The 72,089-nt window shown below is 40.2% G+C and overlaps 1 long non-coding RNA gene and 1 pseudogene across 1 annotated transcript; one reads left to right on the top strand and one right to left on the bottom strand.

Annotated features, from left to right (window-relative positions):
• LOC110260053 lies at window positions 3,510-38,796 on the top strand. Its single transcript, XR_002342839.1, has 3 exons — window positions 3,510-3,714; window positions 4,243-4,376; window positions 38,598-38,796. It is a non-coding gene; the product is annotated as an uncharacterized LOC110260053 (long non-coding RNA).
• On the bottom strand, window positions 40,288-44,711 carry LOC100524491 (annotated as a pseudogene).

A 72,089-nucleotide genomic window follows, 5' to 3' on the forward strand; every position in this document is an offset into this window, starting at 1 on the left:
GACACAGCAATGTGGAATCTGAGCCTTGTCTGTGACCTACATCACAGCTCATGGCAACACCAGATCCTTAACCCACTTAGCAAGGCCAGGAATCGAACTCGTGTCTTCATGGATACTAGTTGGGTTTGTTACCACTGAGCCTTGATGGGAACTCCAAATAGCCCCTTTCTTTTGGCCCTATTGGTACAAGTAGGAATAGTGTTTCAGGTTTGTCTGTCATATATTAATGCCATCCCAGTTGATCCTCCTGGATTCTGAAGCAGAAAAGGGAGGTATTGTTCTCTTGCCTTACAGGTGAGAAAAGCTCTTGAAAGAAAAGGGGAAGTGACTTGCTCAAGGTCAAACAGGCTGGAGATAAAAACAACTGCACATTTTCTGACTCGAAGACTGGTACAATTTCTACTTTTTCACAGCTCCTTCAGCGCTGTTGAGTGACAGCTAAGTTGAGTGATCTTGAAAAGCTGGTAGATTGTTTGAAAATTTGCTTTCGACAACATCTTGAGAGCTCAATTTGAGGGGAAGGTTCAGAAAGGTAGCTTTGAGTTTCTTTGTTCAAAGAAGGAACAGAGAGACAAGTTTTCACATGCTCTAGTGATTGACTTGGGGGAGAAGAAGTTGATTTTGCTAAACTTTTCCAAAGTTGTAATCCAGCCAAGTCATTCTGGGTAATATACTAACTTAATACACTTCTCACCCTCTTTCATACTGTGTGGGGAAATGAGGAAGGAATAATGGAATTCTGATCTCTGATTCTTCACTATCCCCAATATAATTTTCAAGGCTCTTATAATTTTGAAAGCCTGCCTTCTTGAATGGTTATAAACAGTTAGCCCCATTGAAGACAAATGCAATTAAATTGGCTGGAGAGCTGTAAATTAAAAAGTGGGGGGTAAAATCAGATGTTAAATCCTTGGGCACAGATCCTAGCCACCATAAATCAGGTCTTGGCTTCATTTTGACATCCTCATCATCCACTCCAAATGTCAGCCTCTAATTTGCCCAACCACGAAGCTCAAAAATCAAATTAAAGCTTGGTGCTGTTGTTTTGCTGTGTGGGCCAATTTCTCTCTCCTTCTCAGTGTTGTCTCTCAACTACCCCTTCCCTTCTGGGCTCAGAGTTAGAAAACCCAGGCTTGGACCTGCTGAGAGATCTTGTTTCTGAGATGGCAAAACAGGTTGAGACAGAAGAAAAAAATACTCTATGTTTCCACAATAGGACAGAACTGTGTTCCGGACTCAGAGGAAAGAAGAAAGTTGAGGGAAGTGCAGACTCCTCATTTTATGAAAGAGCTTGAGGCTCAGAGCAGAAAGCAGCAGTGTAGAGGGACAAATAAGGAGACAAAGCCCAGAGGAGCTGGATTTGAATTATGACCCTTACTTGGTGAAGTAACTGAGTGATGGGTCCTCTTATGATTCTCATTTTATTCCCCCCCCACCTTTTTTTTCCTTTCTAGAGCTACACCTGTGGTATATGGAAGTTCCCAGGCTAGGGATAGAATCTGAGCTGCAGCTGCTGGCCTACACCATAGTCACAGCAATGCAGGATCCCAAGCCTTGTCTGCGACCTACACCGTAGCTCACAACAATGCTGGATCCTTAACCCACTGAGCGAGGCCAGGGATCAAACCAGCATCCTCATGGTTTGTAACCATCTGAGCCACAATGGAAACTCCCAGGATTCTAATTTTGACATCTATAAGGTGGAAATTGAAACAGATTTAAAGGAGATAGCACACCTCATTTTTATATATTTTATATGATAAATATATATATATTTCCTACTGTGCAAGTACAGATGGAAAGACTGGTAAGAGTTCCTGTTGTGACTCATTGGGTTCAGAACCCAACTTAGTGTCTATGAGGATGCAGGGTTCGATCTTTGGCCTCCCTTAGGTGGGTTAAGGATCTGGCTCCAGTGTTGCCGCAAGCTGTGATGTAGGCTGGCAGCTGCAGCTCAGATTCCATCCCCCACTGGAGAACTTCCATATACTATGTGTGTGACCCTGAAAACAAAAAACAAAAAAGCTGTGGCAGACTTGGAACCAGAATTCCAGGCCACTGGCTCACCAGCCACTGCTCACTCTTCCAGGTGACCTTTTAAAGCAGGCAGGTCCATTCTTTGCTACTTTTTGCCTTTGCAGCAATCTCTTTAATCAAGCCATTTTCTCTCTTGGAGAACAGCTAAGCACACATAATTTTTCTGTTCTTTTTACGAACCTCAGGTGAAACCCAAGTTCTCATATACAAATGAAGTTAGAACTCTTCCCCTAAACTGACTGCCTGTGGAGAGGGTAGTCTCCAGAGCAACGGGGCCTGAGAAAGGCTCCCAGCACAATTCTCAGGCAAATGCACCTGTTTTTAATTAGCACGAACAAAAACAATCCTGCCAGCACCAGCAAAAGCAAAGGAGAGCATCAGTTTGGGAAGAAGTTAACCCTTCAGTGTGCTTCGCTCCAAAAGGCTGGGAAGAAGCAAACTCAGCTGGGCCATCACCGAAAAAGTGGAAACTTCCTTAATTCCCTCCAACTCAATCCCCTCCCTGGAACTTGGCTTTATCGACACCATATGCTGTCCTGGTGCCTCATTTACAAAGTATCGTAGGCATTCATTCTTCTCATGACTGCCTATAAGAAGATAGAACTCCCCTGTTTCTTACAGCCAAGGCAGCCTAGGGCACAAAGGACCTGGAATTCTGACTGTGCAGAGAGCCAGGGGACCGACAAGAGAGCCTGGCTTTGAGCTCAGGAATGAATTTTAATTCCCAGCCCAGTCCTGGTCCATGTCCTGCTCCCTGAGCCTCTGGTACCACATGCATCATTTTACAGCAGGTACCATGATAGATATGCATAAAAATAACTTGGTATTTTTCTAGTGCAGGTAGAAGGGCACAAAGATTCTTGAACACACTCCCCCAGGTTTGGTGAGTCTCAGTTCCAGCTGTGCTTAGAATCTCCGAAAACATAAAAATAGTTGGATCAGATCCCATCCAAGACCAATTATGTAGGCGGCTCTGGGGGAGGGCTCTGGCTCTGGTACTTTCTAAAATTCCCTAGGTTTTTTTTTTTTTTTTTTTTTTTTTTTGATGTCTTTTTTGATTTTTTTTTTTTTTAAACATCTTCATGTTTAGATCTGTATGCTGGCTTATTTAAGTGACTGCTTTCCAATTGTGGTTTCCTCCATCCTAGTTTTTTTTTTTTTTTTTTTTTTTTTTTAATTTAGAGAAGTCCTTTTGAGGCGGAGGGAGTGCGATGGATTGGGAGCTTGGGGTTAATAGATGCAGACCATTGCCTTCGGAATGGATTAGCAATGAGATCCTGCTGTGTAGCACTGGTATCTATGTCTAGTCGCTTATGATGGAGCATGATAATGTGAGAAAAAAATGTGTACATGTATGTGCAACTGGATCACCATGCTGTACAGCAGAAAAAAATAAAAGGTAAAAAAAAAAAAAATCCCCAGTGGTCCTAATACATAGTCTGGGCTCAGAGGAACTCCAAGGACCCCTCCAACTCTGTGAAGCTCTGGTTTTTGAGGCGGGGGCGGGCCCTGGCACCAGGATGTGGGAGGGACAGCAGTTGAGGTTGAGGCTAATTTCTCTCCCGGGTGGTTGGCAGCGTTGTGTAAATATCATCCCTTTTTGGACTCCGTGTTTCATCTAATCAATCAGCATGGAAATTAAGCAGGGTTTACATTAATTGTCGCATGTTCTTTCTGGTAAGAACTCTTTCTGGAGTTCCCCTTGTGGCTCAGTGGTTAATGAACCTGACTGGTATCCATGAGGACACGGGTTTGATCCTTGGCCTCGCTCAGTGGGTTAAAGATCCGGCAGTGCCATGAGCTGTGGTGTAGGTCGCAGACACAGCTCGGATCCCACATTGCTGTGACTGTGGTGTAGGCCGGCAGCTGTAACTCTGATTCAACCCCTACCCTGGGAACCTCCATATGCCACGGGTGCGGCCCTAAAAAAAGGAGACTCATGACATTTTATATCAAGAAGGAACTGCTGGGGCAAAGCACATCTGAGGTGTCTGCCTCTTTTTAAGGTCAGGAAATCTTTGCAAATACAGTGAAAGTTAAGGAAACTCTCTCCAGGAAAAGGACCTACGATGTACTTGAGGACAGTGGTTTTCAAGCAGGTATCAGAATCACCTGGAGGCTCAGTGAAGCAAGGAGAGCCTGTCCCCGCCCCAGACTTTCTGCTTCCATGGGAACCGAAGTTCTGCCTTTCTAACACTTTTGCAGGTGATGCTGGTGCTGCTGATTTGGGAAGGGCTCTTGGAGAGCTGATGGCATTAGACAAAAACCTCTTTCCTAGAACTACTCTCCCTCCCAGAAAGTACGTGAGAGAGCTCATCAGCCAGTTCGCAGCAGAGCAGGTAATGTCAAGTTCCATCCATTTCAAGGCAACCCCATTCTGTTCACCTGACATAAGCCAGGGGACTAAGACAAGGTCCCTGCCACCGACTTAAAGATCTGTGAATAATAATAATGAAAGCCAGAATGTGATCATTGTCCAAAGAAATTATGAGTGTCAAGGAAACCTTTTTATCATTTGGGCTCCCATGGAAGGAGGGCTTCAGGAAAGCCTTGGGGGAAGGGACTGCCTTTGAGCTATGTTTGGAGGAAGCTTGGAAAGTAGGAAGAGCACTGCTTTGCCATTGAACATTTACAGGTCCACACAGGGCTCGCTGCTCCATGTGTGTTTTGCCATTTAGCTTTTTTGACATAACAGTGGGGGTGATGTTACACCAGAATTGCTCAAAGGAAATGAGTTACAGTACTTTCTGGTATGGCACTATGTATTTATTGCTTTGTTCTGGCTTTGTTTTGGTGTGAAAATGCACCTCATTCATAGAGCCTGTGAAGTACTGTGGACACGTGTTTCTAGAGCTCCAATCTTCCAAAGAGAAGGACCATTCCTTAGGAGTACCTCTGTGGGGTGAGAGGTGGGGTAGGTGAACTAATCATGAATGGGCAGAGGGGTCCTAAGACTGCAGCCTCCACTCTTTGGTCCTTTCGAGCTTCTAGCAGAGGGCCTCGTGACTCCTGAACACCCCCTGGAGACCCCTCCTTCTCACTAGGTGTCAGTAGACGGAATACATTCTTCCGCACACAGCAGCCAGGGCACTAGAGAGCCAAAGACAGTCGCAAAGAGATGGAGGAAGCAGATGCGTTTGGGACATGGCTGAAATTTTAATTTCACGAAACAGGAGGTTGAGGCAGGCAAGGAAACCCTCCTCTTAGGAGTCTGAGGGATTCAGGTAGAAATCACTGGCAGTTAGGTTCAGGGGAGAGAGCGGCATAGACGAGCCCAAGCTTATTCCATTTTCCTCCTGTCACCAGTGGTGCAAAAGAATGAGAGTCCTGTGCTTTGTCCTCTTGGATTTGGCTGAAAGAAGTGATTCTCTGCTTCTGCTTGGGTTTTTCCTTCTGTGTGTTGAGCTTTGAACCTGGCATCTCGACATAAGAAAAATTGAGGAAGGGAGTTCCCATTGTGGCCCAGCAGGTTAAGACCAGTATCCATAAAGATGCGGATTTAATCTCTGTCCTTGCTCAGTGGGTTAAGGCTCTGTAAGGCCTGATTCACCCTCTAGCCTGGGAACTTCCATATGCCACAAGAAAAAGAAAAATTGAGGAATAATAAAGTGCCTGACCCCGAGAGCCAGGACACCAGGCTGCTTGTTCTGTTCTGCCCCAGTTTTGCCAAGAGACTTTGGACAGGCTGTGTCACCTCCACCCTTTAGTCCTTTTGAGCTTCCAGTGGAGGGCCTCGTGACTCCTGAACACCATGGTTCCCTAAGGCAGAGCAGGGCGGCTGGTGTAGGAGCGAAGGTGTGTTTTCAGGAGCAGCCTGTGCCCTTGAACTCAGGATGATGTTGAGGGGGTGGCAGCATTTCATCGCTTTCAGTAGCTGAACCAGTTTTCACTCAGTCAGAAAGCAGACTCTGGTGTCAATGAGATGCGAGTGGGAATCCTGGCTCTGCCTCCATCAGCAGTTATTTGATCTCACTTATCCTTTTTTCTCACCTGTGAGAGGAATAGCTGTAAGACTGAGAAAATAAGCACCTACTGTTTAGAAGTGCTTTTACGATGAAATGATATAGGGAGACACGCACTGTGCAGAGCCTGACAGATGCCATGTGTTTAATTGAGGGTTGCTGCTTTGACCACTCTGCTTATAATGCTGCTGTGACTCCCATTACTCTTAAAACTCCTGCTTCTACAACTACCAGAGTGTTTACTAGGTTTTACAAATCAAATTAGGGAGTGTGAATATAAGGATATGTTAGAGATAGTCCCTGCCCTCAGGAAGCTCACAATCTGACCCTGTTGTACATGCACCTGTACCCATCAGTGTATACAGCCAACCGTGACAAAGGCTATAAGTCAAAGACCAAGACAGTGTCCTGGGCGTTTAGAGACAGGTGCTTCTGACTGGGGCATCAGACAAATTTCCTTGGAGATATTGCCTTTGGGCAGTTGGATTTGGCCTTGAGTGACAAAAGCATTCTAGGGAGGGGACTAAACTTCTGTTCAGCTACTACTACCTACTCACACCCTCCTGAAAGTACCTGTAGTCTCTGCTGCTTTCATTTGGGTGAATCTCATTTGAATCTTTATTTAAAAGACTTCAGCCAGGTCAGTTTTCCCACAGGGCATTCAATTCACAGCACAAAAAGGAGGCAGATAAATAGGTGAGTGGCTATAAAGATCCTGTTTGTTTCTTTTCTGGCCAGGCTATTTGGTGAGTTAAGTATTCCCTGGGGAGGAGCCTGCAGAGAGCAAGGCAGGGTCACCAAAGAGAGTTGAGTCCTTAGTCCAGCTCTCCGGAACTCCTGGGTGAGACAGGTGGGTGCTGGCATGGGGGCAACAGGTGTCTTTCTGGTTGTAGATACTCTGCTCTGATTGCTACAGTTTCATAGTTACATCTCTAAATCTGGAATCTTCACTAAGTTCAGCTGTCCATTGTTCGTTCAGCACACATTTACTGAGTACCTGCTAGAGTCACACCATTTAATAGAATGCAGCCCTTGTCCCATACGAAAAAGAGAAAAATACAAATAATTATAAAACAAGGTGAAAGCAGATTGATAAATGCCTACATTTCTCTAAGTGTCCAGATGGGGGCGTCTAACCCAGCCTAATGGGGCAGCAGGTACCAGGACACTCAGAGGAGGCTCTTGGCAGGTGACAACTTAACCTGCATCTCCTCTTGCCTCTGTTCCCTCTCCCTGCTTTACTGGGCACCCTTGCTCTGGACGTCTGGGTTAGGATCCCACCAGATGTGGCTGTCATCATGAGATAGTCATTCTTTTCTGAACCTTGATTTTCTTAGCTGTTAAAAAATCCGTGGTGAACTCCACTGTTGACCACCCCGATCCTGATTTCTTTGAAACTGTTATTTGATGATTGTTTTGCTCTTAGGAAAACAGCTGCATGATTTTTGTACTCATGTGGTATTTCCCCCTCAAAATGTCTCTTTTGCATCCTAGTGAGATGCTGACCCAGGGGGTGATGATATTGACTATGTAGTTAAAAGATTCCTGCTCCGACTCTATTTTTTTCTCTTCTGGATTTCAACAAATTGCCAATAAATGTCCTCCTCAAAGTATGAAAAGCCACACCAGGCCAGCTTTTGCAAAAGCTGGGGCTTATCTTCCAAACACACTGGGCTCTTATGAGCATTTGGAGAAAATACTTCATATATATTTTTGGTTTGGCTTCTCCTTATCAGTTTCTGACTTTTATTCCCAATATATTTTTGTAAGACTCATTTTACTTCTTGCAAAGAAGTCTGGCTACAGGATTCTGAGTTTCTGTGAAGTATTCTGAACATATGCATCATCTGCAAATAGAATTGCTTGTACCATCATCAAATGGCTTGGCCATCACTAGGAAAGGACTTGTCATTGGCTGATATCTTCTAGGACACCAAGACATCAAGACACTGTATTTAGAGGGCCTTGGTTAATTCTCTTACTCATCTCTTCATTCATCTACCCATTCATTGAGAGCCTTCTTGATATGTGCTGTGTTTTACTGGGATTGTTCTTTGTCGTTGCTTCAAGCTGAGGCTTCCCTGCCTGTCTTCTTTTTGCCCAGCTTTTGTCATGGCGTCTTGACCATGTGACTGCCCATTCCTCTGGTTCACTGATAAAACATCCCTACCTTCTGTCTTTATTTTCTCCAGAATAGCTCATTTCCTCCAATAAGAATTGTTTGTTGTTTTGTTGGGTCTCCTTCTGCTCTGGTTTTTCTGGCTTTGCGATCATTCTTTTTTGATTAATTACCTACCAATCCCAACTGGATTGCCCCCTTCCAACCTCCGGTTCTCTTTCTCCTGCAGTCCTCCCCCTTTCCTCATTTTCCCAAAGCCTCAGTTTTCTTGCATTGACGATCATCACTGCAGTCAGCGAGTCAGGGATCACTGCTGGGGAAGATAAAATTCTCAGCTTGACAGGCCAACAAACAAAACTTCAGGATATCTTCCCAAGTTTGCATAGATCTTATCCCACTGACAGGTCTCTCCTCCCTCCCCTCCTTTTCCTCCTACTCCTTCTTACAGAAAATATCACATAGAAAATATGAGGGTGAGAAGAAAAAGAGAAAATTATTGCTGCAGCTAATATCCAGCAGGAAGAAAAAAATCTGATATTCAGAAAGATTGGGGAAGCAGCTCCTCATGGAGAGTTTGAGTGACTCAAGAGCTTAGCAATGCTCTTACTAGGGGGAGGGAGGTATCAGGAGAGTAGAGTTACCCCGCCCCCTCTGGTATTTCCCCCACATGCCACTGCTGTTTCCAGCATCCCCTTTCCCTATTAGTGTCCCAGGAGCCACATCCAGATGTCAACCTTCTTGCAGCGCATTTAGTCTCTCCTAAGAGTCAACGTCTGGGAGTTTCCACTGTGATGCAGTGGGTTAAGGATCTGGCTGCAGTTGCAGTGATGGTCACAGCTGCTGCTTGGATTCAATCCCTGGCCAGGGAAATTCCATGTGCCATGTATGCAGCCAAAAAGAAAAAAAAAAAAAGAGTTGATATCTTTGGACGTCATACTAAAGAAGGAGAGAACAAATTCTGATCTGATTCCTGGTGGAAATGCTCCTCTGAGATGTCTATTTTTAAAAAGATGAATTAACTTAAATGAATACTTCCTCACTAGATTTCTATCCGTATTAAGTATTTTGCAAGATTTTTATTACCTGCTAAGAATCTAAAAGTTATTTCCTCTCATCTTTCTTGCAAAGGATGAGTTCAATATTTCAGCTGTTCTCATTTATTGTTAATTCTCTTTTCCTACTCATTTATTAGAAGACCCATTTTTCTCTGTGGTTTATCTATTTCTCCCCTAAAGTGTTTATAAAATCCTCTCTAGCTCTTTTACCACTTAAAAAATTACCCATCCTCTTTTATTACCTGAATCTTTCTGGTTTGGCCTTTAGCTGAGGAATAATCAGATTCTCTCTTTTATTCTGATCCTTTCTCATTACTAAACTTCTTTAAATTTATAATAATTTTCTAACTCTGCCAAAACTCCAAAGACAGTTTCTATTTTCACTCAGTCTGGATGGGATAGAGCTGCAATTCCATTTAATTTAATTGCATAAAATTTTATTGAGTGCCTACCAACTAATGCATGTGAAATGCCTGGCACAGTGCCTGTGTTGTTATGGTTATTTTTGGGCACTAGATTACGGAGATGAACAAGAAATGATCAATGTTCTTGCTTAAAACCTGCCAATGACTTTCTACCACCCCTATGAAAAGTTCAAGTCCTTCAGATGGAACCCAAGGCTGTCACTGATCTGATCCCTATCATCCTCTTGCCCTCCAGCATTAGTTACAGCCTCCATTGCCATGTGGAATATCAAACTTGGCATGGGGATTTAGATCTTCAAGACTTTGCCAGTGGTTAGTATGGAAGTGTGGAATACTCTTTTCATTTCCTCACCTTACACTACTTACTCTCAAAGTCCTGTCCTGATGCTTGCTTTTTCTCCAAAATGATTCTTTCCTTCTTTGGTACTACTTTCTAAACCTTATTATGTACACTTTTGTTCTTATTATACCATAGTGTGACTGTTTAAAATTTCTATCTATTGGATTTTGTGCTCCTTGAGAATAGCACTTTACCTTATTCAGATACATATATATCCCAGCTCCTAATTTACCATTTGGAAAATTTTGTCAAATTAATAATAATGGGCATATTAGAGTTATTATTTTAGAAGTAATTATCAACTGATTGGTGTATAAGAGAAGGAATTCTTTATAGATGCAGGGACTTGGGAAGATTTTCTCAATGACATGGAATTTATAACCAAACAATGAAGGACAAGTCTAATTTCAGTAGTGAAATGTCATGGGATACAGCACATCAGATGGTGGGACCACCAGTACATAAAAGGGCAAAAGTGGTAAAGGTTTTGGGGTGGAAGGACCCTATTAAGCCTTTTAGTACAGCTGAAGCAGGCATGTTTGGTGGGAAAAAGGGTGGTGTCATTCCTACCTATATTTCTTCCATAAATTTCTGTTGGGTCTCCTATGTATCTTATAATAGAAAGGTAGAAAAGTAGGATGGGGAGTTCCTGTTGTGGTGCAGTGGTTAATGAATCCGACTAGGAACCATGAGGTTGTGGGTTCAATCCCTGGCCTTGCTCAGTGGGTTAATGATCCGGTGTTGCCATGAGCTGTGGTGTAGGTTGCAGACGCGGCTCAGATCCCGCATTGCTGTGGCTCTGGCATAGGCTGGCGGCTACAGCTCCAATTTGACTCCTAGCCTGGGAACCTTGATATGCCATGGGAGCGGCCCAAGAAATAGCAAAAAAAAAAAAAAAAAAAAAAAAAAAAGAAAAGAAAAGTAGGATGGATCATGGAGGACCTCTTGAATATTAGACCAAAAAAATCCCAGGAACTGAGGAAAGAGGCAAATGAGCAAATGAAAGGGAGGTTGTTTTTTCTGAGGAACTGATCGAGTTAGGCTATAGAGTCAACATTTTTTTGTTAGCTTGATCTTGCAGCAGACTCAGTTTTGAGAGAAGAAAGGAAGGATGTAATTGAAATATTGCCTGAAAAACCTCATTCTCATACTTTCTCCATTTTGGGGTGTCCTTTTATTTTATCTCCCCCTCCCCTTTTGTAAGCTGATCTAGAGCATATAGCAGGACATGCTGGTGAGGATTCTATCCATTCTGTTCTTCCTGATCAGAACCTTACTTTATGGAATAAAACACTTTGCTCCCAGAAAGCAGTTATCCAGGTGATAGAGCCACAGATTTCTGGACATCTCTTTTCCCATGCTCCGAAGTTATGGGCTTTAGGCGGCCTCTTTCCCAGGGCAACATTGACCTGATACCTGGGGCTGCAGAGAATTGATGTAATTCTGTGATCCTCTTTTAAAAGACTAAGCAGAAGTATTTTGAAAACAGTAGCCACACATACAATTCCAATTTAAATTGGTTATGATCACTTCAAGGCATATTCACTTTTAAAATATTGGGTGGTAAAATCAGCAATGTTTCCATCAACTCCTTAATGGACCATCAACTCAATTGCTGGTTAAATGGGTGTGGAAAAGAATCTACCTGAAGAGCCCATGGGGTGCTGAGCCTGACAACATTCTACTTGGTGGCTGCTGCAGATAGCCAAGCACAAATTTTGCTCTCCTTGATTTTGTTTGATCGGCATCTGAAACATTAATCTGGATGAAGGAAAATCATATTTATGCAGTCATTTGACATTCATTTAGTGACAATGTCCTGTGTGCATGACACTAGGCTAGTGTTACTCAGGGCCACTGGCCCTTTGGTTCCCACCCCTTGAATCCAGGCTGGGCCTGGGACTGCTTTACCATAGAATGTGGAGGAAGCAATGTCCTCAGGATTTGACTCCAGGGGTTAAGAAGGCCTGAAAAGCTTCTGCTTCCTCCCTCTTGGAGTACTTACTTTTTTTTTAAATGTGTATTTTATAGTGATTTTTATTTTTTCCATTATAGCTGGTTTATAGTGTTCTGTCAATTTTCTGCCATACAGCAAGGTGACCCACTTACACATATATGTATACATTCTTTCTTCTCACATTATCATGCTCCATCATAAGTGACGAGACAAAGTTGCCAGTGCAGTAACGCAAATGGCATTATTTTGTTCTTTTTTATGGCTGAGTAGTATACCATTGTGTATATATACCACATCTTAATCCAATCACCTGTTGCTAGACACCTGCATGTTCATGCAGCACTATTCACAATAGCCAAGACATGGAATACATACATTTTGGAAGCACTGAGCTGCCAGGTAAGAAGTCTTCCTACCCTACTAGGAACACCATGTGGGCAGGAGAGGTACCAAGACCCCGTGAACAGGGAGAGAGGCCCACTTGTCCTAGCTTCCCAGATAACTCCTCACTAGCCACCAGGTGGCTGAAACCATGTGAGATCTTAAACAATACCCATAGAACTTCCTAGCTGGGTCCAAACTACAGAACCATGAGATAAATAATGCAGTTGATGCTTTCAGTTGCTAACTTTTTTTTTTTTTGTCTTTTTGCTATTTCTTGGGCCACTCCCACGGCATATGGAGGTTCCCAGGCTGGGGGTCGAATCGAGCTGTAGCCGCCGGCCTATGCCAGAGCCACAGCAACGTGAGATCCGAGCCGCGTCTGCAACCTACACCACAGCTCACGGCAATGCCGGATCGTTAACCCACTGAGCAAGGGCAGGGACCGAACCCGCAACCTCATGGTTCCTACTCGGATTCGTCAACCACTGCGCCATGACGGGAACTCCTCAGTTGCTAACTTTTAGGGTGATTTATTATGCGGCAATAGAAAAGCAGAGCTGCTCTTCTGGTCTAGCCCCTTTTTCTCTGCTTTCTGCTTCTTAATGGTTTTCCTGGCATAATTTTGTAAATGAATTCTTTTCGTAATGACCATCCATGGAAGATTGATTTTTTTAGTACCTTCTGAGTCTTTCTGGGAAAATCTAACAACTGTTTGTCTAGAAAGAGTAACACTGTTGTTTTTTGTTTTTGTTTTTCCTAACCTTTTCTCCTCAGGGAAAAAAGAGACTTTATATTTCTTAAGGATTTGTGGGCATATGGTGGTACTGATTGCAAATTATCTGTTTGAATTCTCAAAACATCAATAAAAATGTAGTTCTTATTTATCAGGAGTTGACAAATGGGAGAGCTGAGAAGTTGATTAAATTATCAGACTTGATATGCAATGGAGGGGCCTTTTAGATTAGTTAATTCTGATTCTAAATTCAGAACATAGTTCATCAGAGGCAAGCTGTTATGGGACTTTGAAAAGAAATCTAGGACCTTCCCTCATTGCTGCTCCCCATCCCAATCTGGTGCAAGCAGGGACCCTGGGGTGCACTATGAAGGCACATATGCTAGTCTTTTCTAGAAGCTGAACGTGCACCGTTACTATAGAGCCTTGAATGATTCCTCCTCACTCCCAAATAAAAACTCTGATTTTTATTATTTCTCGATTTATTTTTGTTTATTATCAAAATATAGTTGATTTACACTAATATATTAGTTTCAGGTGTACAACATAGTGATTCAATATTTTTATAGATTATACACCACACAGAGTTTCAAAAACTATTATTGCCTAGGCATTCTCATTGTGGCTCAGCAGGTTAAGAACCCAACACAATGCCCATGGGGATATGGGTTTGATCCCTGGCCTCACTCAGTGGGTTAGGGATCCGGTGTTGCTGCAAGCTGTGGGGTAGTTCACAGATGCAGTTCAGATCCAGCATTGCTGTGGCCGTGGAGTAGGCTGGCAGCTATACCTCTTATTTGACCCCTAGCCCTGGAAGTTCCATATGCCACAGATGTGGCTGTAAAAAGAAAAAGAAAAAGAAAAAATAATTGCCTGTATTCGCCATGCTGTACATTACATTCCTGTGACTTATTATTTTATAACTGGTTGTTTGTACCTCTTAATCACTACACTTGTTTTACCTATCCTCCCCTCTGGCAACCATTGTTTGTTCACTGTATCTGTGAGTCTTTCTGTTTTGTTATATTTGCTTATTTGCCTTGTTTTTTTTAGATCCCACACAAAGGTGAAAATATACAGTGTTTGTCTTCCTTTGTGTGACTAATTTCACTTTACATAACTCCCTCTATGGCCATCCTTGTTGTTGCTAATGACAAGAGTTCATTCTTTTATGTGGCTGAGTAATATTCCATTGCTTTATATACTTTATCTTCTTTATCCACTCCTCTGTTGATGGACATTTAGGTTGACTCTATATTTTGACTGTTGCAAATAATGCTGAAGTGAATATGGGGGTGAATATATCTTTTTGGATTGGTGTTTTTATTTTCTGAGGATAAATCCCAGATGTGGAGTTGCTGGATCATATGGTAGTTTTTTCTTGCTTTCTTGCTTGCTTTCTGGCTTTCTTGCTTTCTTGCTTTTTAGGGCTGCACCTACGGCATACAGAATTTCCCAGGCTAGGGTTGAATCAGAGTTGCAGCTGCTGGGCTATGCCACAGCCAAAGCAATGTGGGATCATGTCACTTCTTTGACCTACACCAAAGCTCATGGCAATGCTGGATCCTTAACCCACTGAGAGAGGCCAGGGATAGAACCAGCATCCTCATGGATACTAGTCAGGTTCATAAACTGCTGAGCCACAATGGAAACTCCCTATTTTTAATATCTTGAGGGACCGCCATACTATTTTCTATAAAGGCTGTACCTATTTACATCCCACCAGCAGTGTTGCAGTGTTTTCTCCATATCCTTGCCAACATTTGTTGTCTGTTGTCTTTTTGATGAAAACCATTCTGACAAGTGTGAGGTAGATCTCATTCTGGTTTTGCTTTATATTTTCCTGATGATTAGTGGTGGTGATTGTCTTTTCATGTGTCTACTGGCCATCTGTATGTCTTCTTTGGAAAAATGCCTATTCCGGTCCTCTGCTCATTTTTGAATCAGATTTTTTGTATGAATTTTTTTTTACATATTTTTGATATTAACCCCTTCTCAAAAATATCCTTTGCAAATATATTATCCCATTCAGTAGGTTGCCTTTTTTTTTTTCCCTTCACTGTGCAAAAGCGTCTTAGTTTTATGTGGTTCCATTTTCTTGCCTGAGGAGATAAATTACTCCCCAAAATATTACCAAATATTGATATCAACGAGCATACTGCCTATGTTTTCTCCTAGGACTTTTACAGTTTCAGGTTTTAACTCTTTTATCTATTTTGAGTTTTTCTTTGCATATGATGTGAGAAAATGGTCTAGATTTATTCTTTTATATCAGCTGTCCAGTTTCCCAGCACCACTTAGTGAAGAGACTGTCTTTTCTCCATTGTTTATGGTTGCCTCCTTTGTCATAGATTAATTGATCATAAGTGCATGGATTTATTTCTGAGCTCTCTGTCTTATTCCATTGATCTTTATGTCTGTTTTTATGCCAATTCTATACAGTTTTGGTGACTTTAAAGTACAGTCTTATGTCAGAGAGCCTGATTCCTCTAGTTCTATTCTTCTTCTTCTTCAAGATTATTCTGGCTATTCAGGGTTTTTTTTTAATGTTTCCATACAAATTTTATTTTATTTTATTTATTTTTGCTTATTAGGGCCATACCCACAGCATATGGAAATTCTCAGGCTAGGGGTCGAATGAGAGCTGTAGCTGCTGGCCTATGCTATAACCATAGTAACACCAGATCCAAGCTGCACCTGCAACCTACACCACAGCTCACAGAAACACCAGATTCCTAACCAACTGAGTGAGGCCAGGGATTGAACCCATATCCACATGGATACTAGTCAGATTTGTTTCCCTGTGCCATGATGGGAACTCCCTCCATTCAAATTTTAAAATTACTTGTTCTAGTTCTGTGAAAAATGTCATGAGTATTATGATAGGGATGGCATTGAATCTGCAGATTGCTTTGGGTAGTATGACATTTTGACATTTAATTTAACATTTAATTCTTCTGATCCGTGGTCATTGTATTTCCTTCCTTCTATTTGTGTTATCTTCAATTTCCTTCACCAGTGTCTTATGGTTTTAAAAGTACATATTTTTACCTCGTTGGTTAAATTCATTTTTAGGTATTATAATATTTTGGATATAGTTATTTAATGGGATTTTTTATTTATCTTTCTGATAGTTCATTATTAGTTTACAGAAATGTTACACATTTCTGCATGTTAGTATTATATCTTTCAACTTTACTGAATTTATTAATTCTAATTGGGTTTTTTTTTGGTGCCGTCTTTAGGGTTTTCTACATATAATATCATTTTATCTGCAAATACTGACAATTTTACTTCTTCCCTTCCAATTTGGATACTTTTTTTTTAAATGTCTGATTGCTGTGACTAGGACTTCCAAAACTTTGTTGAATAAAATGATGTGAATGGGCTTACTTCTCTTGTTTCTGATCTTAGAGGAAAAGCTTTCAACTTTTCACCATTGAGTATGATGTTAGCTGCTGGTTTTTCATAAATAGCCTTTATTGTGTTAGAATATGTTCTCTCTCTGTTTGTTGAGAGGTTTGTTTTTTTATCAAAAATTGATGTCAAACCTTGTTAAATACTTTTCCTTTATTTCTTAAGATGATATTGTGATTTTATTCCTCATTTTGCTAATATGGTGTATCATACCGATTGATTTGTGGATATTGAAACATCCTTGAACAACTGGAATAAATCCAACTTGATCCTGATTATAATCCTTTTACTGTATTATTGATTTGGGTTTGCTAATATTTTCTTGAGAATTTTTGCATCTATGTTCATCAAGGACATTGGTCTGTTATTCTATTTTTCTGTAGTGTTTTAGTCTGGTATTGGTCATAATGGTAATTCTGGCCTCATAGAATGAGTTTGGAAACATTCCCTCCTCCTCAATTTCTTGGAATAGTTTGAGAAGCATAGGTGTTAACTCTTCTTTAAATTTTTGGTAGGATTCTCCTATGTAGCCATCTGATCCTGGAATTTTATTTTGGTGAGTTCTTTGGTTACTGATATAATTTAATTACTGGTAAGCAGCCAGTTTAGATTTTCTACTTCCTGATTCAGTCTTGGAAGATTGCAAGTTTCTAGGAATTTATCATTTTCTTCTAAGTTGTCCAATTCGTTGGTGTATAATTATTTGCAGTATTCTCTTATGCTTGTTTGTATTTCTGTGATATTACTTGTAACTTCTCTTTCAGTTCTTTTTTTATTTATAATGATTTTTATTTTTTTCCATTATAGCTGGTTTACAGTGTTCTGTTAATTTTCTACTGTTCAGAAAGATGACTCAGTTACACATAAATGTATACATTCTTTTTTCTCACATTATCATGCTCCATCATAAGTGACTAGACAAAGTCCCTGTGCCATACAGCGGGATATCATTGCTTATCCATTCCAAAGGAAATAGTTTGCATCTATTTTAATTTAACCCCAAATTCCCAATCCACCCCACTCCCTCCCCCTCCCCTTTGGCAACCACAAGTCCATTCTCCATGTCCATGATTTTCTTTTCTGTGGAAATGTTCATTTGTGCCATAGATTAGATTCCAAATATAAGTGATATCATATGGTATTTGTCCTTCCCTTTCTAACTTCACTTTGTATGAGTCTCTAGTTCCATCCATGTTGCTGCAAATGACATTATTTTATTCTTTTTAATGGCTGATTAGTATTCCATGTGTATATATACCACATCTTCTTAATCCAGTCATCTGTCAAAACTGCCATGAAGTACCTCCTCACACCAGTCGGAATGGCCATCATTAATAAGTCCACAAATAAATGCTTGAGGGGGTGTGGAGAAAAGAGAACCCTCCTGCACTGTTGGTGGGAATGTAAACTGGTACAACCACTATGGAGAACAGTATGGAGGTACCTTAGAAATCTATACATAGAAATACCATATGGTCCAGCCATTCCACTCTTGGGCATATATCCGGTCAAAAATTTCCTTGAAAAACACATATGTACCCACATGTTCATTGCAGCATTATTCACAATAGTAGCCAAGACAAGGGAACAACCCAAATGTCCATCAACAGATGATTAGATTTAGGAAGATGTGGTGTATATACACAATGGACTACTCCTCAGCCATTAAAAAGAACAAAATAATGCCATTTTCAGCAACCTGGATGGAACTAGAGACTCATACTTAGTGAAGTCAGTGAGAAAGAGAAAGAAAAATACCATATGATGTCACTTATATCTGGAATCTAATCTATGGCACACATGAAACTTTCCACAGAAAAGAAAATCATGGACTTGGAGAATAGACTTGTGGTTGCCAAGAGGGAGGGGGAGGGGGAGGGAGTGGGGTGGATTGGGAGCTTTGGATTAATGGATACAAACTATTGCCTTTGGAATGGGTTAGCAATCAGATCCTGCTATATGGCACTGGGAACTTTGTCTAGTCACTTATGATGCAGCATGATAATGTGAGAAAATAGAATGTATACATGTATGTGTAACTGGGTCACCATGCTGTACAGTAGGAAAAAACTGTATTGGGGAAATAATTAAAAGTATAAAATAAAATTAAAAAAGACAAAAACAAACAACGAAAAAAAACCCAAATATCCTTACATTTAAAAACAATTTACTTTGATTTTTCTTTCATTTACAACTAAATTTATCCTAACTGAAACATATTTTTTTGTGTGGCATATGGAGTGTCCAGGCCTGGGATCATATCTGAGATGAAGTTGCAACCTACTCCATAGCTGCAGCAACACAAGATCTTTTAATGCACTGTGCCAGGCTGGGGATTGAATCCATGTCCTTGGTGCCGCCAATCCTATTGTGCCACAGCACAGATTCCATATTTTATATTGAAATATCCTTATTTTAAATAAATATGTGAAATTGGGCTTGTTAATCATTTGCATTATATATATATTTCTGAAAAAATGTCTATTTTGTCTGTTATGAATATCACTACCTTGGCTTTATATCATTTCCATTTGCATGGAATATCTTTCTCCATCTGTTCACTTTTGGTCTGTGCATATCTTCAGTTCTGAAATGAGTCTCTTGAAGGCAATATATAGGTGGGTCTTATTTTTTTTTAAATCCATTTAGCCATTCTGTTTTTAGGTTGCAACATTTAATCCATTTACATTTTAATTGATTTGTGATGGTCATGTACTTATTGCTGTTTTGTTACTTGTTTTCTTGTTCTTATAGTTCTTTTCTATTCTTTTCTTCTTTTAGTCTCTTCTGTTTGATGCTTTTCTTTAGTGCTATGTTTGAGTTCCTTTCTTATTTTATCTTGTTTTACTATATTATTTTATTTTTATTTTTTTTGCCATGCCCACAATATGCAGAAGTCCCTGGGCCAGAGGTAGAACCTGTGCCACAGCAGTGACAACCCTAGGTCTTTAACTTGCTGAGCCACCAAAGAACACCCTCTTCTTATTTTTTGTGTATCTATTGTAAGTTTTTGGTTTGTGGTTACCATGAAATTCATATATGTTGATTCATATGCATGATTCATATAAATGAATTATATATGTATGTATATATTGACTTGTTTTAAGATGTTAGTCATTCACATTCAAATATAACCTAAAAGTTCTACATTTTCACTCTCTACTTTCATGTTTTATGTTTATAGCATCATATTTTACATCTTTTACATACTTTACATTCCTTTACTACTTATTATAGTTAAATTTGATTTTATGACTTTTGTCTTTTAACCTCAATACTAGCTTTTTAAGTGGTTGACCCACTGCCTTAATGGTATGTTTTCCTTTGGCAGTGAGGTTTTTCCTTCATAGTTTCTTATTTCCTGTTATGACCTTTCTTTTTCTACTTAAAGATGTCCTCCTAACATTTCTCATAAGGCCTATTTAGAGGTGATGAACTCTCAATTTTTGCTTATCTGGAAAATTCTTTATCTATCTTTTAATTGTGAATGCCCATTGCCAGGTACAATATTCTTGGTTGTAGGCTTTTTCCTTTTTAGCAATTTGAATATATCATGGCACTCCTTTCTGTTTTGCAAAGTTTCTCCTGAAAAAAAAAATCAGCTGATAGCTTTATTGTGTTTCCTTTGCATAATATTTTGCTTTTGTTGCATTTATAATTCTCTTTATCTTTAACTTTTGCCATTTTTTTTTTGTTGTTGTTTTTTCTATTTCTTGGGCCGCTCCTGCGGCATATGGAGGTTCCCAGGCTAGGGGTCGAATTGGAGCTGTAGGTGCCAGCCTACACCAGAGCCACAGCAATGCAGGATCCGAGCCGCGCCAGAGCCACAGCAACGCGGGATCCAAGCCACGTCTGCGACCTACACCACAGCTCATGGCAATGCCGGATCCTTATCCCACTGAGCAAGGGCAGGGACCAAACCTGCAACCTCATGGTTCCTAGTCGGATTCGTTAACCACTGCACCACGACGGGAACTCCGCTTTTGCCATTTTAATTATTATATGTCTTGATGTGAATCTCTTTGGGGTCATCTTTTTTTGTGTGACTTTCTGTGTTTCTTGGACCTGGATATCTGCCTCATTTCCCAGGTAGAGATATTTTCCATTATTATTTTATCAAATATGTTTAATGACTTTATGTTTCTCTTTACCTTCTGACCCCCTGTACTGTAAATGTGATATGCTTGATATTGTCTCAGAGGTCCCTTAAACTATCCTTATTTTTTAAAAAAAATATTTTTTTCCTTTGCTATTCTGATTGGGTGATTTCCATTATTCTGTCTTCCAGGTCTCTTATGATGCATTCTTCTCTGTCAGTCTTATACTGATTCTCTCTAACGTGTCCTTCATTTCAGTTATTGTTTTCTTCACCTTTGATTGGTTCTTTTTTATATTTTATAATTTTTTGTCATACCCTCATTGTGTTCTCTATTCTTCCCTGAGTTCAGTGAGGATTTTTATGACTGTTGCTTTGAACACTTCGTCAAGTACATTACTTATCTCTGTTTCATTAGGGGTTTTTTCCCCTTGGCTTTATTTTGTTCTTTCATTTGGAACATAATCTTCTCTCTTCTCATCTTGTTTGATTTTCTGTGTCTGTCTCTGAAAGAGGTGAAAGAGTTACCTCTTCTGGTCTTGAAGGAATGTCCTTGCATAGGAGTATCCCTATGAATACCACATGTGCCTGCAGGCTTTGATGGGAGGGCTGGAACTGAAGCAGTATGGGCCTTTTCCTGGAGTGTTCTGGGACAAACCCGACTTTTTTAACCACCAACATCTTATTTAATCTGTAATCACTCAGGATTGAAATATCCCTTCTGAAGCCAATAATTCAAAATTCTTGCTGTTAATGAGATGTGATGGCCCAATAAGAGACATTTCAAATAGCTAATGTGCTGAAATGCTGGTGCACAGTTCCTGGTCAATGTAATATTCTGTCTTTTAAGAAAATGTAGAAGCAAGTTTCTGAATTAGTGCTTCCTCAACAAAAATTATTCTGAAGTTTTAGGGCCATTAGAATGGGAATAGGGTGAGGGCAATCAATATGTTGTTATAATATCTCCAGAAGTTTCCAAAGCAATGGTTATGGGAAAAGGGAAACTTCTAAAAAGAAAAATGATGTATATAAATGTTTCAGTAAAATATTTTCACATTTTACTTAGAGAAAAACATAGTGTACATTTCCACAGAGAAAAGTGGATATTTAAATAATTTATCAAACTTCTTTCTTTAGGGAAAATGGAGAGTAGTAACATCTTCATAACTTTCTGGAAAGGGATGCATTTTTAGTTTCTATAAGTAGGAAAGCACCTAAAATAAGAAAGGCAGCAAAAGACAGTGGCGAAACATTGAATCAGGAATCGAAAGACATGAATTTGGTTCAGGCTTTGCCACCTGCAAGTTGTGTGATGTTGGATGGCTTTTTTTTCCTTCCTGCCTTAAATTTTTCATGTGTGAAATAATGAATAAAAAAGGAACTGTGCAGGCTTTGGAGGGCTCAGTTGTCACATAGATCCCCAACTACTTGCTGCCTTAACTGCCACAGATTCCCTGATTTTTTTATTTTTCTGAAACTCTAGGATCCTCAAACTAGACTTGGAAGTCTCTGAACTAGTTTTTTTTCCCTTCCTTTTTTCCACATTATGTGATCAACCTTTATATGAATTTTAATTAAAAATTAGAATATTTCTATTAGGAAGCTTATAAATTATCAAGACTTGTTATGTTAAGTAAACTGTAGTTTTAACTGTAATCCAGATCCCAGGTGTTTAAAAATATCAACTCTACCTTCTTAATTGTCCTAATACTTCCATCTAAACAGTCTGTAGGCTTGGGGTTCCCTGTCTCTTGTATGCTTAAGAAATTTCTGTATAGTTGGGAAAGAAGCTTCAATAGCTGCAGTGTTGATATACTGTCAGTGTTACCTATTTTGCTGAACTATTATTAAAACACAAAATTTAAGTCAAAATAAATGGCAAGAGAACTCTGCAGTGTTCTTCTTAGGAGCTAATTGGTTTGTTGTGCTAAGGATGGGCTTCCAGATATATACTATAAAAGCATCCCCCTGTAACACTGAAGGAAGATTTGTTAAGTGTGAGAGTGTAGGAGGGAGAAAGAATAAGGGAAAAATTAAATTGCTATGAAAAACAATAAAACTACTTTTAAGTTTCAAGCAGTAAGTTATCAAATTTGAGAAATTTAATAATACATATATGAGTTTGGTATTTAGGGTATAATGAATGTTTACATGATGAATATAAAGCAGAATGTCTTTGCTAAGCCAAATCCTCTAATATTTTTGAAGAGCAGAGTTGAGCTACTACATTCCTTTCCCACGTGTCCTAAAGAACCTCCTAGGAAACCCTGAGTAAGAGGACTGCTGAATATTAGACATAGGAAGTAATTAATGTAATTCATACGGTGGTGTTAATAGCTTCACTTTTCCCCCCATTTTTTTTCTTTGTTGCCTGTGGGAAGGAAACTTGAGTTCTTTAGATTCCTTATTTTTCTATTCTAAACACTTATCAGTATAATATAGCTTACACAGTTTAAAAAGTCAAATTGAATCAGAAGGCTTATAACAGCAACTGCAAGACAAAACACAATTCTTTTGCCTCTCTTATCTACACTCCTGAGTTCTGCTTCTCAGAATTTCAACTTGGTCAAGTATTCTTGGTATTTATCTCTAGATCCTAACAGTGTGTATATTATGCCATTTTTCGATTTATCAGTTTATGTATTGCGAGTTGGCGTTCTATTGTGGAGCTAATGACCTAGAGCTCTTGTAATTTCTCAATATGCTTATACCTCCCCTCCCTCCCTCCCAGGGTGGCAATATTCTAGCTTTTGGTCAAATCAGTGTTCAGTGTTTATATTTTTATGGTCGTATAAACATTGTTCACAGACAAGCCATGTAATATTCTCTGATATTTCGTTGTTTGTAAAGTTTTTCACTTTTCTTTGAAAGATGAGTTATTTATTTCATTTGCTAGGTTTTCTATGTACTCTTCACTCATTTTTCCAAACTCTATAAATCTTCCCTTAATGCAATCAAACATATATCAGTTCCAAGTTTCCATTTTTTTGTTATTATAAACATCCTTTTTTTGTCCCTAATATTCATTCTCTGTTCTGGATTGCATTGTTGGTATCTGAGGACTTCCATCCAAATCATTGGGGAGAAGTGTCTTAGCCTCCAGGCAGTTAGAGCCAGTTTTCTGGGCCCCATAAGTTCTTCCTTGCTTTACGTTCTTACTTGGTGGAGCATCTTCTCTAGTAGCTGACTGAGTAGACATGCCTGAGAGCTGTCCTTTTTTTGAGTCTCTACAGTTCTAACAACAGTGAAAGAAAAGATGATAACCTTAGAGTCTTACCTTTTGGAAATTAAGAAATACTCTCCTAAGTAACATCTGGACCTGGAATAAGAGAAAAAAATCAATTTCGAATTAATCGTTTGGAGAACAATGCACATTTAGCACTAGTCAGAGTCCCAGCAGGAACCAGAACTCCACTCTGATGGTTTAACTCCAGAGAGTTTAGTAAAGTGATTATTGGAAAGCTTTTAATAAAGTTAAGAGAATCAAGAAGGTTGGGGCACCTCAAAATTAGTGACAATGGGAGACTCTTCTCACCATAGGCTTCAAGAGACAAAGTGAAGAAATAATGATAGAGGATTCCAGTGTGAACTGTAGCTATGGAGGAGATGCTTCCTGGGAGGGGTGTTGTCACTGCCACTGCAAATGCTGCTAGGATGGACAAGGAGGGAGGAGGGAAGAATTTGTCTTCCTTCCTCCTATAATTTCCTGCTGATGCCTCCCATGGTCTAAACCCAACTGAAATCTGTCCAAGAGGAGGGCCTTGTTCATATAGCCCATTAGGGTAGGGTTCTGGGAGCATAGCATAGAGCAGAGAAGGGTGGAGAATGAAACTGCTGAGTAAAAATGGAGAATGGCATATACGTTCAGCCAAAACTATGAGAAACTTTTAAGGTTGAGCTGAAAGGCAAATTCACAGCCTCAAATGTATTTATTTCAAAGAAGAAAGACAAAAATGTGGGAATTATTGCCCATCTTAAAACATTATAAAATATAACAAAAGAAACTAGGAAGAAGAAAATATTAAAGAAAAGTTAGAATAAGTGATATAAAAAGCAAAGTAGGAGTTCCCATTGTTTCCTTATACATGAAACTTTATTATCTTATAAAATTCAAATTACCGAAACAATCCAGGAAGAAATAGAAAACTTGAAAAATCAAACTACTGTTAAAAAAAGACATTAGAAAGAAGATCAATGATCAAAATTTTTTTTAGGAAACTTCATAAGCAGATGGCTTCACAGCTAACCTTCTTAAAATATTATTATAATCAATTTAAATGTTCTGTCAATTTCTGCTCTACAGCAAAGAGACCCAGTTATTTATACATATTTGTTTATATACATTCTCTCTTTTTTTTTTTTTTTTTTTTGTCTTTTTGTCTTTTGTTGTTGTTGTTGTTGTTGCTATTTCTTGGGCGCTCCTGCGCATATGGAGGTTCCAGCTAGGGTTGAATCGGAGCTGTAGCCACCGCCTACGCCAGAGCCACAGCAACGCGGATCCGAGCCGCGTCTGCAACCTACACCACAGCTCACGCAACGCCGATCGTAACCCACTGAGCAAGGCAGGACCGAACCGCAACCTCATGGTTCCTAGTCTGATTCGTTAACCACTGCGCCACAACGGGAACTCCACATTCTCTTTCTCATGTTATCTTCCATCATGTTCTGTCACAAGTGACTGGATATAGTTCCCTGTGCTATACAGCAGGACCTCATCGCTTATCCATTCTAAATATAATGTTTGCATCTGCTAACTCCAAACTCCCAGTCCATCCCACTCCCCCCCTCCCTACTGGTAACCCCAAGTCTGTTCTTTAATCTAACCATTAGAGAATGGATTATCTTAATGCTAATTAAATTACCCAGGCTTTAAAAAAAGATCTCTCTTTGGAGTTCCTGTAGTGGCACAGCAGAAACGAATCCAACTAGGAACCATGAGGTTGCAGGTTCGATCCCTGGCCTTGCTCAGTGGGTTAAGGATCTGGTGTTGCTGTGAGCTGTGGTGTAGATCACAGACTTGGCTTGGATCTAGCCTTGCTGTGGCTGTGGCATAGGCTGGCAGCTACAGCTCCAATTCGATCCCTAGCCTGGAATGTCCATACGCCACAGGTGTGGCCCTAAAAAGACAAAAAACAAAAACAAAAAACTCTCCATTTCATTTAACGAAGTGACCACAGTCTTAGTGGTCATTCCTGATAAGGAATGACTAAAACAAAAGAGCAAATGTTAGACCAGTGTTAGGAATAATGTTAGAAATCTAAATGCAGTGATAAAAATATAATGCAAACAGGCTATTTAAAATATAATATATTATGTTAAGCAGGGCTTATCCCCAAAATGCAAAGATGGTCTGATGCCAACCAAAAAATAATTTGTTGATACGCAAAAGTGAAAAAACAATGGTACTGTCAAATCAGTTGTTGCTGAAAAGGCATTTGCTAAAGCCAAGCAGAGTTTCCCAAGTGAACCAAGAGTAGAGGCGTCTATATAAATACAATAACAATAAAGGCAATATAGTAGGAACACTTCATTTGTGTAAAAGGAGGATTGCAGTTCCAAGAAAGAGAAGAGATTTAAAACTTAGGCCGTGATGGAGGAGCAGAGCAGGGAGGAGGCCTCAAGTGATCTCTGTAATCTTGACCTAGTTCCACTGGACAACCTACTTCACCGTGGTTATAGGGCATAATTTTGTTTATGCTTTATCTCGAGACTGCAACATTTTCTTGGTGTGACCTTGAGGTGTTTTTCCTCTGCCCTCCCTCCCTTTCTTCCTTCCTTCCACCGTCAGAGGAGAAAGTCTGCGATTCCCTCTGGGTGAGGAATGTGATGTTGGCTCCCTTCTTCCGCTGGTCTCTCTTTCCTAATCGCTCTGTATCTTTATGTGACCATTCTACATGCTGAAGGCTTTATTGTGGAAACGGAGGTTTACTTACAACAAAGTCATTGACTCACGCATGAGGAATGCCTACCAATTCTGAGTTCATTTTCTTTAAAAATGCTTTGATTGGGCATCTCCTGGATTTGGCGTGGCATGCCAAGTAATTACATCACTCACTGATTAATTGCTTTGTCTCACAATGGCCCTGGGAGGAAGTATCAGTACCATTTTACGAAAGAGGAAACTGAGGTTTCATGAGATGATGGGGAAATGATTTTGGCTGGTGAATAATTGTCAGAACTGGGATTTGGATCTATATTACCTAATTTCACACACACCACGGCTGACTCCTACCTCCTTCAGAATTGCAGATAACTGTAGAAAGTGGTGATGACAAAGTAGGTAAAGACCCAGGTTCTCTCTGAAGAAGAGAGAAGACACCTGCCGTAGAGGTTCGAACCCTCTTCTAGAACTGAATGCTGGGAAAGAATCATGGCCAACCATGAGTGAAGAGGAAGGCATAGCTTTGGGATTGGGGAGTTCCAGTTTACATTACGTTTTTATTAACTAGGTAAGAATGTTTGGATTACTTACTTCCTCTGCTCAATCTCCTTATTTCCTAAGTGCGGATGGCAGTGTAAATTTTCACAGGTGGTTCTTGGGAGTAAGATCCTGTAGGTAATGTGTCTGGCAAATTGCCTGCAACAGTTGGTGAACTGCCTTCAACAAATGCGCCTTCTCTGTCTTCAAACTAGGGTGATCCACTCTTCCTCTGGATATTTATTGAAGGGCTTTTCTCTGTCAGATCCAGGTACCTTTCATGGAAGGAAATAGGAGGTATTTTAGGAACGTGGTATTGTCGTTTTTTGCTTCTCTCTTGCAGTGGCCATGGAAATTACCCCCAAATTTAGATGTGGCATAATTATGCGACTACAGCAATTTCAGAATCTTTCTTGCTGTTCGGTTTCAAATCTCTCAGGGAATAACTTGGTAAGAAAGAAGCTAGTAATTTTTATAGAAATTAGTAACTCTAATCCTTTTATTCTGAAAAGATTTGCTACTAATAATCTTTCATTTACATTTGGGTATTTTTGAAGTTGAAGTCTAAGGCATTTTATACTTTGATTTTAGTGCCTGCTATTTTAAGAGAACATGATTACCGACTACCGTTAATATGTTTTAGCTTCACAACTTTCAGCAAAATAATTTTCAAGTTCTTAAAGATAATACATAGGTAATACCCTTATCAGTAAAAAGTGCTTAGGATTGCTAAAAAAAAAGTTCAAAATTATGAAATATGCCATATGCTAAGCATTATGTTTTTTTATAAGGCCATTTGCTGGTATTAAGATAGGATTTTTTTGCTGTGTGGAAGATATGGAAATTTCTGCCTTACATCATGATACATTCTACTTCCTTGGCTAAAAATCTTTCATTATCTCTTTTGTAAAATGAATCTTTGGGCTCTGGAGAACAAAATCCTTAGGAATTATGAATAAAGGATAAAATTTTCTTTTCATAGTGTCTCCAGATGAGAGGAAATGATTCAGGAAAGATAGGTATTAGCATTTGTAAGCAGTAGGTCTGTAATTTCTTTGGAAGACTACATTGTTGGAAGCTCATATTGTTACATTTCAAGTAACTTCCTTAGGTAATTACTTTATCACATTTCAACTAACTTAGTTTATTACTTCAAAATATACAAGTATACATACATATTATGTTAACATAGTTTTAGAATATTAGTTATTAGTTCAATTAATTGTCATATGCAGCTTCCTTAAAGTGAAATGACGTTAATTTATTGACCATCTAGTTTGTCCAGATAGTTTCTTTCTTTTTCTTTTTTTTTTTTTTAGGGTCACACCTGTGGCGTATGGCAGTCCCTAGGCTAGGGGTTGAATTAGAGCTGCAGCTGTCTGTGCCACAGCCAGAGCAACACCAGATCCAAGCTGCAGCTTGTGGCAACACCAGATCCTTAACCCACTGAGTGAGGCCAGGGACTAAACCTGCATCCCCATGTATACTAGTCAGGTTCTTAACCGGTTGAGCCACAACGGGAACTCCCTGTCCAGGTAATTTCAGGTGCATGTTTTTCTTACAACTTAGCCTGAAAGGTAACTTTCACAATCTCCATTTATAGATTTAGAACCTTACACAGAAGAGCTGTGTAACATAGTAAAATTCACACATCTAGCCATGAGAAGAATTCATTACTAATCTCACACAGATTCCATAGCCCTTCCTCTGTCAAGCTTGGAAATTAAATCTAGAAAGGCTTTCTCTTCCAGGCTAACACATGTATTCTTTATTACTCCATGTGTGCTAAGACTGTGGGGAATATGGTTCTCTTTCTTGGATTTCTGGAAACTATAGGAATATGTTCTGTGTGTCAATTATGAGGACATATTTTGGTGTTAAGGAATTATTTTAATGCTCATGTTCCCACGGGATGCTCACCTTTGTTTTGGAGACTTCCAGCTTGGATTTTTTAAACTCTGAGAAGTGTGGAGTCAGTTGGTTGAGACACATTTCCATTGGGAGTATTTATGGAAAATACTAGCAAAACCTGCTCTTTTCTCAATGGTGCTAAGTCAGTCTAAGTGGTGAATGAAGGAAACATTTGCTAAGCAGCTATAGTATGGAAAGCAGTGAAAAGAGGTTGTATAGATTTGCAACTGGATGCTAGTGTTCTTACCCACCAGATATTCAGGATTAAATAAATCGCTATCAAATAGATGGTCAAAATGAGCATGAGAAGGTCATGCAAAATGCCCCAGGGGCCCAAGGGTGATGGATGCACTGCTGTTCAGGGGGATAAGAAAATAGCTCCTTCAGTAGGGATGTGCGATGAGCCTTAATGGTGTGGGTCAGGTTTGCACAGCTGGTGGATGCTGCCTGAGGACGCTGCCCAAGCACAGGTATGTAGGGAGGAATGCGTAGGAACATTTGGCCAAGAGAAACCCCTACCCCTCATGTGATTCTTGGACTCTGTTCAGCGTTATTCACTTTGACCTCAAACTCTACTTTCAAATCTCTCCTAGTTTTCCTGGCATCTTTCTTTAGAGCTGGTTTTCTCACTATGTCTTCTCTTGACTCTTTGGACCTCACACCCAGCTACATTTGTCTAGTTTTTTTTTTTTTTTTTTAAAAAGAATGAAGCAAGCTTCTCTATCATCCATGCTTTAGGTGCTTTCTCTGGGACTCATATTCACCATCCAGGGAAAATAACTCACCTGGTCGAGCTCAGTCCCCAGAATCACACATTTCAGTACAAGTCTTCCTGAGGTGGTTCTCTCTGGCCTAACTTGGGTTCTGTTAGAACTCAAGAAAGAGACAGCATTCTAATTGCATACCTTCCACTTGTATGGTTCTTCAAGAAAAGGAATAGTCAGCAATAAGGCCAGATGGTGGAAGGCTTTACTGGCCAATATGCAGTTTGTTTTTGATTTTATGGGCAAGAGAAAGCAATGAAGAGTTGTGAGCAGAGGAAAATGTGATTAGTATGGAGATGGTGTGATGAACTGGGAGCTATGCAGTAGGCTAGACAGGGATGAGCAGGATGTGGTATTTGTAGAGAGGGGAGTAGCGAGGAGGGGATGGATTCTAGAATCCAAAACAGAATATTTGGTGAGGATTCCTTCCTTGAAAAATGTTTGGTTTGTTAGGCACAATTCAATGCTGGGATTTTAGAGTTGTTTTTTCCTGTATCTTTGCCACCTGAATTTTTATTTTATTTTATTTTGCTTTTTAGGGCTGCACCCCCAGCATATGGAGGTGGCTAGGCTAGGGGTCAAATCAGCTGCCAGCCTACACCAGAGCCATAGCAATGTGGGATCTGAGCCATGTCTGCAACCTACACCACAGCTCACAGCAATGCCGGGTCCTTAACCTGCTGAGTAAGGCCAGGGATTGAACCCACAACCTAATGGTTCCCAGTTGGATTTGTTTCCACTGCACCACAATGGGAAGTCCCTGAATTCTTACAATGTTGTTTTGTGCAATTAGTAAAATCTGGCGGATTACAAAAAAATACATCAGATAAGATTTGGTGACCACTTTGTAGAAATTGACAGTACATTGTATATCAACTATAATAAAAATTAAAATAAAAGATTTGGTGATCAGTTAGATGTTTGGAATGAGGCAAAGGGAAGGCAGCTGAGGTTCTCACTCTCCCAGTGGGCAGCGTTGCTGTCTTGAATGAGCAAAAGAGATGCTATTCCCGAGTGGGCCACTGGTCCTCAACCTCCCGGCCCTGTGCCTCCCAGGAGCAGGGGCATTCTATAACATCTGTCATTTAAAAAATATGCCAACCCAGACATATTCAGAAGGGTTATGAAATTTCATGGTGTTTTCAAGTCTGACTATGAAAAATTTATTTTCCTGTCTGTCAATTTAAGAAGGTTAAGTATCCCTTGGGATCATGTTTATCTATCTGGGTTTCACTTCAAATAAAACAAGGACCCTGTCCTCAATTCCTTTATATTTTATAGAACTCTCAGCAGTGTGGGAGGAAATATTGACCTCCTGTTGCTCAGAATTGGTCTAAAACAGGAGAATGGCCTTCCGGCTCCCGAAATTAAAAATTGCTAATACACATTTACCCAGTTTTGGGATTCTACTAAGTTTTCATCCCTTTTTTCTTCTCTGTTGAACACACTTTTCCCATTTTATTCATCTTGGGTACTGTCCTTTGAAGAGGGTGGGGAGGAAAAGGAATCATGTTAGGATTTGGATAAGCCAGTCAGATTCTGGCTCAAGGTACGATAGGAGTGACATGGAACTATTGCCCAGAGTTATTTTTATATTATCAGGAGGTACATTTATTCATCCCACATATACCTATGGGCTATAGGCCTATGCTAGGTACCAGTTTTAGAGAAGGAAAAAAGGGACACAGCCCTCGTCTTCAGGAAATTCGTGGTCAATGAACAGACACACCAGCAGATCACTGTAAAGGCTCTGATGGAATAATGCTCAAGGCAGATGAGGAGGTCAAGCTGCAGGTTTGCTGGAAGGCTTCCTGTAGGAGGTCATTTGAACTGAACCTTCATTGTTGAGGAATTAGGAAAAGACACTTCCGGCAGAAGTAACAGCATGTATGACAGCATAAAGACTTAAAAGAGAATGTTTGGGAGAGACAGAGACAGGAGGAAGGATGGAGAGAGGGACAGAAATTGAGGTGGGTTCATCCTTCAAGGCCCGGCTGTCAAGTCTCTGACCACCAAGCTGATGGAGTCTGGAGCTTATCTTGAGGACGGTGAGAGCCATGGAGTGTGATAAACCTGCGCTGACATGCTCTGTATTGTAGAAAGTCTGATCTGGGCTGCATTACTTGATCTCACACCCACATCCTACTGCCCCATTTCTTGCTTTTCTACATAGTAAACTTCTCAAAGGAAGTTACTGGTTCTCTTCATTTCTTCACTGCCCTCTCCATTTCCCCCCCTTTCCAACCTGGTTTCTGTTCCCATTTCAGTTGAACTTTTCATTAGGATTATCACATACCACTCTAATAGGCCCTCCTTTGTTTTTATTTTTTTTAGGTTTTGTAGTGATATTCCTCGTAGTTGTTATTTCCTTCCTGATATTCTTCTCAGCCACTCTGACTCCCTCTTCTTCCCCTCTCATCTCACAGGCTTTTGCTTCTCCAATTTCTTTCTATGTTTTTTTTTTTTTTTCTCCATGACTTCTGAATGTAAGAGCACTCCAGAGCTCAGTCTTGGACACTCTCTTTCATATGGAAAAACTTTCTCTAGGCCATTTCATCTGCAGCCTTGATTTTAAATTCCATTTTTACATGACGAATCTCAAATTTATGTTTCTAGTCCTTACCTGTATGTTAAACTCCAAACTCCTCAAACCCACTGCTTTTGTGGATGTCTCATGGACATCAAAACAGGATTTTTGATTCTGCTTCCTCCTCATTCATACTTTTAGTATTCTAGTGTTCTGTGTCTCAGAAAAGGACATTATTATCCACCTGATTATTCAATCCCCAGACCTAAGTGTTGATATAATCCTTGATGTTCTCTTTTCAGAGCAGTCTTTATATCTTTGCATTAGGAAATCTATTCATGAGATCCTGCTGTGTAGCATTTGCAACTATGTCTAGTCACTTATGATGGAGCATGAGAATGTGAGAAAAAAAATGTATATATGTATGTGTGACTGGGTCACCTTGTTGTACAGTAGAAAATTGTAAACCAGATCTGATGGAAAAAATAAAAATCATTTAAAAAATCCCCCAATTTTTAAAGAGCAGTTTTGAACTTAAGAGGCAGATACAGAGATTTCCTATATACTCTGCTCCCATCCATGCATAGCCTCTCCTATTACCTGCATCCTCCCCTAGCCTGGTACATTTGAGATAGTTGGTGAATCTGCATTGATATATCATAATCCCTCATGGTGCTGTACATTCTATGGGTTTGGATAAATATCTACCAACACGTATCAATCACTGTAGTATCATATGGAGTATTTCCAATGCCCTAAAGATCCTCTGTCTGCTGCCTATTTAACGCCACCTGCCACACTCCTCCCCCATAAGCCCTTGGCAACCATTGATCTTTCTACTGTCTCCATAGTTTTGCTTTTTTCAGAGTGCCATATAATTGGAATCTTACAGCCTTTTCAGGTTGGCTCCCTTAAATTAGCAATATGCATTTAAGTTTCCTCCATGTCTTTTCATTACTTGGTAGCTCATTTCCTCTTAGTGCTGAGTACTGTTCCATTGTCTGTATGTACTACGGTTTTTTAATTCATTCACCTACGGAAGGTCATTTCAATTGCTTCCAAATTTTGGCAATATGAATAAAGCTACTGTAAACATCTCTGTGGAGATGTTTGTGTGGACATATTTTCAACTCCTTTGGGAAAATACCAAGGAACATGATTTTTGGGTCAGATGGTAAGAATATATTTAGATTTGTGAAAAACTTCTGTCCTCCAAAGTAGCTATACCATTCTGCATCCCCATCAGCAATAAACGAGAATTTCTCTGGTTCCATATACTGATTAGCATTTGGTTTTCTTGGTGTTCTGGATTTTGGCTATTCTATTAGGTATGTAATGATATTTCATTTTTGTTTTGATTTTCACTGTCCTGATGACATATGATATAAATTGCCATTTCATAGTCTTCTTTATCATACTGTATAGTCTTCAATGAGGTATTTGTTAAGGTTGGGCCATTTTTTAAATCAGGTTGTTTGTTTTCTTATTGTTGACTATTAAGAATTCTCTTTATATTTTAGATAACAATCCTTTGTCAACTGTGCCTTTTGTCATTGTTTTCCCCCAGCCTGTGGTTTGCCTTCTTCTCTTGACATTGACATTGTCTTTCACAGAGAAGTTTTTAATTTTAATGAAGTCTAGTTTATCAATGATTTCTTTCATAGATTGCGACTTTGGTGTTGTATCTAAAAAGTCATTGCTATACCCAAGATTACCTCAGTTTTCTCCTATTCTATCTTATAGGAGTTTATAATTTTTTTTTTACACTTAGGTCTGTGATCTAGTTTTAGTTGTTTTTTTTTTGTGTGTAAGGTCTATGTCTAGATTCATTCTTTTGCACACTGATGTCAGTTATTCCTTCATAATATGTTGGAAAAACTATACCTTTGCTACATTGTACTGCCTTTGCTCCTTTGTCAAAGATTTCAGTGATCTCCTATGCATCCCAATGATCTATTTGTCTATTCCTTTGCCAATCTCACATTGTCTTCATTACTGTATCTTTATAGTAAGTCTTGAATTTGGGTAGTGTCAGTCCTCCCATTTTTTTCTTCTCCAATATTTTTGTTGGCTATTTTGGGTATTTCATATCTCCCATATAAAAAAATTAGAATTAGCTTGTTGATATCCTCAAAAATACTTGCTGGGATTTTGATTAGGATTGCTTTGAATCTATAAATCAAGTTGGGAAGAACTGACATCTTGGCACTATTGAGTCTTCTTATCCATGAACATGGAATATCTCTTTACTTCTTTAGTTCCTCTTTGATTTTGTTCATTAGAGTTTTGTAGTTTTCCTCATATAAATCTTGTACATACTTTGTTAGATTTATACAAAATTATCTCATTTTCTTCTGAGCTAGTGCAAGTGGTATTTAAATTTCAAATTCCACTTGTTCATTGGTGTAAATAGAAAAATGATTGATTTTTGTATATTAACCTTGTGTCCTGCAACTTTTATATAATCACTTATTGGTTCCAGGAAGGTTTTTTTTTTGGCTAAATCATTCAGATTTTCTACATAGACGATCATGTCATCTGTGAACAAAGCCAGCTGAATTTCTTTCTTCCCAATCCATAAAACTTCATTTCCTCTTATCTTATTGTATTAGTTAGTCCTTCCAGTAGATTACTGAAAAAGAGTGGTGAGAGAGATCACTCATTGCCTTGTTCCTGATCTTTGTGGGATGACTTCAAGTTTCTTTTCATTCTATTTTTAAAAATGTATATTGAATACTTCCCTGTCTTTCCATCTTTACTACCAACGTTTTAGTCCAAGACATCCATAGCCTAAATAGCTGTGTTTTTTTTTTTTTTTCCTGAGCTTCCAGGCTGTTACACCCCAGTTCCATTCTCCACATAACAGTAAGAATACAATTTTCAGTTATAAAGCGTATTGCATACTTTTCCTCTTTAAAAGTATTCCAGATTCAAGACATGGCCTTTAGGGCCCTATATAACTCAGACCCAGCTTCTCTCTGATTTTATGTCCTCTCTCTCCCTCCTTTTCATATTCACCATCCACCAAGGACTTTTTACTTCCTCTCGCCTCAGGGCCTTTGTACTGTCCCATCTGTCTGGAACTATCTTTACTATTATTTCTACATGGCTGCATTCTTTCACCATTCAGACACCCTCTTTATTTCCTTCACAGCACTTGTTAGTATTTACAGTTTCATTTATTTTTATATTGTATGCATTCTCCCCTGGAGTGTAAGTTCCTGAGGAAGAGCTCTGGGCTGTCTTGCTCACTGCAGTGTCCTTAATGCTAAACCAGGGCATGCACACAATAGGTGTGCAATCAATTTTTCTTTATATAAATACAAAATGATGTCATATCACACAACTCTATGCATATTTTTAAGATAAACATTGACACAGAAAAGAGTTTCTGTGCTTTCCCCTGTCTGTCATTCTATCTGTCCCTCACTGTTCCTGGGGTGAGTGACCACAGTTCCAATGTGGTCAGATGCTGGGACTTGTTTTCTAGTGAGTGTGCCTGTGAAAGTTTGTTTACACAGGAGCAACTCTTCTTTTTACTGCAGACTGAGCCTCTCCAATTCTCTTGACATCTGCTGCATTGTTACAACCTCATGGTCAGATGTTGGTGCTGCTATGAGTTAGGTTTAGGATGAGGGAGTAGTTCCCAGAGTCCCTTTAGGGCTCTTCATGTTCTCATTCTGTTTGTAACACAGCTCTGTGTTGAAGTTTGAACACAAGCCTGATTCTTTTTTTTTTTTTTTTTTTTTTTTTTTTTTTTGCCATTTCTTGGGCCGCTCCCGCAGCATATGGAGGTTCCCAGGCTAGGGGTCGAATCGGAGCTGTAGCCGCCAGCCTATGCCAGAGCCACAGCAACGCAGGATCCGAGCCACGTCTGCAACCTACACCACAGCTCACGGTAACACCAGATCGTTGACCCACTGAGCAAGGGCAGGGATCGAACCCGCAGCCTCATGGTTCCTAATCAGATTCGTTAACCACTGCGCCACGACGGGAACTCCAAGCCTAATTCTTTATAAAAGTTGGTACTTGGGAGTTCCTGTCATGGCACAGCAGAAACTAATCCAACTAGGAACCATGAGGTTGCGGGTTCCGATCCCTGGCCTCGCTCAGTGGGTTGGGGATCTGGCATTGTGGTGAGCTGTGGTGTAGGTCGCAGATGTGGCTCGGATCTGGTGTTGCTGTGGCTGTGGAGTAGGATGGTAGCAACAGCTCCGATTAACCCCTAACCTGGAACCTCCATATGCCATGGGTGCAGCCCTAAAAAGACAAAAAAAAAAAAAAATTGGTACTTTGATTCATCTTTGAGTGAAGCCTGCAATTATGGGGACACTGCCTGGCAGGGCAAGGCAGGTTTGCACATTCTGGGCCCTGAGGGCATTGGCGTTCTCTGCTGGCAAGTGTCCTCCCATCTACCTCTGGGTGGACATCTGATGTTCCACTCTCATGTTGCATTTAGATTCCTTCAGGTTCTAATCTCTAGCTTTTTTGGGGAGGGCAGGGACCTCCTGAGAGGGTGTCCTATTCATCAACAGCTACGTTGTCTATAGTGATGGAGCTGGTGTAGGAATTCTTGTTTCTTGGCTCTGAATCTTAGTGACATTTTGCCCCAACATTCTGCCCTTGGACATTGCCTATATGTCAGGAATCACTTCTGAAGCTTCTGTATGATTAGCCTGTTTCATTATCAGGTACAAAGAAACTTTGACTTAACCATCTATGTTGATAAATTTTCTTGTCTATCTTCCATGTTAAAAGGAGGCAAGAGAAATTGCAAACATAAAACACTCCTAATCATTCGGTATATATTTTTCAGATTAAGGGAACAAAATATAAACTGCAACACTAATGCTATCTTTGTGATGCACATATTTAATATCACTTTACTTTTGCAGTATTAGTTATAAATTTAACAAAGATGCTTTCTGGAGAAAATATTGGCACTTTGCAAAGGTAAGAAAATGCTTATCAAGAAGAGATGTATGTGCACCTTGCAGCTTCTTTTCATTTCTTTATCTGGACTAAGCACAAAAATTACCATGTCTTTCAGTAGAATCTTTAATATGTAAATGTGAAATTAAGCAAATGCTTAAGTGGACATATTTCACACACATTTTACTGTTGTATACATCGTCACTGCTGTGCTTATGCTTCCTTTCTCCCTTTGTGGAATCTAATTTTAGATTTTATGTAGGCGAGTATAATCACCAGGAGATACAGTGTAGTTCATGTGAATGATAAAATAATGAAAGTGCGGATGGGCAGCTGAAGGAAAACAGATGACACTGATATGGCTCTTGGACAGAGTATATTGCTGCATTTTTAACACTATGATTAACAAAACTTGATCAAACTTCTATTATAAGCATGTCGTTCGTTAATGGCTTATTCTTTCTCTGGGAAAGGCATTGCTCTCTCCCATAACCTTCTGAGGGGAAATTAAAGCAAAATGTAGTCCTTAGGGGAGCTCCTCTGTGGCACAATTGGAACCACATTGTCTCTGGAGCACCAGGACTTAGGTTTGGTCCTGGCCCTGAACAGTGGGTTAAAGAATCTGGTGATGCAGCAGCTGTGGCATAGGTCACAGCTGTGGAGTAGGTTGCAACTATGGCTTGGATCTGATCCCTGGCCTGGGAACTCCATATACTGTGGGGTGGCCAGGAAGGAAAAAAAGAAAAAGAAAAAAAGCAGTCCTTAGGAATTTGTATTCAGGCTGTGGGGACCCAGGGTCGTCCACCTCAAAATGTGCCTCATGGCATATCGAGTACTTTGAATTAAACTTAAGAGGAGTTCCCACTGTGGCTCACTGTAACAAACCCAACTAGCATCTATAAGAACACAGATTCGATCTCTGGCTTGCTCAGTGGGTTAAGGATCTGGTGTTGCCATGAGCTGTGGTGTAGGTCACAGACAAGGTTCGATAGGGTGTTACTGTGGTTATAGTCTAGGCTGGCAGCTGCAGCTGCAATTCGACCCTTAGCCTGGGAACTTCCATATGCCAGGGTACAGCCCTAAAAGGCAAATAAATACACAAAGTTACTTAAGAAATGGCCAACACAAGAGAGACACTGACTGTCCTTTCTGACTCCCAGAAGACAGGAAGTAATTATCTCCCGTGCAAGGGGCCCTCTGAAGCTGAAGCTAGAAGGACACTCTTATCTCCAGGAATTGGGGCTGAGAAGCCTATATGAACAAGTCTTGTTACTTCTTCAATTGACTTCCCCAAGCCCACACTCTGTCTAGATTCTTCACTAATTGAGCACCCAAGCCTAAATCTCTCTGTCCTGTCAATTCCTCACAAATTTGTTGTTCCTTTGTTTAAAAAGTATAAAAGCTGCCTGCTTTGGCCACGTCTCAGATCCTATTTCTGTGAGACTCCCATGCACATGAATTAAAATTTGTTTCTTTTTCTCTTGTTAATCTGTCTTGTGTTAATTTAATTCTTGGTACAGCTACAAGAACCCACAGACGGTAGAAGGGGAAATTCCAGATGCTGAATAATTTGGTGGGAAGAGTGATTAAAGTTTTCTCTTCTGAGGAAGAACCCATTTGGGATTATTTTGTTCCCTTGGTCATTTCTCTGAGGATTACTTCACTCTCTCCATCTTCCCGTGTGGCTGGCAGCATGGACTTTTCTAAAAACCCCTGTTTTGAAAGGTAAGTATGGAACCCTGGCAAAGGAGGCGTGGATAGCTTAGGTGCGTTTTCTCTCTGCTTTGGGGGAAGATTCTGTCTTTTCCCCGGATTCATCTTTCCATGCCGTCTCATTATGAGGGTGAAACTGTGAGAGTGAGGATCAGGGTGTGTGTCTGGGGAGATGGTTCCAGGAAGCGGTTCGGTCATGCTTTTAGTCTAGAAGGGCAAAGCGAAACCTGGTGCCTTGGAGCGCAAGTGCAGTTCTGCTCTTCTGACCAATAGGATTAATTCAGGAGATAAGAATGTTAACTTTGGACTTGTGACCAGAGCCCGTATTTTCATTAATCACAACTGCTACAGTGAATGTACACTTAGGAGAGCCCTGCGGTCAGCTGAGTGTGGGGCTAGGAGAACAGGGCCTTGGGGAAATGCTAGGATGATGACAGTCTCTCTTCCTCTTTCTTCTCCTCCCAAGTTACCATATCAGAACAGGTAGAATTTACCCATTCTTCGTCTGCTGTGTTCTCATCTTTGTTCTTCTAAAGACTTGCAGTTGTATGTAATCTACATTCATCACCAGACATTTTGGTAGGTTCCCAAGTTATCTCATATCTGGTTAAAGCCCATTCTGTGGTACTGGAATTGGCAAACTTTCTCTGTTAAAAGACCTGCTAGTAAATCTTTTATGGACCATGCAGTCTCTGGTGAAACTGCTCAACTCTGCCACTGCAGTGCAAACATAAACATAAATAACATGGAAATGAGTAAATAAAACAAAAACAGGTGGCAGGCTGGATTGGTCCACAGGCTCTAGTCGGCCAAATTCAGTCTGTTAGTTTCCTTGGAAAAGATTCATAAGTGTAGGATTCCCTGAGTTTTAAGTATTTAATCATTCTGCTTTAGACTTTATTCTTGAAGGATATCTGCCCTGGTCATAGAGCCCTTAGTTCACACTTTTTCTTCCTTGAGTCTTACATTTTTTTCACCATGAGTTTTCTTTCTCTGCTTCTGTTGAGATGTCTGATGCCAATCTGATTTTTTTTTTCTTTGTAAATAGCTTTTTTTTTTTTTTCTGTTGCCCTGGAGGCCCAGAAAAATCTGTTGTTGTTTGTTTGTTTGTTTTGTTTTGGCTTTGAAGTCCAGTAGTTTTTCTGGGCTATACCTTGGAAGTTGAACAATCAGGGTAAATTTTCCTAGATACATTGTGGGTCTCTTTGTTTACATTTTATTTTATTTTGTTAGTTCAAGTTTAATAGAAACCACAAAAAATCTAAAGTGATACCTTACCTCAATACATATCAGTAGGCCTCCCCCATAATACTGCTCAGGCCTTTCCCTCCAGAGGCAGAAATGCCTGGCCTCCCAGATCCTGCAGGAAAGGCCTTGTCCTGTCCCATTACCACATTTTGGCTGAGTGTACGGTCTTGTGTTTTAAGCATGATGGTTCAGAAGAGGTATTTTTCTCATGGCTGCCCTCTATAGCCTGGCCCTAAAATGGCCCAGCACTCACTTCTGCTTAGAGAAATATTCTTTGCTCTTCTGGACAGATGATATCAAGCCAGCTAGACACACTTCTCAGTATTTGTCAATAAACTGGAAGGTCTGACTCTCAGTGTCTTCTTCACAGAGTGGCCAACAAGGAGGTCATTTATGATGATCTTTCAAAGGGCATCTTTATCATCAATAATTAAATGTCCCCTGAGTGAAAGGCCTTCATCAACCTTTAATACCTAGTAGTCCTGAGCAGTGGTGTGTTTGGGGTCTGAGACCCAGGGGGTCTTCACGGGTCCTGTCCTCCTTGTTCTTGCGTGTATTGATCTATGCCAGGAAGTGAGAATCCACAGAAGCACCAATCACTTGGCAGTTGAGTTTCTTAAATTTTTCTGTCCTATCACGAAAAGCGCTGATCTTCACGGAGCACCCAAAGGAGAAGCCAAGAGTATAAAAGAAGAATGCAATATATTTTCCTTTGTAGTCAGATGGACTGACATCTTTGAGCTGTCCACTGGCCATAACAGCCATTGCTTTGAAGTGGGGACACAGTGCCCAATTTTGGTGTTTTCTGAAGATGTATTGCTTCAGGAATATTGAAGTTCTCAGAGAGAATCCACCAAGACCAGAGAAGATACCCATTGTGGGTCTTTTCAATATGAATATTTGGGTCTTGTTTCATTTTGGAAATTTTCTTGGATTATAATGTAAAACATGCTATTCTATTGTTTTTTTTTTTTCTTTAGAAACTACATTATACATATGCTGGATCATCTTTGATGATCTTTGAAATTTCTTTCCTCTAGTAACTTTTTAGTCTTCTTCATTTTGTCTTTGTTCTTTTGGTTGTTTATATTACTTTTTCCAGTGTCTCTTGTTGTATGTTCAGCAAACCTATGCTTATTAAACCTTGTAATTTATTATTTATTTCTCAGGTATTTTTATCTTTCTCTTCAATTTCTCTCTTGTTTCTTTTTCCCCACTGTTTTGGTAGAAAATGGATAAGAACACAGCCTGAGAAGCCACATGGTGGCTGAGAAAGGCATGGTGACCCAGAGGTCAGGTACTCAAGGATATGGGATTGAGTCATCTCACCTATTAAACCACCCAGACGAGCTAGCTGATAAGGAGAGGAATCTGAAGTGATTAGATGAGGAGGATGGGACATATCAAGTGTGGCCCTCTGAAGTAGATGCATAAGGAGGGACTTTAGTTTGTCTCATTATGCAATCAAAATTCTGGAGCACTTAGAAGTGAGAGAGTGTGATGGAGGATAATATGAAAAAAAGAACACATATATATGTATTTGTATATATATGTGTATGACTGGGTCACTTTTCTGTACAGCAGAAATTGGCACGGCATTGTAAATCAACTATACTTTAAGTAAAAGAAGTGAGATAGTAAAGAAAGCAAGAGAGAGTAGGGGTAAAGTCAATGATGGTTGCATTTAGATCTGTAGTTAATAGTGGCTCAGTCCTGCTAGAGACTTCCGGAATTACCATTTAGAATATATCTCAGAATTATCCAACTGAGAGATGGGGAAGCTGATATATTTTCCAGAGTCTCATCCTGTTCAATCTCTAGCACTTGTGGATAACCCTGCACAAGGGCTGAGCATCATTCTAATTGCAGGGGAATGGCCTCAGTGAAGAGGCAGAAAGAGGCAGGTACTTGAATAGGAATTTGTCATCAGGTTTGGGAATCAGCAGTAACAGAATTTAATGTGCTAGATCATTTGCTTATTTTTTTGTCATTTTTCTTTTAATTTGTATAATGATTTTTATTTTTTCCATTATAGCTGTTTTACAGTATTGTGTCAATTTTTTACTATACAGCATGGTGACCCAGTTATACATACATGTACACATTTTTTCCTCACACTATCATGTACCATTGTAAGTGACTAGACATAGTTTCCAGTGCTACACAGCAGGATCTCATTCCTATTCCATTTCAAAGGCAATAGTCTGCATCTATTAACCCCAAGCTCCCAATCCACCCCACCCCCTCTTCTCCCCCTTGGCAACCACAAGTCTTTTCTCCAGGTCCATGATTTTCTTTTCAGTGGAAAGATTCATTTGTGTCATATATTAGATTCCAGATATAAGTGATATCATATGGTATTTGTCTTTCTCTTTCTGACTTACTTCACTCAGTATGAGAATCTCTAGTTCCATCCATGTTGTTGCTGCAAATGGCATTATTTTGTTCTTTTTCATTTGCTTATTTATTTCATTTCCTATCTCCTTCCACTGGCTGTAAGGACATGAAGGCAAAGGCTGGTTCAAGAGTACCGGTTCTCAGAAATCCCTCCATCCCCTACTCCCTGTTATAAGGTGAAGCATACTTTGTAGTTAGAGGATTTGTTAGAACCAAATGGAAGTGATGAGGAATACTTTTCTGAAGAAAGGGAAATGGAAAGTGGTTCATTTTGGCATCAGTGCCCTCCTGTAGCAGGTGCCCAGATGCTGGCCTTGGGTCTCGTAGAATGCTTTCATGACATTCTCACAAACACACCTCTGATGTGGCATAATTGCTCTCTTGGGCATTCTGCCCTCTGCCTGACCTTTCAGAGGTCACGCTCCTCAGCATCTTTGAACCTTTTATGAACTGACATGAGTAATTTCCAGGATGAAAAAAGCAAAGTGTAAAACATGTCTTTAGTCTGATATCTTTTGTGTAACAAAGAAGGGAAACATAAGAATCTATGCATCCATCTGCTCAACCCGTGACTTGTGAGCTATAGTGAAGCCTGGGCAAAATGATAAAATAGATACGCTTGGCTCTAATAGGAGTGAACTCATGAATAATATTTTCGAAATCTCTTTATCTGCTTCTGTTGTTTTCAGTGGAAAGAATTGCTAGGCCTGATCATTTTCTTTGGAACAAGGGATGATCTTACACACTTTTAAAATAACTTAAGATGAAGTAAAACAATAAATCTGCTTGAATATAAATACAATATTTAAACTGAAACCAATGTGAGTCTTAAGCTACCTGCTTTCCAATTTTTCAATTTTTTTTTTCAAATGTTCAGGGGAAAAAATCAGCCATTAAAAGCACCAGACATAAGTCATTTTATTGCACTTTGCTTTACTGCACTTGGCGGATACTGTATTTTTCGCCAGTGGAAGGTTTATGGCAGCCCGGTGTTAAGCATCAGTGCCATTTCCCCAACAGCACCGGCTCACTTGGTGACTCTGTGCCACATCTTGGTAATTCTTGATTTTTCTTCACACTTTTTCGTTGTCGTTATATCTGTTGTTGTTTTATGACCAGTGATCTTTGATGTGACCACTACAACTCACTGAAGGTTCAGCTGATGGTTAGCATTTTTCAGCAATAAGGTATGTGCGTATTTTAGATGTAATGCTTTTGCACACTTACTAGACTATAATATAGTGTAAGATAACTTTTCTATGCATTGGAAAACCCCAAAATGTGTGTGACTAGCTTTATTGCAACATTCGATTGATTTGGAACGGAACCTGCAATCCCTCCAAGGCATGACTTACTTAAAAACACATATGCCAGAGTGTATGTTTTTCCTTTGCCTCATGTTCCAATATGGCTCATCTCAGGAGTGATATTTAATTAAAGTTTTGGGAAAAAAATCGATGGAGAGGGCTGTTGGAAGGACAAACCATAGAGATGAATTATACAAGACAGTTTAGGAGCAAAGCCCTTAGTACTTTATTCATTAGTTTAAGCTCTCAAAGAGGAAAAAGAGGACACACCTAGTGCAATTGGTGAAGAAACCACAGAGGGTCTAGAGTCCTGGGCTGTAAGTCACCAAGACAACACTCTGTGCCTGTAGCCTCCGCTGTGCAAGGATGAGAAAAGTCTCAGGATAGTGACTTGAGTGAGAAAGGATTTTCAGATGCTACCATATACAAGTTATATGAATACATTTTGTGCTTTTCTATGGGCTTTTAGTTCAAGTCATTATTAGTAATTTACACATGGGTCTTCCCATAGTGAAACTTTAGTCCTTTGCAACAAATCCTATTCCTGTCCTGTTAAAATGCAAAATTAATATAGCTACTTCAAATATTGAAAGGACAAAATAAATACCTGGTCAACGTGCCCTATAGCAACAAATGCCATCATTAATCTGGATCCCTATCTCAACAGGAAGGGAGGCATGGTTTGGTAGGCAGATCAAAGGGTTTGGAACCAGATTCATGTAGATGTGGCTTCCGGCTTTGCTATTTATAAGCAGTTACATAAGGCAAGCTGCTTAACCTCTCTGATTTCCCATTTCCTCAATTGTAAAATAAAGCCAATAATTGAGACACTCCATGTAAATCACACAGCAGTATCTGGTGCCCAGTAGGTGATCCATCAAAGCACCTGTCCTTGAGGTCTGGCGATGAACGAGGTGGAGTGAGAAATCTTTGGTTTGAATCCCCGCTCACTTGGTTGATCACAGACATGTTTTTATCTTTTTCTGGGCCTCTGCACGGCTGTCATGATGATTAGAAAAGAAAGTAACAATGCCAGGAACACAGTAAGCAATCAAATAGGAAATGCCCTCTCTCTGTTTTAAAAATCTGTGCAGGCACATTTAAGAAAAATGTGTAAACTGAAAAGGTGGAAACGTGGCCCTTTCCTTACAATAGCAAAACAAAACTCTCAGAAGATAGAGAGGGGCCATCATCTTTTACTTATTTTTAAAATTCAATTATGGGATGAATGGGTAGTTTGGGTTTGGTAGATGCAAACTATTACATTTAGAATGGATAAGCAATGAGGTCCTACTGTACAGCACAGGGAACTATATCTATCCAATCTCTTGGGGTAGAACATGATAGAAGATAGTATAAGAAAAAAATGTATATATATATGAATGACTGGGTCACTATACCATACAGCAGAAACTGACACAATGCTGTAAATCAACTCTAATAAAAGTAGACAAAGAAATACTTTTAAAAAATTAAAAAACAAACTCATTTATATCTATGATCTTAAAGTGTGCTAATTAATGACAACAACCTCTCTTGAACTTTTCAGTTTAAAAAGTGCTTCCATGTGCATGACTGTGCTCACAGATGCTTGCTGAACTGCTAAATGGACGAGCCATGGTGGGCATCTGACAACATCCTATTCAAAACACAGACCTGACAAAGTAAGATGTTTGCCCTTGGCTGGGTCTTGAGGTAGAACATTTACGGGTTTATTCTTCCAGGCCCGTTGCTCAGGTCTTTCCACACCTGACGCCATGCTGCCTGGGACTTTTCATGTTGTTTGCAAACATCATATAATTAATCTACCCATCTGCAACCCCTCAACTCTCCTGAGCCATCGTGTAGAGACAAAGCTATCAAGAAATGTTTTGGGTGGCTTTCTATTCAGAAAACTGCTACGGCTCAGTGCAAATTGTATTGACTCCTGGAACATGGCCAGCAAGGCTGGTTTCCTGACCTAGCCACAGACAAGTCTCTAAACTCCACTTAATGATATATCAGCTTGTTTCATTTACCTGATAGAAGGTTTTATTTGCCACTCTTAAGCTCCTACAGTTTATTCTGTTTGCTTTTCATTTCTCTGCCTAGCTTATAAACTGTTTGAGGATCTTTTTTGGCATAAAAGTCTATAAGGCTTCTATGACTGACACGGTCAGGTATATATCATTATTATTGCTCATAGTGTCAGTTATATCTATGACTTGTTAGTGGTTTCCTAGCATCAGAATTCTCCAGAGCCATTTCTGAATTGTGTGGATATCATTACGATGCTAAGCCAAGGCCCTTCTCAGATAATCTACTTTTTTTTTTTTTTGTGGTTCAAATGAATATTGACTCTAGTTGTTGATTGTCATTAAATCTGCTTAGCAGGATTTTTTAGAAAGATCCTGTTGTCTCAAGAGGGAGTCCTATGCCCTCAGTGGTCAATTTTCAGCCATATAACCTCATTTGACCATTACATTTTAATCAGTACATGATTAAGTAGAATGAGTGAGAAGAATATTTGACGTGGTACTTGGAAACATGGATTTCACTTAGACCCTGGCCACTTCAGAGATAAGAGCTCTTTGGCAAGTCACTTAACACCTCTGGAATTTGTTCCTGCATTCAAAAACTAATAAGGAAAATCTAGATGAATACACATAGATACACTATTGCTGCTATACCGTCAGCTTATTTGCATTTATAATGTGCAACAAACCAGTAACCAAACTGTTCTGTCCCACTGCAATAGGAATGGACCGAGAAAGAGACAGAGGAGCTGGCATCTGGAGATCAGATTGTTACTAGTATCATAAGGTTGGGGTCACGGATTGATCTGTAGCCAGTGTTAGTCTTGCTATTATTACCCACTTGACTAGAGAACCCAGAACAGCTTTCCATCACTGCAAGGGCAGAGCTTGCACTGTTCAGCTGCCCCATAGATGCCTCCTGCCAGTCCCCCTGACCCCCAAAGCCTCCTTTCCCTCCAGACCCATCACCACAATTGCTTACACTAAAATGTAAGTCACTAAGAACAGGTGAAAGCGGTATCCATCAGAGGATGTAAAAGGTTAGTATCACAGAAAGTAAGGAGAGGAGGTGGTTAGAGTTCTTATTGTTCTCCCCCTCCCCTCCCATCCCTTTGCAGATGGGGAAACTGAAGCCCAGAAAGGTGGGAGTGAATGACCTAAAAATTAGCATAATTAAGATGCAGTAAAATGGAAGAAGGTGGTTTCTGTTTACTGTGAACACAGAAACCCTCGATGGAGGACACCCATTTAAAGAGGGAAAATGGAATAATGAAGATAAAAGCAGAGCTGCTCTGATTGAAGAAGGATGGGAGATGTGGTGTGTGCCCCTCTCCGAGGGCAGGTCCTTGAGGATGTCTTCTGAATAGAGGGGGTTCCCTAGAATGGTAGCACTGATGACTATCACATTTCCAGTTGTACACTATATTAAGCAATAATAAGGGCTAACGGTTTTTGAGTCCTTCCTGCATACTAGGCACTGTTCTGGGTGCTTTATCTGTATTGATATGTTTAGTCATCCCAAGAATCCTAGCGTGTAGATGCTCTTATCATTCCCATTGTCAGGATGCTTTAACTGAGTCAAGGAGATGTGGAATTTGCAGAGTCCTGTGGATAGAAAATAACAGTTCAAGCAGCCAGAACAGTACGCCTCCCATGCCTGCCCCAGCAATCATACTTCACCTCATGCTTGGAGTCTATATGGTGCTGGGCACTGTTGACTGCTTATAGTATGGAGCTTCATTTCGTTCTCAGGTGGGTGGCTGTGGGGTGAGAACACTGAACCCTAACCAGTTGATGTAGGTTCCCAGAACTTGTCCCTTTGGAGAAAGAATTTGGCAAAGAGACTGAGAGTAGTGAGGCAAATAAGAGAGAAGAGAGAGAAGATAGGAGTGGGGAAAGAAAGGCAGGCTCTGGTGGAGGGGCAGGTGCAGAGAGAGGCAGAAACAGAGAAAGAGCAAGAGAGTAAGAGAGCAACACGTGCACTGGAGATCCTTTAAATCACTTGTATGGGGGCTGTCCTTCTGGGCTTCCTCTGTCCAGTCATCTTGCTTTGTTGGCTTTGGCCTGACTCAAGGCCCTCCCCTGTGTGCACACACATCTTTTAGCCAGGATGGATTCTAACACAAAGGCTTATGGGAAGTTGGCAGGATGGGCTGTGGTGTGGTGCCCCTCCTTTCTCTGACTCCCGAGGAACCCTTCTGTGAGGGTGCAGTTCCGTTCCGCAGGTCTCCCTGACCTCAAGAATGAGAAATAGGTGGTCTCTATCTTTCATCCAGGCAGGGCGCAGCTCCTCCTTGCTGCTGGCATAATCTTATCTTGAAGTTATCTGTCCACAGGGAATTGATTCGTTACCCAGCCTGGGACCCATCTATTCCTGCTTCAATTTGAATTTTCAACATACCCTCACAATGAAGGTCTCCTTTTCCAATGAGCAGAAAAGGGATCTGAGTCTCAGAAAGGCTAAGGAACTGACCAAGACTCAAAAGATCTGGTAGAAATAGGAGAATGCGATTGCAGGTGGGCTGCTTGTGTGCCTGTGGACTCCCTGAGTTGACTTGTAATCCCTGTGAACAGCATTGACCATCTGAGAGTAAGGGGGTCCTGGGTTCAGGTCTTGGCTTTACCCTTTAGTAGCTAAATGATCTCAGTGCCCTCCAACGTCACTTCTTGCTGGAAGGAGCACAGCTCTAGACAAGGAGACCAAGGACATACCTCTCTGCTTGCCATCATCTGACCTCCTGGAAGGTAGTTAACCTTTAGAATGTCAGTTTTCTTGGTCTAGAAAAAACGGGCATTGTAGGCATTGGTAAGCAGTTCTTGAATCTGTCAGGTTTCTACACATCCAGGTATGAATGGCCAGATTGTTTCAGACTGTGTTTTCCAGAGTGTGTAATAAGCAAATGGCACTGGAAAGGGGTGACTCCTTCTGCAGTCAGTTTCATCACTTTTGGGTGATAAAGATGGCTTCCCTTCTCCCTGGAGCAGATTTGCTCACATTTCAGGGTGATGAGGCTAATGGGTTTCCAGAAGAGAAGATGGGCGCTTTGCCAGAATCCCTCCATAAGAGCAGAGACTTGTATCTGCGGGTTCCTGAAATGTGCCACTGATGTGTCTCTTCTGGGTCAAATGCGTAAGGAGTGGGTGTACCTTCCTCATGGTCTCCATTCACCCTTACTGACTGAAGGGAGCGGGCACTGGTAACCTAGGAGAGGGGACTTTGCAAAATGAAGGAGCCTGGGTCCCTGAACACATGGGTGGAAGGCTACCTAACCGCAGATGCCCACACTGGGCAATGAAGTGAGTGAGCAAAGAATTTTTATTGTGTTACACAACGTGGAATTCAAGGTTTACTTACTCTAGTCTCTGATATTAACTTAATTAATGCAATTCATAATGCGGAAATAGCATTTATTAATTGCCTTTTATGGCCCAATGTTGTGCTAGGAAATTCCACATGAATGATATTCAACTGTGGCTATAACCTTGAGATTTAGGGTTTTTTTTTTTTCTTTTCATTTCACAGATGAACATGAAAATTAAATAAATTACAGGGTTTTTTTGTTTTTGTTTTAGCAAGATTACACAGCTAGTAAGAAGCCAAGGAGAATTGAAATCCAGCCTCTCTGGCTTTAGAAATTCTACTGTCCTCCTTCTAGAAGTTAATTATTTCATTATAGATTCTGTAAATAAATCTGGCTCACACTCAGAATGCCAGGGGATGCTGAGAACCAGAGCCAGTGATCTCCAGTATCCACTGTATTCTCTTCCTGAACTGTGTCTTGAATTCAACCATTCTTTTCTCCTGGACCCTTGGTTTCAGATTCTGGCTCTAATCCCCACCTAGGACACTGTCAGTTTCCTGAATAGGTTGGTTACATGTGCTCTTCTATATCTGCTCTGTAGTCCTAGCCCTTTGGTTATTGGCACAGGGATCAAAGAGTGTGAGAAGCTCTGTAGTCTACTGTGGCTTTCTAGGACCTCTACTTGCCAAGAGAGCCCTTCTTCATCTCCCTTCCCACCAGGGAATGAGAATGATGCTGATATTATGAAGGTATTTCCAAGGCGTTTCACATTGCTTACTTTGCAAGTACATTGTCAGGCTCTTAAAGAGTGCAATATAAAATTTTAAGCCCAGTAGTAAAGTACAAGATACCACATATAGAACACTTAAATTATTGAGGGGATAGCCTTATCCTGGGATTTTGCAAAGGAGTACTTGTTGAAGAGTTATGTCTGCTCAATGCAGTTGTTGAAAGCAAGAATGCAATCTAAAGTACATGTTTTTCAAAAACTAGAAAGGAAAATGTTTCATTTTTCTAAACTGGCATGTGTGTTTTTGCCCTCTCTACCAGACTGGAAACTCCTTAGACAGATCACCGAGGCTTCCTCTTCTTTGGTCTTATCTCATACCCAGACTGCTGATGTCCATGAATTAAATGCTCTTAAATTCTGTGCTCTTATTAGTCATTGGAGAATGTACTAACCTTTTCTATAGATGCCAATGAGATAAATAAAGACCATAAAACAAGATATATACCCATTATATTGGGATTGAGTTTTCAGAATGACTCCCAAATGAATAATGTAGTTACTGCAATTAGATTCACTGTGCATCTGCAAATGTGGAACATTCCAAGATGTGCATTAGCGAAATAGTTCTGGCCTTCAAGAAGATTCTATACTAGCAGGGGAAGTAGTCCTTTACAGAAGAAAAATTTAGATGTAATGAAGAGATACAAAATTGCATAAGGCCTGTAGCTATTAGTGATACAAGTTCATAAACACAAACTTTCCCACCAGGAAAATTCCAGGCGTATATGGTTTCTCCAGCAAATTCTACCAAGTATTTAAGAAAGAAATTTTATATAAAATTCTCCAGAAAAAAATAAAGAGAAAAATATTTCCTATTAGTTCTATGAGTTGAGCATAACTTGAACAGCAAAATCTGACAAGAATATTACAAAGGAAACATGAAAGGTCAATCTGACTTAAGAACTTGCATTTCTGAAACATCCAATTCGGGCATGATGTACTGAGCTTTTGATATATTACATAGTTCAGTTTATTCATACTTTGTGAAGGGTTTTGTATATTTATTTATGAAAAAGACTTTCCATTTGAGATTGGGAACAAGAAGAATACCTACTGTTACCACTTTTACTTAGCCCTGAGAGGTTTGGCCAGTGCAATAAGGCAAGAATAGCAAATAAAATTATAAGAATGGACATAAGGAAATATGACTGTCATTATTTGCTAATGATATGATTTTTGATCTAGTGGGTCTAAGAGAATGTACAGAGAAATTAGTAAAATAAAAAGGGAGTTTGGTGAGGTTGTTAGATTTAAAATTGATAAAATGAAAGCAATTCATTTTTTTATATACAGTAACACAAGGAAAATAACATGTAAAAAGTCCTACTTAATGGTTAGAAAATAATTTTATAGGAATTAATCTTATCAAAGATGTGCAAGACTTCTATACTGAAAATTTGGGAGACATGAAAGAGGGCTGAAGTAAACAGAGTAGCATTCCATATCCACAGATTGGAAGACTCACTGTAGTGAAGCTATCAGTTCTTCCTATATCTGTGGATTCAATATGCTCCTGTCAAAATCCAATGGCTTATGTGGCTGTGTACAGAATTATTTGATTTATATAGAATAGTAAAAGGCCCTAAATAGCCAATACATCCCCGAAAAAGAGAACTTATTATACTTAATATAAGGATTTGTTTTAAAGCTGCAGTAATTAAGATAGCAAGGTAGTAATTAAAGGATAGAAAAGTAGTCATTTGGACAGACTGGAGATCCCATAAATACACACACACACACACACACACACACGAGCACTTGATTTATGGTGGTGTGATATTTGGATATCTATTTGGAAAAAAATAAACTTGATATCAACCTCAAGCTGTATGCAAAATAAATTCCAGATCAACTGGAGACTTAAATGTAAAATCCAAAACAATCACATTTCTTGAGGAAATTTTTAAACCTCTGTTCAACAATAATCTCCATTTATAGAGTAAAAAGAAATCCAGAGTTAGAAGATATGTTTGCAATACATGTAACTAAAAAAGGACTTTTATCTAGAAAAGGTAAATATTTCCTACAAATCAGTAACAGAAATATAGACAACTAGTGAAGAAAAGCAGGCGAGGTATTGGAATAGGCATTCCACAAAAGAGGATATTTAAATGATGAATAAATAAATGGAAGTTAATATACAGGCACTCAACTTTATTAGTTATCAATGAAATGCCACATGCAGTACCCCCCTACACTCACCAGAATGACTGGAATTAAAAAGTCACCCATTATCAAGTGTCAATGAGGTTGTGTGGCAAGTGGAAATCTTACTGCAGATGGTTATGTAAAGTCATCCAGGTACTGAGAACATTGTTTGACATCTTCTATTAAAGTTGAAGGTTTTATGTACTCTTTTGACCTAGCAATTCTATTCCAAGTTATTAACGCAACAGAAATGTCTACCAAGTGATAATTATAAATGTGTTCATAAAACCTGTATTCATAATATCAGAAACAACTCAGAGATCCACCGGCAAAAAATAAAAGTGAATTCTATACTCTAATGAAAACAAATGAACCAGAGCAACACACAGTAAGCCCCATGGATATATTTTGCAAATATGTTGGATACAAAACACTAGATGTAAAGAAAAGCATTCCTTGTTATTATAAAGGTCAAAACAGGCACAATTAAGCTGGAGTGATTAAGAATGTATAAATAGGTGCTAAAAATAGAAAAGAAAACAAGGAAGTTATTACCATAAAATTAAGATAGTGGTTCTCTTAGGAGGGAGGGATGTAGTTATTATTAGGAAAAGATAGTTAAGTGGCTTCAGAAATGGAGGTGCTCTATTCTTGATGGGTGGAGTTGCATGGATTGTTTATTTTATAACAGTTATTTAAGCTATGCATTTATTTTATATACTTTTCTGGAGGTGTGTTATATTTCACAAAAAAAAGGTTAAAGAATCTATGGCTTTAGCTCACATAACTTTCCTGAGCTTCTGATTTTATGTATTTAAATACTCAATGGACATTTCCACTGGCATGTTCCATTGATACTTCATACTCAACACCCATTAAGTTAAATTTATTCTGCCCCCAAATATGCTCTGCCTGCTGAATTCCCCAAGTAGGTTAAAACAACCATCCTTCACTCCATCTTCCAAGCCAGGAATCAGGACATCATCATCAATTCCTCACTTGTCTTCTGTCACCACTTTCGATCAAGTTCTGTCGATTTTACTTCTTAATGTCTTTCAAACTTAACCTTCCTGTTCACTTCTTACTGCTGTCTCTGTGCTCCCCACCATGGTATCTGATCTATCATTTCAACAGCTTCCAAACTGTCCCCCTTTTCTCCTAGCTAGTTTTTCTTTATCTGTTCTGTCTTCCGTGCTGTCTGTTGTCAGAGATATCTACAAAATACGAATCTAGATCATGTCCACCCCCTTGTTAAACTTGCACCTGTTTATGCCCCTTACATCCGTCACGGCTAAGCTTTCTACATAGGCTTGTTAATTATGCTCTCTTACAGTTCATGCCTCTGAAACAGTGTATTATTTACTAAAGCTTCGGTTATTCAAGAAAAAAAGCAGTGGCACCACCTGTCCCTCTCTCCTACCTATTACCCTTTTCTTGTACCATTTCCCTACATTTATTCAGGGAACCTCACCTTAATCTTTCAGTGCTTATGTGCTCTTATAGCATCTCTGTGAAGTTCAGTAATAATCTCCTCTGCTCTGAGCTCCAGGGACTATGACAAAGAAGGTGTTCAATGGAGTTACCATTGTGTACCTGACATTGTCTCTGTGAGGATATGGATTGGATCCTTGGCCCTGGCTCAGTGGGTTGAGGATCTGGCATTGCAACAAGCAGCACTGTATGTTACAGATGCAGCTAGGATCTGGTGTTGCTTGGCTGAGGCATAGGGACTCAGCTGCAGCTCTGATTTGACCCCTGGCCTGGGAATTTCCATATGCCATAGGTGTGGCCATAAAAAAAAAGTACTCAATCAGTGCTTTCTGATTGAACACTTTTGATAGAATTCAGAAGCAGGTGTCACCTCTGAAGTGTCATCTCTCATGAGAAGATTCAAGAGACCTCGTTGTCCATCGGCAATCATCTTTGAAAGCTGATAGAATTCTCAAAGTGGAGAGAATGCCACAAATGCAGGAGCAGAGACAGAAATTCGAGTGATTCCACAAGGAAGAGTGGTTGTTGTGTATTCATAAGTTTAGGCCTCATGTTGGAAGATTGATTTAAAAAAATCTGCCGTGTCTGCAGTTAGACTCTTCAACATTTGGTTTGACTGGAGCTTGATGAGAGGCATTATTTTCCATTGATTATTTTTGTTCAATACATGGCCAAAAGACTACATTCCTGAACTGGCTGCAAAATCATAAATATTTAAATCCAAGTTATTTGCCATGCATAGAAATAAGCAAGTCATGAGAGCTAACTTATATGCTTGGTGACTTGGTTATTGATTTGTACAGCACTAATCTAAATTCTATAGCAATTCACTGAAATGGCTTAGAGGAGACTGTTGTTTTAATACTTCAGCAGATGGTTATCTTATATACACAGGTTCAAAGAACAAGAAATTCAGAAAAGATCTGAGCAATCATATATCTCAATATATGCTAAATGTCAGACAACGATATAGTTTCAGGGGCTCAGGTATTAAAACTCCCATAGCTAATTAGGGTCAGAATTAGAATCCAGGTCTCCTGACTCCCAGGACAAAGCTCTTTCATATTCTTTATAAGAATGCAAAACACACATCAATATATTATATACATACCAATGTATGTCAACATAGGGAAGGAGGGGACATTTAGGCCAGGGGCTTCTGCTCTCTTTAAGTCCTAATAGGCAACAATACATAGTAAGAGATTGGGGTAGAGGAGATAAAAACCCTCTGAGTGGAAAGAGTGAGTAGGGAGGAAGAAATACATGCACAGAATCACACAGTCATGATTGTGAACTACAGCAAGAACACATGAGTTAGAAGACCTTTTTCTGGGCCTGACACAGACCTTGCTCAGTCACTATCACTTCCTGGTTTCCTTCGCTCTGAGAGGAGAATAAATTTTGAAAGGTGCTCAAAGTGTAGCTACTATGATGGATGGTTGGTTGGTTGGATAGAAGTCCACAAACTTTTGGTCACCCGATCTGCCCATGTGACTGAGTGCCCCACGAGTGTGTAATACGTGTTGGTCATTGTGCTCAGCACAAGTATGAGTTGTTTCATTTACCTTTCTTTTAAATCCTGTGATATAGGTATCCTTTTACCTTTACGTTACCCAAGAGAACACGGGCTTCAGGAGAGGTTAAGGGATTGGACCAGAATTATATCACTGGCAGCTGGTAGAACTCAAGCTTCACCTAAGGCAGCTTGACATAAGAGATGATGCTTTTCACAATAGGCTATACCAGCTTCCTTAATTTTGGTCCCCAGGCCAATATAAAAGGAGGCTTATCCACATTTATATAAAGGAAGATTTAAGGTGTTTGAGGCAAAGGCAAAATTGCATGACTATGTAATAAATTGTTTAAGGTTCCTCTATATTATTAGGTAGTATCAGGGATAGGAATTTTCTAAAATAAATTTTGTGCTTTCAACAAAATTCAAAGATATAATCATTTCCTTTGACATTATTTATAAAAGTGATTCATCCTTAGCCTTTTATGAATTCTTTTTATATCAGATTATCTTTCCCACTAATGTGTAATAAATTATACTCTTGATCATTGTGTTTCTTAAAATACATGAAATTTCTGTTCATTATTAATTACCAAGTAGAGGATCACTTCAGGTAGGGTGGAGGTTCTGAAACAATGGTTTTTAAAATACAGTTACCAGGGTTTGTATTTAGAACTAGGAGCTCGCTACTTTTGTAACATCTGGCCAGTTTTATATAGTTTTATTTTGGTAGCTTCTTCCTGTGTGGAACCAAGTGTAGTCATGGGCAGGTGTTGCACTTGGCTATGCAGGTCCTGTCCTTTATGTGGTTGTGTCCTTGACCGAGGGGTGCTGACAATGACTCTTTCCACTTCTGAGCCCTTATTATGACTCTCATTTCCCCACTCCAGTTCAATGACTTCACATTAGCCGCTTAGAATCGGCTATGGTGGGCACATGTACACCACAGAGACTGGCAACCTCTACAAATCAGGGAGCTGGGTGTTAAGCACGGACCAGCACACCGCTGGGCTCGGTGAAGGGAGAGGAATTGGGGGATTAAAATTTAGCTGTTACTCTGCTCCCTGATGTGGACATGAGTAGGAAGGGGATACTTTTCCTCATTCACACAAAGCTTCTGTCTGCTCACAGCTGTATATTCATAAGGTTCCACCTCCTGGAAGGAGGCATTTTCTGCTAATTTACTCAAAGGCCACAAATGGCTTGCAGCCACCCTGAGTTTCAGAAACTGGTTCCCAAACCTGGCTGATCATCATCATCATCTAAAATTTTTTTAAAACACAGATTTTAGGGCTTTACAAGGATATCAATTTGGTTTATGTAGCATCCAGTAATTGTTTCTTACCTACTCTTCTTTCTAACTGGCAAAAACCCAGTTTTATTTGGGAGTGATCAAATCTGAGCCACAGCTGCGGCAACACAGGATCCTCAGCCTCCTCTGCCAGGCCAGGGATCAAACCTGAATCCCATTGCTCCCCAGATGCTGCTGATCCCCTTGTGCCACAGTGGGAGCTCCAGTGCAACCATGTTTGCAATCAGGGAGAAGCTGCTGGAAGGCAAAGCTGATACACTCAGCATGGCATTGTGAAGGAACAAAATAGGAGCCACTGAATTAACCAGTGTTAAAGTTGACTGATCCCTGAATTTCCTATTCATTGTTGAAGACAATTTGGGCATTTCCTCTTACTTGCAACTGAAAGCAATTTAACCAGTATGTCTGGGATGACGCCTGGGAACTTCTGTCTTAAAATTTTTCCAAGGTTTTGGAAAGTTCAAGACCACCAATTGTCTCCTATAAATGAATATACAGTTTTCTTAAGGCATGTGGAGATGTGTACCCACATAGTTTTTGTGTGACCACGTAAGCCCTGAGGCAAATGGCACCCCGAGAGAGACGTAGCAGGCCAGGAGCAACCCTGCCCATTTGCCCCACTATCCTGTACAATATCAGCTTCTGTGTGTGGCACGGTGTGAAAAAGGCTGGGAAGTGCCCAGCTGCTGTGTTTAACACAGTGTGATGGAGATAAAATAGGACTAAATTACTAGATAGCTGCGTAATCTTAGAAATGCACTTTGTTTCTCAGGTCTGCATCTCTGCAGTCACATAAAGTTGGCTCTTTTAGTGATCGTGAATACTAATAATGAGGATAGAAGGCCACTTAGGATGTGACCTCCTAGCCACCTTGTTCTGTGTCGTCTTCCTTGTGCTTTGAGGGGCAGAGAGGGGAGTAGGTTGGTACCAACTGTGCATTTCAGCGGAGGAGCATCCCCAGTCACTGTATGGCCCAGAGATAATGGTAATAATAATAATAGTGACAACAGTCATTGTTGTTTAGCATGAACAGATAGGTACTGTCAGCTCTTTCTAAGCAGTCGTGCTGCACACACGGACTTTGGCCGCGGAGTTAATAAGTCCTATCTCCCTCTCAGCCTCCCTGGACCCTGACTTCCCACAACACCATCCATTGACCCATATCAACTGATCTCTATCCACTGATGCTTGATCATTGGCTTCTTCTGTTCGGGGCCTGTCCTATTCAGATTTCTAAGAAAAATGTCTGCCTTCCTCAGGTGAGCTAGTGCCCTGACTCTGTGGAAAAAATTAAAAAAAAAAATTAAAAGATATTTACCCCCCCCAGACAATTCAACAAAAAACATTGGTTATATATTTTCATTTAAAAATAATATCCACACAGAACAGAAACCTTGTTGCCACCATCCAAAGATACTCAGTCTTAATGTTTTGTTATATTTCCATCTGGAATTATTTTTATATCCATGTTGTTTTATTTAAAAACAAACCAGGAGTTCCCGTCGTGGCTCAGAGGAAATGAATCTGACTAGCACCCATGAGGAGGCTGGTTCGATCCCTGGCTCACTGGGTTAAGGATCCAGGTTGCCATGAGAGCTGTGGTGTCGGTCACAGACGTGGCTTGGATCTGGTGTGGCTGTGGCATAGGCCAGTGGCTACAGCTCCAGTTCGACCCTTAACCTGGGGACCGCCATATGCCACAGGTGCAGCCCTAAAAGAAAGAAAGAAAGGAAGAAAGGAAGAAAGAAAGAAAGAAAGAAAGAACCAAAAATACCTCAACCCAAAAATCTACAAAGCATCTCTGATTCTAGTCTTTCTCTCCTTCACCTTTTTCACATCCAGTCCATCAGCAAGTCCTGTGGATTGTATCTCTAACTATATCTCAAGCTCACCCACTTTCTTTCTGTTTCCATTGCCCCCCACCCCCAGCCACTGTTCTGTCTTATTTGCTTTACTTCAATAGTCTCCCAACGCATCTCTTTATTTTCACTCTGTTTCATAGAATTCATTTTACTCTCACAGTTTAAATTGAATCTTGCCATTGCCCTCTAAAGACCTCTCCGGAGGCTTCCCACTGCACCTGGAATAAAATCCAGATTCCTTTCAAAAGATGTTAAAGACCCCGCATGGTCTGATCTTGGACTTTCCTCCCATCCCCCTCAGGCATTCCTTTCCAGCCATTTCACTCCAGGGCCTTTGCATTTCCTGTTTCCTTCCCCTTGAACATGAATCCTCTGGCTTCTGCACCTGGCTGAGGCTTCCCAGGTCTTGACTCCTGACTTATTTCCACTGGAAAACCTCTCCTGCTCACCACCAAGGCAGCCTCACCAAACCAAGGCAGCCTGCTCACCAAACCAAGGCAGCTTCCCCGGCCACTGGTTATCAAATCACCATGGTTTATCTCCTTCTGTGTAAGCATCACATTCTAAAATTACCTTTTAAAAAGATTTTTTTTTCAATTACCTTTGTTCTAGAAAGTAAGATGCCCGAGAATCATGACCTTGTCTAATATGTATGGCTGTACCCGGTGTTTCAAATGATTTCTGGCCATGTATGACCAGTGGCCAATAAATGTGTATTGAATGAGTCACTGAATGAATGAATGATTCACTGAGATCACAGTGAGCATATTCCTTTCCGTACCTTCTCTTTTCACTTTCTAAAATATTACACAGTATATTCCTCAAACCTGAAAAAAGGCCCAGACCCCACCCCCACCAAAGTGTTGACTTATACATGAACAAATGTGAGAAGTATTTACGTTCCTTATGCTTATAATTCTTATATGGCTTTAGAGCCAAAACATAATTACAGACTACACACTAACAAAGCTACAAAACAAATACAATTCAAATTGACAGTATTGACTGAATGCAATAGATGAGATTTTGAGGAAACTAAATCCCCTCTCAGAGGTGAATAAAATACTGATTGCTAAGATGCAGGTTCTTTTGAGTTCACAGGGCCATCCGGTCATTTGCTCTTTGACAATCAATTTTTTTGTGATTTGCTCTCTTTGAACTCCTGCAAAACCTTAATTTCTACATCATGCTGTGACTTGCATTATTTGGAAGTAGTGTGATATACTGCAAACGTCCTTACTTCTGATCTTTTTTCATTAACCTTTTTCAATTAAGTCCTGCTTCTGGATCTGACGTGACTGTTAACCTAAAGTAAACGAGGCCAATGGAATCATGCTTCTGGCTTGTTTTTAAGGAGATCCTTGTCCAGCTATTCCAGCCTAAATTTCAGTGAGCTGGGACATGCTGATCCCTAGGATTCCAGGAAATCTTCTCCTGGAGAAAAGTAGTCTGAAGCAGGGATGGGATCAAATGTTCTAAGGTCTGCAAATGACAGCAAGGGCTTCACTTTGGGACTGGGGGCTTTGGGATGGGGTTAAATGGTGAGCAGATGGGCTCTGAGAGAAGGTGGGTATAAGGTGAGCGCAGAGAAAAAGAGAATGGGCTGGATGTTCAGGCAAAGAGAAGAAAATTTACTAGAGGGGAAAGGGAGAGGGTGACTACCCTTGAGAAGAGTCAGCCCCCCACCCTTCTCACGGGGCCTTCTTAAACTCCTCAGATGGGAAATTGGATTCCCTGAAGCAGTGGGAGTTTATATTTCACCTGCAGCTAGACTCTGGTGGTCACGTAGTCATGAGAAAGTTGACAGTGTCTCATGGTAGGGTGGTCTCATAATCTTGAGAAAGCTGGAGGTGTGTGGTGTCCCACGGAGAAGGGGGAAGCATCTCGTAGGCTTGGGAAAGTAGGCACCAGCAACAAAAACAGGATGTCGCTTGAGCAAAGTGGTCAGTCTCATGGGTCAGCATAAAGAGTCATTTTAACAATGAGTCCATGGGTCATATGGGATGGAGTGCCTTAGAGAGGCAGGATGTGTCTCTTTCTCATGACTCAACCAGCCTCTCCTGAAACAGGAGAAAATCATGCATTATTTGGTGAGACTGGATCCTTAAAAAAGATGGTGAGGAGCAGAGCTCTGCATAGAGATGTTACAAGAAAAGAATGGAAAGAAGGATGTAAGAGATTGCCTGGAATGGCTCTAGAGTCATCTGCAGCCAGGAAATGGAGTTTAACTCTTCAAATGGCATCCTGTCTATATATAGTATCAAACACACATTTCACTAAGCACATCACATGCCATTAAGTACAGTGTCTTGTGTGTATGAGTGTTTTGTATTTATACGTTTATACATTTATCACATTTTTGACTTGTGTATTTAAAATTTTATAGTTATGTATTACACATTTATATATGAAGTTGATATTTAGAATAAAGTTAAAAAGCACAACTGGGAGTTCCCTTATCGCTCAGCAGTTAACAATCCAGACTAGGATCCATGAGGATGTGGGTTCAATCCCTGACCTCGCTCAGTGGGTTAGGGATCTGGCATTGCTGTGGGCTGTGGTATAGGTCACAGAAGCAACTCAGATCCCAAGTTGCTGTGGCTGTGGTGTAGGCTGGCAGCTATAGCTCTGATTTGACCCCTAGCTAGGAACTCTCATATGCCAGGGGTATGACCACCCCCAAATAAGCAAAAAGCAAAACTAATTAAAATTCATAAAATTCTAACAAATATATCCAACATTAAAAAATCCAATATCTTATATTTGCACATTTATTAAACTTGTGACTGTGGGAACACATTGCTAGGGCTCCCCACCCCTTTGGGCTTTGGAAGAGCTCAGTGCAAGTGAGGAGTCCTGAAGCTTTAGTTTCACAGTGTATTATCTCTGGCTGGGTAACAAATTATCCCCTCACTACCACACTTAGCTTCTTAAAGCAACCAATGCTTGGTGCCTCACAATTTCTGAAGGTTTATTCGTACTAAGTTGCAAAGTCTGTTTGAACCCTTTATGATTAAGAGATTTCGAAATCTGTATTCATAGCTATAACCTCTACAGCCCCCAACACCTCCAGCTCACTCATACCTCTTGATTTTGAGTAAACTGCTTTGTCTGCATGGAACATTCCTATCCTTTTTCACGTGCCTACCTGGAAAATTTACCAACACTCAGCCTGATTCCTGCCTCCTTTGTGGAGCCTTATTAAATTTTCTGGAATGACTGCAGTTTTTCTTCCTCTAAATTCCTACTTACTCCTGCCTTCCTCCATTTAACTGTTTCTCCAGGATTTCAGTTGCTTAGCTATATAAAATACAGACTATAAGTTGCTTGAATCTGGAGACCAGGTTTTTTTCCTACCCCCAAAGTCACAGTAGCTGGCAAAGGCTTGACAGGAAGTCAACCCCCACAAATGTCAATTGTGTGAACACATGGATTGTCACGGACTTGGAGAGGCAGGGCTCATTTCTAAGGCCATACATCCATTGCATTTCTGGATGATTAGCATTTAATTAGTGATCATAGCAAATCACTGCAGTCACAGGGACTCTGGTGAAATTTGCTTCATATAGAGAAAGGCGCTGGGACAGGTTTACATTCAGTAGACCAGTGCTTATGTGCTACCAACTTTATATGATTAGCGAGCACATCTGGCAGATTGATAATGTCCTCACAATCTCTTTCTGCCAATAAAACCTATAGGATAGAAAAGCTTTCTCAAGTGGGTTGCACCTGCCAGAGCACCACCACGTAGCTGCCCACTGCATCATGGAGCAGGCTGGGGTTGCTCATTGGCAGGTGGGACTCAGGTGTGGAATCAGCATACCTGTGTAAGGAAAACCTACCTGTCATCCCCCAAAGTAGCCATCTTTTCCAGAGGCCACCTGTGACCATTTTAACACTTTTCTTTCTTTCTGTAAATTGAAATACTGTATGTGGGGCTCTGTGAATCTGGCCCATAGTAAGAACATGAAAGGAAAATTACAAACATTTTTCTTCAGGTCCCCTTCACCTTTGGCAGAATGATTGGACGCATCTTCCTGAACCCATGTCATTTCCTGTACACCTACTCTTTCTCAAGCCTCCTCTGGCCCCTCACTGCCCAGAGTAATTCTAAACATTGCCTCCTAGGAATTCTATGCATAATCTCATCCAGGATGAACTCAGGTTCTACCACTCCTCTCTGATTGCCACACTGCTTTCTCCCCTTTGGAAATTCCAAGGACTTTTTGCGGCTTGGTGCTTAGTCTAAACCACACTACTCAGATTTTCGAGGTGACATGCACACACTAGTCACATGGGAGGTATATTAGGCAGGTTCTGATTCAATAAGTCTGTACTGGGGCCTGGGACTCTGCCTTTCTTTTCTTTTTCTTTTTTCTTTCCTTTTGCGTTTTTAGAGCTGTACCCAGGGCATGTGGAAGTTCCCAGGCTAGGGGTCAAATTGGAGCTGTAGCTGCCGGCCTACACCACAACTACAGCATTGCTGGATCCAAGCTGCATTTTCGACCTACATCACAGCTCAAGGCAATGCTGGATCCTTAACCCACTGAGCGAGGCCAGGGATCAAACCCACGTCCTCATGGATATTAGTTGGGTTTGTTACTGATGAGCCATGATGGAACCAAAAGATTCAGCCTTTCTAACAGGCTTTCAGATGATTTCCTTGCTGCTGGTTCACAGATGACACCTTGAATAACAAGGGTTTAGGCTACTTGGTTTTGAGTCTTTTCCTCCCACTTCCTTCTCATCTCCCTCCTCTTCATTCCACTTTCTCCTAGATTCCCACTTCTTTTTACTTGGCTCCTAGATTTTATACCGAGTGCGGGAGCTGTCGTTTTGGAGGTAAAACTCTCTTCTTAATAGCTTTATATTTTTATTTGTTATTTTATTTACCTGTGTATTTTTACTTTCACTCATATTTAGATTTAGATATTTTTCATGAAGCCTCAATCAATTGGAATGTTCTTGAAGGCAGCAGCTGCCTTCAATAGTAAGGTGGTATTTTTAGTGAAAAGAGCACGAGTGCTGAAATCAACACATCTAGGCTTAAATCCCAATTCTGCCTCTCATTTTTTACACCTGAGATTTGAGCCAGTTCCTTAGCCTCTGAGCCTCAGTGTGATCACCTGAGAAGCAGGAAAATGAGTTTCTGTGGGTGTGGCATGAGATGTTCATTTGCAAAATGTCGGGCACAGGGTTTGGCTCCTCTGGCTCTGACATGTGCCTGTTTCCTCTGCTCCTGCTTGGGACCAATTGGTTCTGGACACCCAGGGGTTCAGGTGGTAGATAGGTTGGGCCGAGGGTCAGGGAAGCCATGGCTGAAGGAAGCTGAATTCCTTTCTTCTCTGTTTCTCATTTTGAATCTTGAGTTGGAGGATTTCATGGTATGCTGGGAAATGATTACATTGTTGTTTTTATTTTATTTATTTTTAATTTGTTATTGTGATTGATTTACAATGTTCTGTCAATTTCTGTTGTACAGCAAAGGGACCCAGTCTTACATATATACATTATACTCCATCATGTTCCATCACCAGTGATGAGATATGCAGTTCTCTGTGCTATAGAGCAGGAGCTCATTGCAAAATCGTTTTTTAAATTTTATTTGAGATAATGTTTTGAAATTCCCGTTTGAAGCTCTGAAGAAAGATGGTTGATACGGAAACTAAGGTTTAAGAAAAACCATGCACTTCATGTGTCCTTAAAAACAGTTAAAGCTAGTACATTTTGATTGCTAGTTAATTTACCATTCAAATCTGCTGCAATTTCAATGTCTGTAAAAAATTTTACTGTTATTTGATTTTACTTGAAATAAACATGGGGACAAATTTTAAACCTAGAGAGGTATAGAGGGATCTGTGTTTTGGTCCTGCTTTTTCAAACCTGCTGTGAGATCTTCATAAAAATTACTTCTAATCTAGGCTGTTTTGCCTGGATTAAAAAATTAATGGGTCAGACTAAATCATCTGTAAGATCCCTTTTGCCCTTGAAAAAAAAAAGCAACAATGATTCTTATTCATTTAGTTACAAGTATTGAGGAAATGAAAACTTCAGTCAAGTAAAACAATTTCTTTATAAGTTTTATAAATGAATAGTGTAAAAGAGATTAGAGGAAGAAATGTTTAAAATGCTTGAGAGAACACTTTCGAGTAATTTGGAGCCCTTGAAGAATATGGATTTAGATACCAAAAAAAAAAAAAATTGACTGGGTAATTGCAAACCATTCTTAACTACTCATTAATGCATGCTATAGAACACGCTTTGCCTAAATTGAGTCCCTGTAGATTCTTGAAGGGAATAAAAGTATACTTTATTTTAAAAAATCCTATCTACAGGTTTTTTGTGTTTTCGAACTGAGCTTGTGTCAAAGCAGTGTCACACCATGTTTCCTTGCACAAGCTCTGGACCCAGATTCTGTGGTCTAATCCTGACTCATAGCCTGTGTGGCCTTGGGTAAGTCCTTCAGCCCCTCTGCAGAAGAAGCTTCGTAACTGTACCCACCTCATAGGTTAATGATGAGGATTAATGCAGGGTTCTATTTAGAGGGTGGCCTGGTATACAGTCCACATTCAATACTTGTAAGTATGTTAGTTTCATTTTAGTGATTTGTTTTAGTTACAAACTATAATCTTATCTCAAACTACAATGTTATATTCATAACCATTTTATCTTAAATGTCTGTTTCCTATTCCAGTTGCTCACATCGCTGGAGTCTTCATTGGGAGGTCACAGCATGTGATGGGGAAGGAAGGGGACAGGAACAAGCAAGTGTTGCTTTGGCATGTCACCTCATGAATTTGCTGTCTTCATCCATTAACAAGGTGGTAAGCTGGATGAAATTATAGATTTGGTTTGCTTAAGTGGGGATTTATGGCCTTTGGAGGGCTGATATCTATGCAAAATTGTATGCAACATAATGTGTGTAGGTGCAGTTTTCTAGGGTAAAGTTCTACACCATTCCTCATGATTTCAGATGGATCCATGAAAGATTAAGAGCTTTCTGTCTCAAGGATTTAAAAATTCCCCATTGACTCTGTAGTCCCACAGCTACAGGACATTTGAATTTGGATGAAATAATTTGGGGAAATAGGTTTTCTGGGGAAATTGAGAACTGAAGGCATTTCCTGGTGAAATAGGAAACTGTATTTTTGACAGTTCCTTCTGGCAATAGTAACAAGAAAAAAATAAACGTACAAATTTTCAGCTGACAGGTGGCCCATCTTGTCCCTCTATTTCAGTGGGACAAATGCTACTTAGTTCTTTTATGAAAATGTGTATTATTATGAGGGTTGTTATTCAAGATTTAGACCTGTTTTACATACATATAATGATTATACTAATATTTGTCAGTGTCATTCATGACTTTGCTAATAAGACAGAAGGTTGCACATTTTTTGCTTGAGTCCCACCACTAATCACTCTATATTAATCAAAGTTCTCTTTCCCTCCCCCTCCCCCCATGGTAATTTTTTGAAATTGATTTTATTGAAGTATAGCTGACTTACAAGGTTGTGTTAATTTCAAGTTCTTTTGGTTGGTTGTGCTGTGACCAAATAAATCCTTTCCTTGTGGAAGGATCTGGGAAGAGGGATCTGGCAGAATTGGGGCTGGGTTCTGAATTAGGGAAAAAATAGGAAATTTGAGACTCAATAAATTTGGAGCTGGAAAATTAGATAAGATTCTCTTTAAAGGAAAAAGGGAGAAGTACTTTTGAGCTGAGAAAAGCAGTAACATCAAATCCAAAGGAGGTCGGATTGATGTTAGGCTCAAGATATCAAATGATTGAAGTTAGATAACAGTATCAATCAAGATCAAATGATAAACTCTGCAAAATGGCACTGAGAGCTGCCTTTCATGCTGTGAAGGCACATATTTCTGGGAACTAAGCTGCTATTTCTCCATGGCAGCTCCCCTGGCTTTGAAAGGAGCTGGGTCAGTATCAAAACCCTAGAGAAACTTCTGGCATAACTGACCTGGCCTGGCCACCTGTGCCCACAGGGCACTGCTGTAAGGGTTTGGTGCCCATACTGATGGGGGTTGACTCTGTCCAGGCTCCATCTTTTAAGAGTTTCTGCTTCTCTTTGCTACTTCCTCTGAGTAACAAGAGTATGACTGGCACTGTTGTGTCCAGTCTTTCCCTGCCTTCTTAAAAGTTTCTGAAGTGTTCTTTGAGTTGAGATTTTTAAAAAGTAACAAGAAATAAGCAGAGAACTCACTCAACAGGTATATCATCTATAATTATTGAATTATCTTATGCATACACATTTCAAACATATAACATATAATATATGGTTTCAATTAGAATCTGGTGAAACAGTTAACTATTAAACACTCCTTAGTGGAGAATTGGCTGAAAAAGCACTTGACTCTGACCAGGTTCTTCTTTTTCTGGTTTAAACCTTTGAAATCCCCTCAGTTCCGTCTGTGTCTTGTGTCTCTTCACCATCCATATCAAACTATTTTGGACTAGCCAGTAATTTCAGATGCTTCTCTATCTCTATTTGTCTCAATTTCTTAGTCTTTCTCTGCCTAGTATAGATGCATACTCCATTGCTCAGAATATTTTTTTTTTTAACTTTTGCTATTGACATGGCTGTTTTCTGTTTTACAAAAGAGCTAACTAGAAATCTTAGCAGTCCTGGAGGCCATGTTTGTCTCTGTGCAAACATGCCAGCCATAAAACTCATTCTGGTCTGCTGGGATTGGACGTATTCTATAAGCAAAATAGGATTTGCAAAGAGCAAAAACAGCTCTGGTGTGGGATTTACCTAGAAAAATCTTTTATTCATTCTTTCATTCACTCACAAACATGCTCTGAGCACCTAATATGTCCCAGGTATTCAGATAGAAGCCGGGAAACAGAACTGAATATGAAATCACCTTTGCTCTCAAGGAGCATAAGGTCCAGTGCGGTGAAAAAGACAGTTGATAATTACAGTGCAGGGTGATAAATGTTATGATAGAGGGAGGCACGAGAAGCCTTGAGAGCTGGGATATTGTGAGTTCTAATAAGAAAAAGAAAATATATATATATATATATTTGATCTTCATCCCTGTTTCTGCCATAGAGCCCCTGAAATTCTTGGAATTTACTAAGAGATGACAGTGATAAAGGTGTCTTGAGTTCATGTTAATGAGGTGATTTTGGAAAGTAGCCTAAGGATGGGGCCTGGTTGCCAGGGGAACCAACCACGTGATTAGAGGGTTGGAGCTTTCAGTCCCACCCCAGACCTTTGGGGGTGGGGGTGGGGGTGGGGCTAGAGATTGAATCAATCACTAATAACCAATGATTTAATCAACTGTGCCTCTATGACGAAAGCCTTCCTAAAACCCCAAAAGGACAAGATTCAGAGAGCTTCTGAATCAGAGGACATGTGGAGATTCTGGGACAGTGGCACATCCAAAGAGCACATTAACTCCAGACCCTTCCAACATACCTTGCCTAATGTATCTCTCTCACCTGGCTCTTCTTGAGTTATATCCTTTTATGGTAACCTATAAGCATGAATAAATGTTTTTCTGAGTTTTGTGAGCCATTCTAACAAGTTGATCAAACTCTAGGAGGGGTTGTGGGAGCCTTTGTTTTATAACCAGTCACTCAGAAGCACAGGTAATAACCTAGATTGACAATTGGCTTCTGGAATGGCAGGGGAGGCAGAGGGAGGCAGGAGGAGGCAGTCTTATGGGATTTGACACTCTGTCCAGGTAGATAGTGTCAGAATTGAGTTAATTGCTTGGTAGTATGGGAAAAAACATACATTAAAGGAGCCCAGAGAAATGTCACAGGGCCCAGCCTAGACTTGAACTTGATCTTGGTCTTAAAGAGTGAGTAGGAATTATTTAGATAAAAAAGAGTAGAACAGGAATGGGAATTCAGGCAGAAGATGTACATGTTCAGACTTAAAAATAGGGAAGCATTTAAAGTGCAGAGAAATGTAAGACTGTTGTTCAGTACCTTGGGGGCAGGGGGTTTCCACTCTGTGGCCCCCTTCCCAAGCATCACCTGCAAGCATCCTTACCATTTGGCTTTGCTCCTTCAGGACTTATTTTTCTCCATTGGCTTCTTGGCAGAAGTTTGGTTGTTGAATGATCCTATGCCTTCCCTGTAGGGCTAACATTGCCACTGTAAAGACTATCACAAATAAATCAAATGATTAAAATCAACTATACCCTAACCCATTTTGGTTTGGGTTCTGTATAGATGCGTTCTCAGAGATATGCTGAGTAGGGTAGAAAGCATACGAAAACTGGCATCAAACAACCTGAGAACAAGGCTTTACTCTTCTATTACCTAGGTCTGTGAGTCTGGGAAAACCATGTAAACACTTTGAGTCTCAATGCCCTGCAAACTTATGTTTAATAACATTAAATTTATTAAAGGATTATTGAGAAGATGGGTACAGGTAGAATTTTGAAAGATCAGGATGTGCTAATGATGAGTGCTTATTACATATCTCACCTGCATTTGTACATCTTGGTAGTATAGAAAGTAGTTCAGGATAAATCTAAATTTGGGTGTGAAAAATGTCTAGAGGGACTTTTTGAGGGAGGTGAGAAGACAGCTCTTTGGACAAGATGTAGGAGGTGATTTCAAGAGAGTACCTGCTGCTGTTGTATAGGGAGAGTGGATTTTGAGATGCACCCCATCAAACAGATGGAGCAGAGACAGGTGGGGAGACAGTGAGAGGAGGTGTGGGTGGGGAGGTGGTGACAGAGTGCTGAAGGCCAGGACAAGTGGGCTACGTGGGTGAGAAACACAGTGGCTGGAAAGAACAGTAGGATCATTGGTTTATAGATGTGTAGAGCAGGAAATAATCCTGGTGAATGCTAGACCTCACATACTCATCCTGCTGGCAAGGAACTTATGTTCCTACAAGGCTAAGGGATTTGCTCCTGGTCATGGCCATGGCCAGGCACAGAACTGAAATTCCAACCTGGAAATCCTACCATTTAGTTTTATTGTTCTTAACCCTCTCCTGGAGAAAAAAAGAGAGAGAGAGAGAGAGACTCTATTCAATCCTAGTTGTAATAACTTCAGAGAATAAATTTAACACAAGAGTATTTTTATAAATGTGTGATTGCTGATCTTTATGTGTGTCACCCCTCCACTGTACTCAGGTATTAGGAATCTTTCCATCTCCTCCATCATATTATTTATTCACAAATTCATGTATTCATTAATTCCAACATACTTTTGTGATGGTTCCCTAGGTACCACATAAAACAATGGGGATGCAAAGATGAACAGGTGCCTATTTTTCAGCCTCAAAGAGCTCATCAACTCATATGGAAGACAGACTGTCTGTAATATTGTGCAATAAGTGTGCACAGGGACAGAAACAATAGGTTTTTAAAGTTGAGGGAGAGTGTCTCAGAGTTAATGACCTATGACCTGGATCTTGGGGGAAAACGAGGAGTTTGCCCGTTGGAGGCTGAGGGTGTGGTAGATGAAACTAATGAATACTACAGGTAAGTGCTACGTAAAAGTCTTCATGGCCGCAAGGCAGAGAATTCTGACACTCGATAACGCGTGATGACATTATGAGGGAACAACAGTGATGTGAGTTTTGGGGAAAACCTTTTAAGTCTCCGCTGAGTAAAAAGCTGACTTAATAGAAAAAGTAAATGCAAAACATGTTTAAATACAGAGAAAGTCACCTCCCTTCTACTCAAGAAGAGGCTAAGTGTTACATGGCATCACCTCCACTCTGTGAAACCTGCCAGAAGGGATGCTGCTCCAGGCAGGGGAGGAAGAATTTAGCAGGATGAGTTCTTTTCCCACTTGTTAAACTTTTGCAGTTCTGACTGGCACCATGCCTCCAGAGTTTGGTGTCATGACAATGATATTGTTTCTATAAAACTGGTGTGATACCTATGACGCTGTGGGGAGGCAGAGATGAATATGACATGGTCTCTGCCCCTGAGAGAATGTAAACCAGGTGGGAAAGACAGACATGTGAAAAAATACACACAGCATGGTGGGATGTGTGCCAGAGGCTTAGCAGAGAGCAGGAGGTTGAGGGTGCCATGTGTTTCTAAGGTTCAATCTTGAAGAATGAATAGGAGTAGGTCAGATGAGGGGAGGAAAACCTTCCTTAAAGAAGAAATTTAAAACAAACAAAAAACAACCCTCTTTGAACTTATTTTTGGGGCTAGACCAATGGCATATGGAGGTTCCCAGGCTATGGGTCAAATCAGAGCTACACCACAGCCATAGCAACGCCAGATCCAAGCCTTATCTACAACCTACACCACAGCTCATGGCAATGCCAGATCCTCAATCCGTTGAGCAAGGCCAGGGAGCAAACCCACATCCTCATGGATGCTAGTCAGCTTTGTTTCCACTGAGCCACGATGGGAACTCCTACTTTGAACTATTGACCATGAGAGATTCTCAGAGAATATGGATGAGAGGTTAAGGTAGAAGGAACAACTGAAGCAAGAGAGGCCAATCCCAAGAAGCCTTCTAGGCTTAAATACACCTGAGGTTTTATCTTGCAAGGTTGGGAGATCCATTGACAGTTTTTAAGTGGAAAGTAATCAAAACCAGTTTTCCTTTTAGAGGACTCATTCTGATAGCAGTACAAAGGAAGAAAGGGAGCAGGGCAAGATTAAAGGCAAGGAGGGCATTGGTTTGGCTATTGTAGCACCCTTAGCAGGAGAAGAAGATGGATTGGATTAAGAGGTAAAAGTCATGGGATTTCATTGCCAATTATGTGAGGGGTAGGGGGATGTGGGAGGCGTTGGTCTGGCTCACAGATTTCTAATTTGGTTGCCTAGGTAGATAATCTGAATAAGATCAGTGGGAGAGGAGGATCTAGTTTGGGTGTTGGGGTATGTGTGTGAGTCTGTGTGATGAACTGAATTCTAGATTTGCTGGATTTGAGGTGCCTGTGGGTCCTCCAGATTAACATGTCCTGTAGAAAATTGGCTTACAGAGGATACCGTAGGTCTGTAGGTCTGGAGTGGAGCAGAGATGTCTGGGCTAGAGATGATCTGAGTGTCATGTCACCAGCCTGTAAGAAGCAGTTGGAAGTGGAGAGAGAAGATGATTTGGCTTTCTAAGAACAAATGATCAGAGAGGGAGGAAATTGAGGTTGGATTAAGGGACTTCTCTTTTAAAATTATAAATCAGAAACTTCAGATCTTATTCGTTGTCGATGCAGCCTTGGGGTGTTTGCCCAATGGGCAGGCTTTGACTGACGACAAAGTGTAAGTGCCAGGAGCGATATGTGTTCTGGAAGGAAATTCTTCCCCAAGCAAGACATTCTTGGCTCTCACTCTGGGACCGTGTGTGCTCAGTCTCCAACAGCTCTGGTAGTTAGTAGTTTGGAGCACATTTGGGCCAATATTTTTACACTAGTATTTTGAGTGAAATATTTTTGGATCACAGAAGTGAATGAGTATTCTCTAAGCATCTCATCTAGTCTCTTGTTTTGATCAGAATGAGTTTGGCATTTAGGGCTCCAGGTGTTTTTATCACACAATTTGGGATTTTTCCTTTTGAAGAAGAAGGAATTAGAGACCAAATAACTGGTCCTTTTTTTTCCACCTCAGTGTATTAGGGTTCTCTGAGGAAATAGACCAATAGGAGATATATATATATGTGTGTGTGTGTGTGTGTGTGTATTATACATATATACATATTACATATATACAATTATGGAGGCTGAGAAGTAGATACCTGGAGGGCTGGTGGCATAATTCAGTTCAAGTCTGAAGGTCTGAGAGCCAGGGGCCTCGAGAGCAGGGGTTTCACATCTAGTGATAAGGCAGGAAGGTCTAGATTCTTTATCCTCTATCTTTTTGTTCTATTCAAGCCCTCAGAGGATTCGATAAGAGAGCAGTGTTATGAGTTCACTGACTACATGCTAATTTTGCCTGGAAACATCCTCACAGACACACCCAGAAATA

This window comes from Sus scrofa, chromosome 3 (assembly GCF_000003025.6).
Source record: "Sus scrofa isolate TJ Tabasco breed Duroc chromosome 3, Sscrofa11.1, whole genome shotgun sequence".
NCBI classification, from domain to species: Eukaryota; Metazoa; Chordata; class Mammalia; order Artiodactyla; family Suidae; genus Sus; species Sus scrofa.